Source organism: Lolium perenne, chromosome 7, assembly GCF_019359855.2.
Source record: "Lolium perenne isolate Kyuss_39 chromosome 7, Kyuss_2.0, whole genome shotgun sequence".
NCBI classification, from domain to species: Eukaryota; Viridiplantae; Streptophyta; class Magnoliopsida; order Poales; family Poaceae; genus Lolium; species Lolium perenne.
Window position 1 is genome coordinate 67,619,333 of NC_067250.2, and position 72,089 is coordinate 67,691,421.

General features: G+C 49.7%; 1 protein-coding gene across 1 annotated transcript; it reads right to left on the minus strand.

Annotated features, from left to right (window-relative positions):
* Positions 1–24,113: 24,113 nt before the first annotated feature.
* Positions 24,114–35,983, minus strand: LOC139833608 (uncharacterized). Its single transcript, XM_071823927.1, has 3 exons — positions 35,820–35,983; positions 24,993–25,369; positions 24,114–24,764 (listed from the first exon to the last, which is right to left on the minus strand). The coding sequence occupies exons 1-3, from the start codon at positions 35,981–35,983 to the stop codon at positions 24,181–24,183; spliced, it is 1,125 nt and encodes a 374-aa protein (XP_071680028.1). The 3' UTR covers positions 24,114–24,180.
* Between the last annotated feature and the right edge of the window lie 36,106 nt (positions 35,984–72,089).

Consider the following 72,089-nt stretch of genomic DNA (forward strand, 5'->3'; position numbering starts at 1 on the left):
CACCCGCCAGAACCGTATGTACCAGAACCATACGAGCCAATGGAAAAAGATGAATATGTACCAGCCGAAGTATACCCAGCGCTACGAGGACAGATCAACATGATCCATAAAACCAGCTTTTCGAAGAGAGAAATCAAGAAGTTCTCCCGAGAAGTAAAATATGCGGAAGTCACCATGGTTGATATGCTGGATTTCATCGACTGGTCAGAGCAGAGCATCACCTTCAGCAGGGCGGATCACCCGAAAGCTGTCCCAAGGCCCGGTCACACGGCCCTTGTCCTTGAAGCACAGATTGGAGGGTACAATATGGGCAAAGTATTCATGGATGGAGGAAGCGGCTTGAACTTGCTATTCGCCAGCACAATGAGAGCAATGGGTTTAACAGTCGACATGCTAAGAGAATCTGACACAGGGTTCCACGGCATTATACCGACTCGACCCGCTTACTCGCTAGGAAAAACATCATTGGACGTAGTCTTCGGCACACCCAGTAATTTCAGGAAAGAAAAGATCGAGTTCGAGGTAGTCGACTGGGAATCTCAGTACCACGCCATCCTCGGCAGGCCTGCGTTCGCAAAATTCATGGCCGTGCCTCATTACGCATACCTGAAACTGAAGATGCCAGGCAACAACGGGACCCCAATAACCGTTCACGGCAGCTTCGCTCGATCAGACAACTGCGACAGGGAGTTCCAGAAGATCACCTCGAAGTTTGGAGCCAAGGAAGAACTCAACGCGATCATACACAATCACCAGACGACAATCGAAACGTAAGACCCGATGAGTTCGACACTTCAAAGGAAACTAAGAAGCTGCAGGTGCACCCTACCGACCCGAAGAAGACAGTCAATACCTCGGCTGATCTCACTGTCGCATAGGAAGGCGCGCTCATCGAGTTCCTCCGTGAGCGCTGGGAGATATTTGCATGGGAACCATCCGACATGCCAGGTATCCCCAGGGAACTCGCTGAGCACGCCCTGAATGTTGACCCGACGGCCAAACCAGTACAGCAATCAATGCGACGATTTTCTGAACCAAAGAGAAGAGCAATCGGCGAAGAAGTTAATCGACTCCGCAAGGCAGGATTTATTCGAGAGCTTAAGGAATCTGAGTGGGTGGCCAATCCCGTCATGGTGCCGAAGAAGGACACAACCGCCCTCTGCATGTGCATCGACTACACCAGCCTTAACAAGCACTGCTCGAAAGATCATTTCCCGCTGCCTCGAATAGACCAAATAGTCGACTCCACGGCCAGATGCGACCGTCTCTCTTTCCTCGATGCATACTCCGGGTACAATCAGATTAAACTGAAGAAGGAAGACCAGGAGCTAACCGCGTTCATCACTCCACACGGCATTTTCTGTTACAACGTCATGACCTTCCGGTTGAAAAATGCAGGAGCTACTTACCAACGCTGCATGCAAGCCTGCCTTGCGGAGCAGATTGGAAGAAACATTGAAGTTTACATCGACGACATCGTGGTGAAAACGAAGCACGCAGCCACACTCATCGATGACTTGCGGGAAACCTTCGACAATATGGATAGGTACAAAATCAAGTTGAATCCCAAAAAGTGCTTCTTCAGAGTGCCAGGAGGACAAGTACTCGGGTACTTCATATCAGCCAGGGGAATCGAAGCCAATCCCTTGAAGATCAAAGCTATTCTCGATATGGAGTCGCCAAAGAATCTGCACCAAGTGCAGCAGCTGGCAGGCCGACTAGCAGCGCTCAGCAGGTTCATTGCAAAGCTGGGGGAGAAAGCCTTGCCCTTCTACAACTTGATGAAAAAATCGGAAAAGTTCGAGTGGACAAAGGAGGCACAGGAATCCTTCGACAACTTGAAGAAAATCTTATCAACCTCCCCAGTACTTGTGACTCCACGCGAGAAGGAGACGTTGCTCATGTACATAGCTGCAATGGCACAAGTCTTCAGCAGCGTTTTAGTCGTCGAACGAGAGGAAGCAGGAAGAGTTCATGGTGTGCAGAGGCCCGTTTATTACCTCAGTGAAGTGCTCACTCCTGCAAGGCAGAGGTATCCCCATCACCAGAAGCTGACATATGCAGTATGGAGGTCAGCTCGCAAGTTGCGGCACTACTTCACGGAGCACCTGATTAAAGTTGTAAGTGAAGCACCCTGATGTCTACGCCCCCTCCTTTTCCTGTAGACAGTGTTGGGCCTCCAAGAGCAGAGGTTTGTAGGACAGCAGCATGTTTTCCCTTAAGTGGATCACCCAAGGTTTATCGAACTCAGGGAGGAAGAGGTCAAAGATATCCCTCTCATGCAACCCTGCAACCACAAAGCAAGAAGTCTCTTGTGTCCCCAACACACCTAATAGGTGCACTAGTTCGGCGAAGAGATAGTGAAATACAGGTGGTATGAATATATATGAGCAGTAGCAACGGTGCCAGAAAATAGCTTGCTGGCGTGTAGTTGATGGTGGTAGTATTGCAGCAGTAGTAACGCAGTGAAACAGTAAACAAGCAGTAGTAACGCAGCAGTATTTAGGAACAAGGCCTAGGGATTAGACTTTCACTAGTGGACACTCTCAACATTGATCACATAACAGAATAGATAAATGCATACTCTACACTCTTGTTGGATGATGAACACATTGCGTAGGATTACACGAACCCTCAATGCCGGAGTTAACAAGCTCCACAATTAATGTTCATATTTTAGTAACCTTGTAGTGTAAGATAGATCAAAAGACTAAACCAAGTACTAACATAGCATGCACACTGTCACCTTCATGCATATGTAGGAGGAATAGATCACATCAATATTATCATAGCAATAGTTAACTTCGCAATCTACAAGAGATCATGATCATAGCATAAACCAAGTACTAACACGGTGCACACACTGTCACCTTTACACACGTGCAGGAGGAATAAAACTACTTTAATAACATTGCTAGAGTAGCACATAGATAAATTGTGATACAAACACATTGCAATCATAAAGAGATATAAATAAGCACCTCACTATGCCATTCATCAGTGAATAAGTATTCTGTGAAATATAGCCTAAGAGACCCACACGGTGCACACACTGTCACCTTTACACACGTGGGACAAGGAGTCTCCGGAGATCACATAAGTAAAACTCACTTGACTAGCATAATGACATCTAGATTACAAGCATCATCATATGAATCTCAATCATGTAAAGCAGCTCATGAGATTATTGTATTGAAGCACATAGGAGAGAGATGAACCACATAGCTACCGGTACAGCCCCGAGCCTCGATGGAGAACTACTCCCTCCTCATGGGAGCAGCAGCGGTGATGAAGATGGCGGTGGAGATGGCAGCGGTGTCGATGAAGAAGCCTTCCGGGGGCACTTCCCCGCTCCGGCAGCGTGCCGGAACAGAGACTCCTGTCCCCCAGATCTTGGCCTCGCGATGGCGGCGGCTCTGGAAGGTTTCTGTGGTTTTCGTCAATCGTATCAGGGTTTTCGATCCAGGGGCTTTAAATAGGCGAAGAGGCGGCGCAGGAGGGCTGAAGGGGCGACGACACTATAGGGCGGCGTGGCTAGGGCCTGGGCCGCGCCGGCCTATGGTCTGGGGGCCCAGTGCCCCCCCTCTGGTCCTTCTCGTGTGTTCTGGATGCTTCCGGTGAAAATAGGAACCTGGGCGTTGATTTCGTCCGATTCCGAGAATATTTCGTTACTAGGATTTCTGAAACCAAAAACAGCAGAAAACAGGAACTGGCACTTCGGCATCTTGTTAATAGGTTAGTTCCAGAAAATGCACGAATATGACATAAAGTGTGCATAAAACATGTAGATAACATCAATAATGTGGCATGGAACATAAGAAATTATCGATACGTCGGAGACGTATCAGCATCCCCAAGCTTAGTTCTGCTCGTCCCGAGCAGGTAAAACGATAACACAGATAATTTCTGGAGTGACATGCCATCATAAACTTGATCATACTATTTGTAAAGCATACGTAGTGAATGCAGCAATCCAAGACAATGGTAATGACATGAGTAAACAAGTGAATCATAAAGCAAAGACTTTTCATGAATAGTACTTCAAGACAAGCATCAATAAGTCTTGCATAAGAGTTAACTCATAAAGCAATAATTCAAAGTAAAGGTATTGAAGCAACACAAAGGAAGATTAAGTTTCAGCGGTTGCTTTCAACTTGTAACATATATATCTCATGGATATTGTCAATATAGAGTAATATAATCAGTGCAATAAGCAAATATGTAGGAATCAATGCACAGTTCACACAAGTGTTTGCTTCTTGAGGTGGAGAGAAATAGGTGAACTGACTCAACATTGAAAGTAAAAGAATTGTCCTCATAGAGGAAAAGCATCGATTGCTATATTTGTGCTAGAGCTTTGATTTTGAAAACATAAAGAGAGCATAAAAATAAAGTTTTGAGAGGTGTATGTTGTTGTCAACGAATGGTAGCGGGTACTCTAACCCCCTTGCCAGACAAACCTTCAAAGAGCGGCTCCCATTTTATTTTATTTTGGGTGGCACTCCTTCCAACCTTTCTTTCACAAACCATGGCTAACCGAATCCTCGGGTGCCTGCCAACAATCTCATACCATGAAGGAGTGCCTTTTTATTTTAGTTTTATTATGATGACACTCCTCCCAACCTTTGCTTACACAAGCCATGGCTAACCGAATCTTCGGGTGCCGCCCAACAATCACATACCATGGAGGAGTGTCTATTTTTGTTAATTAATTTGGGACTGGGAATCCCATTGCCAGCTCTTTTTGCAAAATTATTGGATAAGCGGATGAAGCCACTAGTCCATTGGTGAAAGTTGCCCAACAAGATTGAAAGATAAACACCACATACTTCCTCATGAGCTATAAAACATTGACACAAATCAGAGGTGATAAATTTTGAATTGTTTAAAGGTAGCACTCAAGCAATTTACTTTGGAATGGCAGGAAATACCATGTAGTAGGTAGGTATGGTGGACACAAATGGCATAGTGGTTGGCTCAAGTATTTTGGATGCATGAGAAGTATTCCCTCTCGATACAAGGTTTAGGCTAGCAAGGCTATTTGAAAAAAACACAAGGATGAAGCGGTGTAGCAAAACTCACATAAAAGACATATTGAAATCATTATAAGACTCTACACCGTCTTCCTTGTTGTTCAAACTCAACACTAGAAATTATCTAGACCTTAGAGAAACCAAATATGCAAACCAAATTTTAGCATGCTCTATGTATTTCTTCATTAATGGGTGCAAAGCATATGATGCAAGAGCTTAAACATGAGCACAACAATTGCCAAGTATCACATTACCCAAGACATTTATAGCAATTACTACATGTATCATTTTCCAATTCCAACCATATAACAATTTAACGAAGAAGAAACTTCGCCATGAATACTAAAAGCTAAGAACACATGTGTTCATACGAACCAGCGGAGCGTGTCTCTCTCCCACACAAGCATTTATTCAAACAAAAACAAAAACAAGAAACATACAGACGCTCCAAGTAAAGCACATAAGATGTGACCGAATAAAAATATAGTTTCAAGAGAAGGAACCTGATAATTTGTCGATGAAGAAGGGGATGCCTTGGGCATCCCCAAGCTTAGACGCTTGAGTCTTCTTGATATATGCAGGGGTGAACCACCGGGGCATCCCCAAGCTTAGAGCTATCACTCTTCTTGATCATAGTATATCATCCTCCTCTCTTGACCCTTGAAAACTTCCTTCACACCAAACTTCTCATAAACTTCATTAGAGGGGTTAGTACATAATCAAAAACTCACATGTTCAGAGGTGACACAATCATCCTTAACACTTCTGGACATTGCTCAAAGCTACTGGAAGGTAATGGAACAAAGAAATCCACCCAACACAGCGAAAGAAGCAATGCGAAATAAAAGGCAGAATCTGTCAAAACAGAACAGTCCGTAAAGACGAATTTCTAATAAATACTTCCGTTGCTCAGATCAGAAAACTCAAAACTAATGAAAGTTGCGTACATATCTGAGGAACACGCACGTAAATTGGTATATTTTTCTGATTTTTCTACAGAGAGAAAATCCCAGATTCGTGACAGATAGAAATCTGTTTCTGCGCAGAAATCCAAATCTAGTATCAACCTTCGATTAGAGGCTTCACTTGGCACAACAAAACACAAAACTAAGATAAGGAGAGGTTGCTACAGTAGTAAACAACTTCCAAGACACAAATATAAAACAAAGTACTGTAGCAAAATAACACATGGTTATCTCCCAAGAAGTTCTTTTCTTTATAGCCATTAAGATGGGCTCAGCAGTTTTAATGATGCACTCACAAGAAATAATATTTGAGGCAAAAGAGAGCATCAAAAGGCAAATTCAAAACACATTTAAGTCTAACATGCTTCCTATGCAAAGGAATCTTGTAAATAAACAAGTTCATGAAGAGCAAAGTAACAAGCATAGGAAGATAAAACAAGTATAGCTTCAAAAATTTCAGCACATAGAGAGGTGTTTTAGTAACATGAAAATTTCTACAACCATATTTTCCTCTCTCATAATAACTTTCAGTAGCATCATGAGCAAACTCAACAATATAACTATCACATAAAGCATTCTTATCATGAGTCTCATGCATAAAATTATTACTCTCCACATAAGCATAATCAATTTTATTAGTAATAGTGGGAGCAAATTCAACAAAGTAGCTATCATATATAGGAGGCATATTGTAATCATAATCAAATTTCTCCTCCATAACAGGTGGTAACAAAAGGCTACTATCATTATAATCATCATATATAGGAGGCAAAGTATCATCAAAGAAAATTTTCTCCTCAATGCTTGGGGGACTAAAAAGATCATGAAAACCAGCTTCCCCAAGCTTAGAACTTTCTATATCATTATCAACAATGGTGTTCAAAGCGTTCATACTAATATTACTACCAGCATGCAAATAAGATTCCATAGGTTTTTAATTTTCGCATCAAACAATCCATGTTTTAAATCAGGAAATAGAATAAGAAGATCATTCTTGTCCATTATGCCAAACTAGTGTAAACAAGAAACAAAAAGTTGCAATTGTAGGATCTAAAGGAAATAGCTTCGAGTACTTACGACGGCGGAAAATAGCTTGGTAGCCGAGGTCCGGGGTGTGAGTACCTTTTACCTTTCCTCCCCGGCAACGGCGCCAGAAAATAGCTTGATGTCTACGCCCCCTCCTTTTCCTGTAGACAGTGTTGGGCCTCCAAGAGCAGAGGTTTGTAGGACAGCAGCAAGTTTTCCCTTAAGTGGATCACCCAAGGTTTAGCGAACTCAGGGAGGAAGAGGTCAAAGATATCCCTCTCATGCAACCCTGCAACCACAAAGCAAGAAGTCTCTTGTGTCCCCAACACACCTAATAGGTGCACTAGTTCGGCGAAGAGATAGTGAAATACAGGTGGTATGAATATATATGAGCAGTAGCAACGGTGCCAGAAAATAGCTTGCTGGCGTGTAGTTGATGGTGGTAGTATTGCAGCAGTAGTAACGCAGTGAAACAGTAAACAAGCAGTAGTAACACAACAGTATTTAGGAACAAGGCCTAGGGATTAGACTTTCACTAGTGGACACTCTCAACATTGATCACATAACAGAATAGATAAATGCATACTCTACACTCTTGTTGGATGATGAACACATTGCGTAGGATTACACGAACCCTCAATGCCGGAGTTAACAAGCTCCACAATTAATGTTCATATTTTAGTAACCTTGTAGTGTAAGATAGATCAAAAGACTAAACCAAGTACTAACATAGCATGCACACTGTCACCTTCATGCATATGTAGGAGGAATATATCACATCAATATTATCATAGCAATAGTTAACTTCGCAATCTACAAGAGATCATGATCATAGCATAAACCAAGTACTAACACGGTGCACACACTGTCACCTTTACACACGTGCAGGAGGAATAAAACTACTTTAATAACATTGCTAGAGTAGCACATAGATAAATTGTGATACAAACACATTGCAATCATAAAGAGATATAAATAAGCACCTCACTATGCCATTCATCAGTGAATAAGTATTATGTGAAATATAGCCTAAGAGACCCACACGGTGCACACACTGTCACCTTTACACACGTGGGACAAGGAGTCTCCGGAGATCACATAAGTAAAACTCACTTGACTAGCATAATGACATCTAGATTACAAGCATCATCATATGAATCTCAATCATGTAAAGCAGCTCATGAGATTATTGTATTGAAGCACATAGGAGAGAGATGAACCACATAGCTACCGGTACAGCCCCGAGCCTCGATGGAGAACTACTCCCTCCTCATGGGAGCAGCAGCGGTGATGAAGATGGCGGTGGAGATGGCAGCGGTGTCGATGGAGAAGCCTTCCGGGGGCACTTCCCCGCTCCGGCAGCGTGCCGGAACAGAGACTCCTGTCCCCCAGATCTTGGCCTCGCGATGGCGGCGGCTCTGGAAGGTTTCTGTGGTTTTCGTCAATCGTATCAGGGTTTTCGATCCAGGGGCTTTAAATAGGCGAAGAGGCGGCGCAGGAGGGCTGAAGGGGCGACGACACTATAGGGCGGCGCGGCCAGGGCCTGGGCCGCGCCGGCCTATGGTCTGGGGGCCCAGTGCCCCCCCTCTGGTCCTTCTCGTGTGTTCTGGATGCTTCCGGTGAAAATAGGAACCTGGGCGTTGATTTCGTCCGATTCCGAGAATATTTCGTTACTAGGATTTCTGAAACCAAAAACAGCAGAAAACAGGAACTGGCACTTCGGCATCTTGTTAATAGGTTAGTTCCAGAAAATGCACGAATATGACATAAAGTGTGCATAAAACATGTAGATAACATCAATAATGTGGCATGGAACATAAGAAATTATCGATACGTCGGAGACGTATCACACCCCTGAAGAGCATAATGACCAATCCGGAAGCCACAGGTCGGGTGTCCCAATGGGCTATCGAACTAGCTCCACACGGCATAACTTACGTTAATCGAACGGCGATAAAATCCCAAATCCTCCCAGATTTTGTGGCAGATTGGATCCAATCACAGACGCCGGCAACACCCGACATGTCAGGGTCATGGATAATGTACTTCGTTGGGTCAAAACGGAGTACAGGTGCGGGAGCAGGAGTGGTGCTGATATCACCGCAGGGAGATAAGATGAAGTATATACTACGCATGAATTTCTCTCTGCCGACAAACAACGAAGCAGAATACGAAGCGCTGTTGCACGAAATGAAAATGGCAAAGGCGTGTGGTGCTACTCGCCTAGAAATCTATGGAGATTCGAACTTGGTGGTGCAGCAGTCGATGAACCTGTGCGATGCAGTCAGTGACAACATGATCGCCTATCGGCAGCTGTATCAGAATATGGAAGCCAAATTCGAAGGATGCGAGCTCAAACATATCGGCAGAGCCAGTAATGAGGAAGCCGACACTTTGGCAAATATCGGGTCTACATGCTCCCCCATCCGAGACGGAGTGTTTTACGAAGTGATCGTTCAACGATCAATAAAAGAAAAGACGTCGGCACCTCCAAAATCATCGGCTGATGAATTAGAGGCAAGCTCACAGCAAACCCCTCCGGCTGAAGAATCTCCAGCCCTTCCTGCCGAACAAGTCCTCCTCCTCGAGCCACTATGGACCAAACCGTTCCTAGCGTATCTGACAAAACAAGAGCTGCCAGAGGACTCTGTAGAAGCTAGGCGAATCATCAGACGTTCAAAGGCTTTCACCGTGATAAATGGTGAGCTTTACAAGCGTAGCATCTCAGGGATCTTCCAAAGGTGCATCGCCATTGACGATGGAAAAGCACTGTTGCGTGAGATACACGAAGGAACCTGCGGGCATCATGCAGGGAGCAGGGCCCTTGTGGCAAAAGCCTTTAGGGCAGGATTTTACTGGCCAACGGCAGCGTCGGATGCTAGGGATCTAGTCATGAAGTGCGATCCCTGCCAACGTTTTTCACCAAAACCACACGCTCCTGCAACAGACCTAATGACAATACCCTTGGCATGGCCTTTCGCTCAATGGGGACTCGATCAAGTCGGACCGCTGCCAAGATCGTCACCCGGAGGACACACATACTTATTGGTTGCAGTCGACAAATTCACTAAGTGGATCGAGGCAGTACCTGTGCGAAACCAAAAAGCTGAAACAGCGGTTCAATTCTTCAAGGGAATAACTTGTCGATTCGGTATGCCCCACAGCATCGTCACAGACAACGGCTCCAACTTCGATTCCACGGAGTTCAGGAAATTTTGTGATGATGGAGGAATCAAATTGAAATTCGCATCAGTCTCTCACCCCCAGACCAACGGCCAGGTGGAAAGGATTAATGGTCTAATAGGAGATGGCCTCAAGAAACGCCTTAAAGGCGCAGCCGGAGCCTGGGTCGAAGAGTTACCATCTGTACTCTGGAGTTTGCGTACCACGCCCAACAGGTCGACTCAATACACTCCATTCTTCTTGGTGTATGGAGCTGAAGCAGTCTTACCAGCCGACGTTCGATTTGAAGCTCCTCGAGTGACATCATACACAGAGTCCTCCTCCAACATCGCGCTACAAGATGCTATTGACCTCCTTGACGAAGCACGAGACATTGCCTTGGCAAGAACAACGGTATACCAGCAAGCGCTGAGAAACTACCACAACCGACGAATACGCAGTCGAAGCTTCAATGTTGGGGATATGGTACTTCGGCTGAAGCAAAAAAGACCCCTGAAGCTAGAATCTCCATGGGAAGGACCATACATCATCACTGAAGTGATACCAGGAGGAGCCTATCGGCTAAAAATCCAGCTTCAGGAAAAGACGTCAAGAATCCGTGGAACATCGTGCAGTTGCGACGGTTCTATACATAGGACACGATTGTTTTTAATCATTCAACGGCCTATAAAGTTGCTTTACATTATGAATAAAGATCTAATCAGATTTCCTACCTTTTTCTTGCTTCAGGCTTTGGCACCCGAACATAACGTTTGGAGTCCTTACCATCGGCTCTAACTCCCATCGGGAGCGTTGGCCCAAAAGAAATGTGCTTACATAGTGTCATTAATTAAATACTCTCAGCGAGAGTTAAGATTAATGACACACAAAAACAACCAATCCAAGCCTCGAAAAATACGCGAGTGCTGCAGTCGATGGTTACATTATCACAAGATAAGGCTCAAACCGGTGCACCGCGTGACGAAGCCAAGATCTCGAATAAACTACATATCGACTTCGCAATAACATTGCGTAAAATTCAACGAAGTCGTCGAGAAAGCAGGTTGAACCGATCACTCAGCCGCACTCGACAATAAAATATCAATCAAACTAACATAGCGTGCAGCGTACGCAGTAAACAATCTTATGCAAATACAAGGTTATTACATTTATAATCGGGTTCCCCGGTCCCAGTGGGCCTTCAGTTCCTTTTCAAGGCACGATTCCATCCGAGAAACGACGGTGTAAGCAGGACCTCTAGCAACATCATAGTACTGGCCTAAATCCCTTTCAGTGTTTGCCACGGCTATCAAGTCTAAAGATGGATGGCACGCCAATATTGAAGCAAAGGCAAGCTCAGCACCAGCCAGAAGCTCTTTCTGAACCAGCTGTCGAATCCTCTCAGGAGACTTGAATCGGGTGAACAAGCCAGACAAGGTTTCGGGTGCTTGGTCCAGAGGAAACAAGGTGTTCCAAACCATCGTGAGATGGGCATAGTACTTATCAAAGAAATAATGCGCCTTCATCACCCGGTACTTAAACTTCGCCATGATGACAGCCTTCGGACGATGCAGCCATAGACCATGCGTTGGATGCGCGACATCGGTCATCGCCTCAACTTCTTCATGGATCTTTTTGTCCTCTTCAGCCGCATCCGAAGCTACAACTGGAAAAGGAACGAATGTCAGATAAAAGAACATTCAAGCTATGCCAGAAATCAGAAGACAGGCTAATACTTATAGCCCAAACTTTCGGTAGCAACATGAAGACCATCGAGAGCGTATTGTTCGACAGCAGTCGCTATCTCTCCCTTTTTCTTCACCAAGGCAGCCATCGCACGAAGAGAGGTGATGTCTTTATTTAGACAAGACACCTGATCACATAAACGACGAACAAGGTCTGATTCGTCATTACTCGAAGGGTTCGGAAAGAGCTCGGCACGGGAAGAAGATGAAGGAATCTGCAGTACAGTCCTCAGTTCAGACCAAGCATTAATATAAAAACTCCCATCGGGAGCATTGAGCACACATCATACATACAAAAGGATGTTTAAATTGGCAACAGAGCCGAATTTTTCAAGTTACGGATGATCTTATGTACAACAAGTCAAATAACATTTCAAGGAATTGCCAACGATGAACCAGGGGCATATTCAGGAACAGGCTCGGCTTGTGCTTCATCCACCAGCTTCAGAAGTCGGTTGGCGCAAGTTATTGCCGATCTCTTGAAAGGCTCAAGATCGACCAGATGGTTCTCATCATCAACAGGCAGTGCCTTAGAAAACTCCTCCAATTCCGACCCCATCCCATGGCCCATAAGCAACTGAAAAGTAAGAACCGCTCCAATCAAGCGGCTGCGGCGTTTCAGTACCTCTACAAGCTCGGAAGGATCGACAAGGAAAGCTTCCGCCATCTCGTCGTGAGTCTTGTCCAACTTCATCTTTGGGAAGATCATCGAGTATAGCTTCGATAGTGCTCCCTTGGACTTTTGCAGTAGTTTAAGGACCTCGATATTAGACTCGGCGGCAAGTGACAAAGCGTCGGCTGTGGAATCCTCCCAAAGCTAATGGCGTCGGCTGACAGTTATGTTGGCGGCCTCTAAAAGAGAGACATATCAGCAATCGATGAAGAAACATCAAGAAAGAAGCGGAATACCATGAGGATTTTTACCCAATAAATTCTTGACGGATTCACGGAGGACACCTTCCTTCTCATCGACTGCAGCCGCCGCTGCATGCCTGGCATCTTGATCATCCTTCATCTGACGCTTCAGCCTCTTCACTTCTTCCTTCAACAAGGCGTTCTCATTCTTGGCATCGGTAGCAAGCCTGTTGGCTTCAACCACCTGATCAGCCGAAGATTTGACGGCCTTCCGAAGTTGGGAGTTTTCGGCCTCAAGGCGAGTGAATTGCTCAGCAAAGTCCACCACGGCGTCGACTGTAGCGTAAATCGGCTGCAGCCAGAAAAAATCAGGAGGAGACAGACGATAGAAACTCGGCAAAGCCAGATAGATTAAGTACTTACATGATCACGGCCAGCTGACGGGGTGGGAGCATCATCAGGAGGAATAACTCTCGATACTGGGACCTTCTCCACACCCGTTCGTGAAGGAGGTGTCGACTTGGCAGGAGAAGGATTTGACTCTTTAGCCGATGCTGCTCTCTCAGAGGCTAGCTTGGCCCTCTTCGCGAGAGGAACGTCGTCATCATCAGAGCTACTTAAGTACAGTGCACAGTTAGCGTGCAGGATGAAAAGAAATAAATTAAAAAGAAAAAGAGTATAGATGCTCACAGATCCAGATCATCTTCGTCCACAAAGAAACTTGTTGAACTCTTCTTAGCAGGAGGAGGCGAAGCAGCTTCGCCGGCATCATTATCTCCTCCTCTAGTACTTGATTCATCCAAAGTGATAAGGTCATCGTGTACCTGCTTACGATGCCTGCTCCTGAGGAAGGCGTCATCTTCGGCAGCTTCCTCCTCCTGGACATCGTTGTCCTCAAGAACGTGCTGAACGTCCTCGGTTCCCTCAGAATCATCATCGTTATCCTCCAGTACCACGCCGCTCTCGGGTGAGGGAGGATAACATTGGGCAATAGTGGGAGCCTGTAAAAGGAAAGAAACTTGTAAGGCACAGACAGGAAAAGAAATAATAACAATAAACGAGGAGCAGTAAGGTTACCTCGGACGGGAGGTGTTTGAGATCATAAGGAGGACGAGCCGATGTCAAGACAATGGTGTCCTTTGTACTAAGGCATGTTAGGCGACGAACTTCGTCCCGAAGCTCATTTGCCGACAGGTCGGCAGAGTTGATCCTTGACTTGTCGCTTTTGCCAGTATAAAGCCACATCTGGTGAGGGCGGGACATCAGCGGCTGCACTCGACATTGTAGGAACACCGAAACTACTTCAGTGCCGCGCATCATCAGGCCTCCTGTATTCTTCAAAGTGACTATCTGCTCAAACAGTTCATCGGCTGTCGCCTTTTCTTCGGGAGAAAGGGCGTTTTGCCAAGACTTCTTCTTTTGAGCTACCAAGACATCATCCCAAAGAGGGAGATTCGAACGCCGCCCAGGAACGGCGGGATCTCGCAGGTAGAACCACTTGTTGCGCCAGCCCTGGATGGATTCCTTCATCGGATAGTCGAAGTAGTCGACCTCCTTCCTAACGACGAAGCCAACGCCACCGACAACGGGGGGCATTACTGTCGTTGTGACGCTTCACATAGAAAATCTTCCTCCAAAGGCCCCAGTGAGGCTCAATGCCGAGGAAGGCCTCGCAGACGGTAATAAAAATGGAAAGGTGGAGGATGGAATTTGGGGTCAGCTGCCAGAGCTGAATCCCATAGAAGAAAAGGAGGGAGCGAAGAAACTCGTGGGCCGGAAGAGAGAGGCCACGGAACAAGAAAGCAGCGAACATGACAGTGAAGCCCTTCGGGGGCTTTGGGCGAGAAACCGAACCTGGGAGACGAATGTCATCCTCAGATGCGGAGATGAAGCCGAGAGCGCGGAGTTTGTTGATGTCGCGGTTGGAAATGGCGGAGGCACTCCAATCACGGCTAACTTTGCTCGCCTCCGAGGTACTGCCGCTCTTCTTCTTGCCCATGGTGAACGAAGCTTCTGATGAAGAGGCAGAGGAACAGGAAGGCTTGAAGGGGAAGATGAGCAGTAAACGGGGTAAAAGATAAAAAAGAGAGGAGGCTCCCTATTTATCCCGTAAGAATTTGTGCCCAATCGTGGCCATAACTCCACAAAGCATCGTGGGGGGTGGAGCAGATCTGACTGTACACGTGGCGCTTGAAGAAGGAGTGGAACCGGCGGCCCATTATTCCCACGTCGTGCGAAAATTGAGGAGGCGCCTCGATCGTCACGCGTGCATTGGTCAAGCCCTAAAACCTGCCCGCGCAGAGCTAGGGTGGGCCCGTCAGGTCAAGTCCTGTCAATCGGCCCACGGCAGTTACACGTCAGGTCAAGTCCTGTCAATCGGCCCATAACAATGACGTCATAAAAAAAACACCTTGAGGCATTCGAAGGAAATGAAAAGTTATCGGATGAAGGACTTGAGTCTACGCCCGGCTGCAGACATCCGTATCTAGACTCGGGGGCTACTCCCATCGGGAGTGCTGACGCGCACCCGATAAAATGAAGACTCGATAGAATGAGCAGTCGAAGGAAGAAGGTTTGAGTCTGCACTCAGTTACAAGCGCTTAGACACTCGGGGGCTACACTCCCATCGGGAGCGCGTGATGCACACCCGATAGAAGTTTTTTTTTTCTCCAGGATCATGTCCGGGGACTTGATTCTGCGTAGGGTAACGTTGTTTTGCCATCGGCAGTTAACCAACAAAAGTTGGGCGCGTTACTCATTATCCTTTGCACAAAGGAAATATATCGATTGACCTATGAAGACCTGCGAAAAACTTCGGCAGAGGAGAATATTCGAGTGGTACAACTTGAGCCTACGCACGGATTACAAGCATCCGAACCTAGACTCGGGGGCTACTCCCATCGGGAGCGCTGACGCGCACCCGATAAAATGAAGGAAAAGAACATCAGGAGAAGACATGCATTAGTCTCTACCCGAACTATCTTCGGCTAGACACTCGGGGGCTACTGACGTGGGCACTACCCTTCGAGTAACCAACGTTGCCCTATCCTGTATTGACTAATTGGAGGCCCATGAAGACATCCGAAGGGTAGATGGGCCACCTGGACAGCGCACCAGAGGAAACCTTGGCGGGCAAGACAAGGAAGCAGCCAACAAGGAAAGATTAGATCTAAAAGTACTGTAAACCTAATCGTACTCGGTTAGGACCCTTGAGACCTGGCCTCCTATATAAAGGCCAGGAGAGGGGCTGCCGAGGGACACGAACAATCTTAGCGATCATAGCCAGCAAAAGCTTAGAGCTAGGTAACCCTAGCTATAGCAATCTCGTCGAGATCTCAGCCGAACTATTCGGCACCCCATTGTAACCCATTGTCATCATAATCAAGAACAGACAGGCAGGACGTAAGGGTTTTACCTCATCGAGGGCCCCGAACCTGGGTAAATCGCTCTCCCCGCTTGTCTGTGAACCGATGTCGGGGGGAAGACCCCGGATAGGGCAATGGACGCGGAGCAGCCGGCTGGTTGCTGGCCGGCTGGCGGCAAAGGCCGGCTGAGGAGCAGCCGGCTGGCGCCGTGGCCGGCTGGTCTGGAAGCCGGCTGGCTCTAGGTCCTAGTCGGCCTGGCTACGGCCACCAATGCTGTAGTTGGGCCGGCTTCTACAAGCCATATCCGACTGGGGTTTGTACCTCAGACCGACTCGAGGCTGGCGAGTCTTGCACTGGAAGGAACCGGGTAGGTGATCCGGGTTCCCAAAGTCCACGCTGACTCCATCTTCCGTGAAACGCGGGCACCTTTGTGGAGCATTAGTGCCTCGCGCCGGACAGGCCGTCGGGGCTTACGACGATCCGTACTGCTCACGGTGGGCGGCGACAGGGACACCTCCTCCATACCGCTGACCGTGGCAGCCGGATGGGACAGGCCACGATGCCTCAACCACTCCTGACGTCACCGCCTCGGGAAGGAGCGGAAGCCGGAGCCGGCCCAGCCGGCCCGTAAACTATAGGGTCTTATATGTAAAGTGCCGGTGCCTATATAAGCCGCACTACCCCCTCTCGTGCAGGGGATCGATCATTTATTGCTTTCACCCACCTACAGAGCTGCCCTGTGAGAGAGACCATAGTCCTCCTTAGCCTCTCAGGAGCAGCCGGACACAGCTCTAGGAGCACCATTGTACTGTGTGATCATCATATACACTCATAGCAGGAGTAGAGGTTTTACCTCCATCGGAGGGCCTCGAACTTGGGTACGTCGCCGTGTCGCTCGTGCCCATACCCGCATCCGGATACCGCCGTGAGATCCCTCAGGAACCACTTCGATTAGCCACCCTATGGCATATGCCGTGACGATACCACGACATTTGGCGCCCACCGTGGGGCCTTCAGCATCCTCGGCCGGTGTCTTCATCCGGACGGGCCTCACCACCACCACCGGCGAGCGAGTCGCTTCAGGCTTGATCTGGAGATTCGGCTCCCTCGACTGCGTCAGCGACAACGCTGGCTGCTTCGCTGACCGGCCCTTCCCAGCCGACGGCAGCGTCATCTCCTTCGGCGGCTTCGACGTCTACGTCGCCACCGTCGCACCGCCGCGCTACCCGCGGCAGGTGCTGCGCTGCGCCAGCCCTCCTCCGCGAGCCGGTAGCAGCGCTCCCGCCAGCCCCGCCGTCGTGCAAGTCATGATGGCTGGCGACGAGCTCCCCACCAAGAACCCGCGCATGCGCGGCCCCGACCTGGAGCGCAACATCGACCCCAACGCCTCCGGCTCGGGCCCAAAAGCGCCACCACCGCCGTCCCGGCTGGATGCAGTCCGAGCAAAGCTGAGCACCCCGCTCACGCCTGGCGGAGACCCCACCGCCATCGAGGCGGACTTGGAGGCGCACCGCCAGCTCCTCCTCAAGCAAACCGAAGAACTGGCTGCTGCTAAGCGCCAGATGGAGATCACCCAGCGCGAGTACAACCGCGCCCACGGCCTCACTCCAGGCGGCGACGAGCCAAGCCGAGCCGGCCACATCCGCCGCAGGGGCCGCGACCTCGGCGCTGAGATCGCCCGCGACGGCGCTCCTTCGCGGCTCCGTCCGCGGAGCTCCCCGTCTACAACACCCCGACAAGAACATGCGCGCGGCAGAAGCCGCCGCAGAAGAGCTGAACCGCCTTCAGGGCGAAGAGTTACGCCGCCAGACCAGGCGGGTGACTGAGCTGCTCAACGCAGCCAACAGGCAGATCGCCGACCCCAGGTATGTCAATGCCCCCAGAGCTTCTCACGCTCGTGGAGCTGCAGGCAACGACAGGGAAGGTGCCAGGGACACGGCCGAGTCCTCCTCCCCAGCACCAAGCCGACGCCATGATTCCCGGGCCACGCACAGCTCGGGCCGGCCAAGCCACCAGCCGAGCGGCAACAGCCGCAGCCGGCCCCCTCCGAGCCGGAACCAGGAGCAAGACTCCGGGCCCCGCCGTCATCACCGGCCGGCTCCAGAAGCAAGCGGCGCACGCCAGCCGGCACACTCCCGGCTGGGCCCGCGCATCGAGCCCGCTGACGCCCGAGACCGCCTCGACCGGCTGGTTCAATCCCGCATTGCGGAAGAAGAGGGGCCAGCCGGCCCAAAGTGCTTCGGGCCGCGGATCCTCAACGAGCCCATGGTCGAGGGCTTCCAGCTCCCGCGCGACACCCCCAAGTACGACGGCACCACCAAGCCGGAGGACTGGCTGCTGGACTACTCCACGGCAGTCGGCATCGCCAAGGGCAACAAGCGCTGGGCCGTGCGCTACTCCCCCCTCATGCTACTCGGCTCCGCCCGCACGTGGCTCAACAACCTGCCAGCCGGCAGCATAAACGGCTGGCTGGACTTCGAAGCCGCCTTCATCAGCAACTTCACCGGCACTTATCGCCGGCCGGGTCGCCCTCAACAGCTTGAGATGTGCAAGCAGGGCCCGGACGAGACGGATCGCGCGTACCTAACGCGCTGGTGCGAGATGCGCAACTCTTGCGAGGGCGTGCACGAGATGCAAGCCATCAGCTTCTTCATGGGCGGCTGCCGACCCAACACCATGCTGTGGCACAAACTACGCCGCAGCGAGCCCAAGACGATGGCCGCCTTGATGGTCATCGCAGACAAGTCTGTGGCTGGCAGAGGAAGCCGGCAAGGCGCCGGCTGATGTTTCACCGGCCCCAGCAAGACGGGACAACAACAAGCCGGCCGAGGGCGCCTCGCATGGCAGCCGGCGGGACAACTACCGCGGCAAGCGTCACAACGACCAGCCGGATCGCCGGTACGGCTCCGCCCACGTGGCCGCCGTGGCAGACAACGCAGCAGGCGGCAGCCGCCGCCAGAAGCAAGACCGGCAGTGGAAGCCGAAGTACACCTTCGAGCAGATGCTCGACTCGCCGTGCAAGTACCACAGCGGCAAGAACCCCTCCAACCACACCACCCGCGACTGCCACTTCATGAAGCGGCTGACAAGCGGTGAACCCCTCCCGCCTCCCCCCCCGCCTCCACCAGCCGGCGGGCCGGGTGGCCAAGCCGGCGCAGAGAATGCCAACCTCGAGCACCACGAGGCTAACCAAGTGCACCATGCCGGCCGATATCTGGCCGAAGACGCCACCTACATCATCTTCACCTCCGAGCCCGAGGACAGGACGAGCCAAGAGCGCCGTTCCCTCGAGGTCAACGCGGTCATACCGCCGGTCCCCCAGTACCTAAACTGGTCAGAGCAGGCCATCACGTTCGATCGCCGCGACACACCGGCTGTCCTGCCGAAGCCGGGCAGCTACGCCATGGTCCTCGACCCCACCATCGGCACAACCCGGCGCAGCGTGCGTTTCTCGCGCGTCCTCATCGACGGCGGCAGCAGCATCAACATCCTCTACCGCGACACCGCCCGCAAGCTGGGCATCCAGGAGGCCGAGTTGCGCCCCACCCCCACCGTCTTCCATGGCATCGTGCCAGGCCATTGCTGCCAGCCGATCGGCCGGATCACGCTGGAGGTGATGTTCGGGAAGCCGGACCACTTCCGCACTGAGAGAATCGAGTTCGAGGTGGTGGACCTCGTGAGTCCCTACCACGCGCTCCTGGGCAGGCCAGCCCTGACCAAGTTCATGGCGGTGCCCCACTATGGGTACCTGAAGATGAAGCTGCCTGGCCCCAAGGGGGTCATTACCGTAGCCGGCGACTATCGCCGCTCCATGGACTGCGCCATGCAGAGCTCCAAGATGGCCCAGACGCTGGTCATCGCCACCGAGAAGCAGCTCATCCACGACGCCGTCGCCCTCGCCAAAGCCGCGCAGACTGACATGCCGGCTGCGGGCAACCCGGCTGGGACGACTCACTTCCAGCCGGCCGACAACACCAAGAAGATCCTGCTGGACCCGGCGCAGCCGGCTCAGTTCGTCACCATCGGTGCCGGCTTGAACAAGAAATAGGAAAGCGAGCTCACCAGCTTCCTCCGTGAGAATCGGGACATCTTCGCGTGGACTCCAAGAGACATGCCGGGTGTGCCGAGGGAGTTGGCTGAGCACCACCTCCACGTCCGGCCTGAAGCCAAGCCGGTGAAGCAGCCTCTCAGGCGCTTCGCCGAAGAACGAAGGAAGGCCATCGGTGAAGAAATCGCCCGGCTCCTAGCTGCCGGCTTCATCATGGAAGTGCTGCACCCGGATTGGTTGGCGAACCCGGTCCTGGTTTTGAAGAAGAACGGCTCCTGGCGCATGTGTATCGACTACACCAGCCTGAACAAGGCTTGCCCGAAGGATCCCTTCCCCCTGCCGCGCATAGATCAAGTCATAGACTCGACTGCCGGCTGTGAACTGTTGTCTTTCTTAGACGCCTATTCAGGCTACCACCAGATTCCTTTGAATCCGGCTGATCAAATAAAGACTTCGTTCATCACCCCGTACGGGGCTTATTGCTACACGACTATGCCGTTCGGCTTGAAAAATGCAGGCGCCACCTACCAAAGGTGCATGCAAAAATGCTTGCAGGATCAAATCGCGTAAACGTTCACGCATATGTGGATGATGTCGTTGTAAAGACCAAGGAGACGACTACCCTCCTTGATGACCTGAGAGAAACCTTCACCAATCTGAGAAGATTCCGGATGAAGCTCAACCCGGCCAAGTGCACATTCGGCGTGCCGTCTGGCCAGCTCCTTGGCTACCTCGTCTCTCAGCGAGGGATCGAAGCCAACCCGGACAAGATCAGCGCCCTAGAGAAGATGGAACTGCCGCAGTGCCTCAAGGACGTCCAGAAGTTTGCTGGCTGCCTGGCCTCCTTGAGCCGCTTCGTCAGCCGGCTGGGGGAGAAGGCACTGCCCCTGTATCAACTAATGAGGAAGGCGGACAAATTCGTCTGGTCACCGCAGGCGGATGAGGCTTTCCGCGACTTGAAGCGCGTGCTCTCAACCGCGCCAATCCTTGCAACGCCGGGTTCAATGGAGCCGATGTTGTTGTACATCGCAGCCACCAACCGCGTGGTTAGCGTTGTCCTGGTGGTGGAGCGCAGAGAAGCCGGCAACAGGGAGCAGCTGGTTCAGCGCCCAGTCTATTACCTTAGCGAAGTGCTCTCCCAGTCGAAGCAAAATTACCCCCACTACCAGAAGGTCACCTACGGCGTCTACATGGCGGCCAAGAAGCTCAAGCACTACTTCCAAGAGCACCCCATCAGGGTGGTTGCCACAGCACCCTTGGCGGAAATCATCGGCAGCAAGGACGCCAACGGCCGGGTTGCCAAGTGGGCCCTGGAGCTAGCCGCCCACACCATCCTCTACGAGCCACGCACAGCCATCAAGTCGCAGATCCTCGCGGACTTCTTCGTCGACTGGGCTGAGATGCAGTACCTGCCGCCTGTGCCGGATTCCACACACTGGAAGATGCACTTCGACGGCTCGAAGATGCGCAACGGCCTGGGAGCCGGCATCGTCATCACTTCTCCCAAGGGGGACCGGCTGGACTACGTCCTGCAGATCCACTTCGCCGCCTCCAACAATGTGGCGGAGTACGAAGCGCTCATTCATGGGCTGAAGCTGGCCAAGGAGATTGGCGTGCGTCACATACTCTGCTTCGGCGACTCCGACTTGGTCATACAGCAAGCATCTGGCGACTGGGACGCGAAGGACGCCAACATGGCCTCGTACCGCTTCCATGTCCAGCAGCTATCCGGCTTCTTCGACGGCTGCGAATTCCACCATGTGCCACGAGCAAATAACGAAGCGGCTGATGCCTTATCCAAGATTGGCTCAACCCGGCAAGCCATTCCGCCGGGTGTCGCCTTGGCGGTTCTCAAGAAGCCGTCCATCATACCGTCACCGGACTCGGATTCAATATTCGTGCCGGCTGACCCGGGGGCTGCTCAGCCGAACCCGGGGGCTTCATCGCCCAAGTCGGGGGCTAACAAGCCAAACCCGCCGGCTAGCATGCCGAACCCGGGGGCTTCATCGCCAAACTCGGGGGCTAGCAAGCCGAACCCGGCGACCATGCAGTCGAATCCAGAAGCTCCCACGCAGGAGGCCCTGTTGGTCAGCGTATTCGAGATAAGATGCGTACCTTCATGGGCACAAGAATTCCTCTCCTACCTCACCGACGGTGTGCTGCCTGATGATAGAGTCCAGGCCAGGCAGATTGAGAGAAGGGCCAAGGCCTATACCATCATCAACCACCAGCTGTACAAACGCAGCGTAAGTGGGGTGTTCCAGCGGTGCGTCGAGCCGGCTGAAGGGATTGAACTCCTACGGGAAATCCATCAAGGAGAGTGCGGACATCACGCCTCATCCAGAGCCATAGTGGCCAAAGCCTTCCGGCACGGTTTTTACTGGCCGACTGCGCTCAGAGACGCAGAAGATTTGGTGAAGAAGTGCAACGGCTGTCAGCGCTTCGCAAAGCAAAGACACCAGCCGGCTTCCGCCTTGAAAACCATCCCCATCACATGGCCATTTGCCGTATGGGGCTTGGATATGGTAGGTCCATTCAGAACAGCGCGAGGCGGCATGACACATCTCTTGGTGATGATTGACAAATTCACCAAGTGGATTGAAGCCAAGCCAATCAAGAAACTGGACGGGTCCACAGCCGTCACATTCCTCAAGGAAATCATTGTGAGATTCGGCTACCCCCACACCATCATCACCGACAACGGCACCAACTTCTCCCAAGGCATCTTCTCTCGCTATTGCGGGGAAATGGGGATCCGGATGGCCCTATCTTCTGTGGCACACCCAGAGTCCAATGGACAAGTGGAAAAGGCTAACGGCTTAGTCCTAGCCGGCATCCGGCCCCGGCTGGTGGAGCCGCTCGAGCGAGCAGCCGGCTGCTGGATTGAAGAACTGCCCAATGTGCTGTGGAGCCTGCGCACAACGACAAACCGCTCAGTCAGCTTCACACCATTTTTCCTCGTATACGGGGCCGAAGCCGTTTTGCCGACTGATATCGAGCATGACGCGCCAAGGATCAAGCTCTACACAGAAGCCGAAGCCAAAGAAGCTCGCGAAGATGGAGTTGACCTGGTCGAAGAGGCCCGGCTGCTGGCTGAGTCTAGATCTACTATCTACCAGCAAAGCCTCCGACGCTATCACAGCCGGAGGGTCCAGCCCTTAGCATTCCGAGAAGGAGACCTAGTGCTCCGGCTGATCCAGCGGAAAGCCGGACAGCATAAACTGTCATCCCCATGGGAGGGTCCCTTCATCGTGAGCAAGGCAGTAGGCAATGATTCCTACTATCTCATAGATGCCCAAGAGGCTAAGAAAGACAAGCCGGACAAGGCTGACGAGGAGACTAAACGTCCCTGGAATGTCAGGTTACTCCGCCCATTTTACACATGAAAGCAGGAATGTATGTACCCCTTGTATCCCCTCTGTGAGTTATGAAAAAGCTGGCGCCAAGAGCGCTGTTTCCGACAAGTTTTTCGCGTATTTTACCTTGTTTCGCCAATTGGCTTGAACCCTCTCACGCGGTCGGCTCAGTACCGTGATCCGGTTTCCGACAGCCGGCTTCCGATCCAGCTACAGACCGCAACCCGGCTGTCCGGCTGGCGGGAGTAAGGCCTAGGGAGCCGGCACGCGAAAAACGACTAAGGGAAAGAGTAAAAGCGAGTTGACTTGCAACTTTTCATATAAGTGCCGGATTGCCGAATTCAGCTCGTTCGACTGAAATACTGTCAGCCTCACCCAGCGGCCCGCTCTTGATCCGGCGACGGATCGCAAGTCGGACGTACGACCGGCAAGGGCACAGCCAAAGAGTGGGGCGGATGGGAAAAAGCGAACGAGTCGAAAGAAAGCAACTCGGCACACAGATGATTAACAAACACATTAAAGCGTGCCTTAATAAAAGGATAATAACATTGTCTTACATATGCACCCGGCATCCCGGGGATTTAACGATTTGTCTTAGCAAAAGAACAACTGGAAAGCAGGAAATCTAAGCCGGAGGGGCATCAGTGGAGCCGGCTGCCGGGTCGTCCTCAGGCACGTCCTCCGCCTCCTCATCGTCCACATACTCCCCATCGGATGGAGGAGGGTTCGGGTCCGCGACGAAGAGGGCCTTGTCGACGAACTCGGCGATGGTGCTGGCTCGAGCAAGGCGGGCGGCCTTGAGATCGGCTGGGAGCTTGTCCTCCACGCCGGCTCGCCGGAACTCAAGCTGCCCCAGGTCCACCTCGTTGTACCAGGAGAGGACGAAGGACAGCGCCATGTCGGCACCGGCGCGCGTGGCCGACTCCTTCCAGTCGAGGAAGCGGTCCGGCGCCCGCTCCATCGCGGAGATGAGGCCGGAGATATCCTGCGGCGCCGCCTCTTCAGGCCACAGCATGGGCACCAGCTCTTCAGCCGCCTTCCGAAGTTCCCAGCCGAGCTTGGTGATAGGCTCGACGCGGGCAGCCATGGACGCCATGTGATCCTCCATGGAGAAATACTCCGAGCTGCCCTCGCCGGTCTCCTGCCTCCTGGACTCGCGCGCAACGCCAACGGCTGCCAGAGCCGCGTCCTGCGTCTCCGGGAAGGCCGCTGCAAGACAAAGCAAGTCAGAAATCATCGAAGCCGAAATAAGCTGAAAAATGCAAATTTTCGAAGTCCTAAGCCAAAAGGAAAAGCCTGGCGGCAGCCGGCAAGAACCGACTGCCACCAGCCCCAAGTTGAAGATAACGAAGAAGTTTCTGCTGCCGGCTGCCAGCGAAAGCCGGCAGCCAACAGCCGAAAGCCGGCAAAGGGAAAGGAACTTAGAGATGCACTCACCCGCCAAGCCGCGATCTAGTGCGCCAATCTCATCCGTCCAGCGCTTGGCGGTAGCCGTCAGCTCTGTGGACTTGACGGTGACCTCCTCCTGCAGCACAAGCCGCTGCTTCTCCACCTCCGTCAGCCGCCGGCTCAGATCCTCCACCTTCTCCTTCTCCGCCGTCCGGAGGGAGTTGAGCTCAGCAAGGTGGTTCTGTTCCAGCAGGCGCAGCCGCGTCAGCTCCTGCTCAGCCAGCTTGAGCTTGCCGGCGGCGGATCGGCCCGCCTCCTCGCTCTCGGCGCACTGGGCACGAGCGGCTCGGAGATCCGACTCCAGCTGCGGGACCTTGGCGGCTTCAACTGCGAGGCGGCCAGAAAGAAATGTCAGCCAACCAAGACTGAAAGAAAACAAGACATTAAGTCAAAAGAAGCATAGAGCTTACCCTTGACAGCCTCCAGCTCGCGAGCCAAGCCGGCTCGCTCGATCTTGGCCTTGTGGTAGCTAGTCACCACCTTGTTGTACAAGACGGTGCGTCGCTCCGTAACCGCCTGAAAGAAACAATCAGATATCCAGACGAAACCCGGACCGCCTCCAAGCAACCGGACCATGCCTCGGAGGGCTACCAGGATAATAACAAAATTACAAAAACAAGAAGACACCTACCTTGTCAGCATCCTCCAGCGTTGCTAGCTGGGCAAGGGCCTCGGCGGCCTTGTTCTTAAGGCCGGCTCGGAAGCCGGAGAAGGCCATCTTCATGGGCGCCGTACCAGGCTGCCCCTCCCGGTTGAACACCTCACAAGAATCCGCCGAATGCCACGCAGCCTCCATGGTGCCGGCCGAGCCAAGGCTGGAGTCAGAGGCAGACGGCACATGCAGCAGCCGGGCCCCCTTGGCCACATGAAGGCCCTCAGTTGGGCCCGGCGGGCCCCTCGTCCTCACCAGAGCCCGGGAGTCGGTGTCCTTTGAGCGCGTCGGCTCCCCCCTCGCCGGCTCCTTCCCGGTCGGCTCCCTCCTCGTCGGCTCCGAAGCTGGAGGCGGCGCGGTCGAAGCAGTCGGCCCGGTGGGAGCCGTCGCATCCGGCGCTTGAGGCGCTCCCTTCGGAGAACTCTCCAGCACCACAACGTTGGGCGCGGACCCGCCGACTCCGGTCGAAGGCGGCGCAGCCCCACCAGCTCCAGCTCCAGCTCCTGCCACAGATGGCATGCCCCTGCCAGCTCCGGCTGCCCGCTCCACAAACGGGGCGCGGCGCGGGAACATATCGTCCAGCGTCGGCTGCCGCGGCGGCTCGACCCGCGTGCCGCGATCAGGCGCTGAAGCCAGCGGCACGGCGAAGGAAGATGCCCCTGCGGAAGGCGCAGTACCCGCGGGCGGCGGCGGCGTAGGAGCGCGCGATGAAGGCTGCGGCGTCGGCTCCCTCCTTTGGCGCGGCGGCGGCGACGCGACGCGCGGAGCTTGCCGGGAGCCGCCGCCCTGGGCGAACTTGATAGGGACCCTAGCCGGATAAACAGAAAGACAATAAGCATGGAAGCAAGGAAAGAAAAGGAATCAAACAAGAAAAAGAAAGAGAACTCACCCGGTCTGCTCCGGGACCTTCTTCGGCTGCTGCCGGCGCTGTTTCTTCGCCTTCGCCTCCAAGGCGGCAGTGGAGCCAGCTCGCTTCGTGCCCTTGGGCGCCGAAGTCGCCGTGGTGCTTGGCGGCCTCGTGCGCAGAGGCACGGCGGGGATTGGCCCCGTACCGGACGCCGCCGGCTCCTCCTCCTCCTCCTGCTGCTCTGGTGAGGGGGGCGGATTGTGCTCCCCCTGGCCGCCTAGATCAGGCGCCTGCGGCAGGTCGTCGTCGCCGGCATGGTCGCCGGCTTGGTCAGCCGGATCGACGTGATCCGGCGTCCACCTCTTCGTCGTCAGGTCGCCGTCCTCGACGTTCTGGCGCTCAAAAAGCTAGAAAGACAGAGAAAACATAAGCATATGACGAGCCGGAAGTCGGCAGAAGAAAAAGGAAGTCGGCCCCGCAGCCGCAAGCCGGAAAATGGCAAAGACATGAGGCTTACCCGCGCCGGTGGACGGTTCCTGTCGCAGGGCACCAGCCCGTAACTCCAGTCCTCCGGCAGGTTCGCCTTGGTGATGTGGTTCACCCGGCTGGCCACCTGGGCTTTGGTGAGCCGCGCAATGGAGGTCCGGTTCGGATCGAACCGGCCGGACATGTGCCCGATCTTGTGGGTGCGCATCTGGAGCGGCAGCACCCGGCGCTCGGCGATGGTGCAGAGGAGATCTTCAGCAGTCAGCCCGCCAGCGGTGGCTGTCGCCAGGAAGTCCCAAAGCAGATTCACCTCGGCGTTCTGATCCGTCGAGCGGGCGTTGTGGCTCCAGTTGATCCGGCCGACTGGAGGAGCCGGGTTGAACTCTGGCAAGTTGATCCGGTCGACGAGCTCCCCCTCGTTGCGCACGTAGAAGAATGACATCTGCCAGTTCTTCACCGAGTCGACGGTGGGGATTTTGGGGAAAGGCGTACCAGGCCGGGTGTAGATCGAGGCGGCGCCGCAGGCTCGCAGGCGGCCGTCGTTGGTCTGCGCCTTCAAGAAGAAAAGCCGGCTCCAGAAGTCGATGTCGGGCCACAAGCCGGCGTAAGCCTCCATGAACGCCACGAAGCAACTCAGGAGGACGCATGCGTTGGCCGGCAGGTGGTGCGGCTGAAGGCTGAAGTGGTCGAGGAACTGCCGGAAGAACGTCGAAGCCGGCAGGCCCAGCCCGCGATCGAGGTGCGCGCCGAAGACGACGCGCTCGCCGGGCCGCGGTTCGGGCTCCACCTCCTCGCCGGGCACCCGCGTGATCACCGACTGCGGGATCCGCCGGAGGCGCACCAGGCGTTCGATGTCGTCCTCCTGCATGTAGGAGCCCCTCCACGATCCGCTGGGGGACGCCATTGGCGATGTCGAGGAAGAAGATGACCAGGAGAGACTAAACGGCGAGGAGGAACCTTGCGACCACGGCGGCGACAACGGCGGCTGAGGACGCTCCGTCGAGATGCGCGGCCCCGTGGCGCCGGATTGACGGAGTGGCGGCGGCGGATCGGCGGAGATTCGCCTGCCGGAGTTCGCCAGCGGGAGGCGTTCGCCGGAGCAACAGCGAGCTCGAGCGCGCAGGGAGCGATGGAAGCAGGAGCGCGAGGAGGAAGAGAATGGCAAGTGGCCGCCTCGATGCCTCCCCCGCGGCATTTATAGCCTCCTGCCGCGGGCGGTTGGCCTCCAAGTGGCGGTCGTGGGCCACGTCCCCGGATTTACTGCGCCGTAACTCCTCCCACGTCCACGACCGTTACCAGAAACGGCCACACCACGTCGCCCACTACCGCACCGGATCCGGAGGGACATTGATGTGACCAGACGAACCGGCCGCAGCGCCAGGCGTCAGACCGGTCAAGTCGGGCGTAGGACCCGAGGCGGCGGAGACTCCGGCGCACAGCGAGCCGGAGCCGGACAAGAAGTTTCACTCGAGCCAAAATTCATCAGCAAGGCGGAGGCGCCATCAGATCTTGCGAGAAAGCAAAAACTGCACAAGTATAAAAAGCGGCCGGCTAGAAGCAGCCGGCAGGAACGAGCCGGATGAGGGCGCAGCCGGCTGAATGGAAATTCTCAGTCGGCCCCTCCAAGTGCCGCCTAATATATTCGAGAAGCCAGGAAAACCTGCCTAGGTCCTTCTAAACGCAGGACCTTGCCAGCTTCGGGGGCTAATGTCGGGGGGAAGACCCCGGATAGGGCAATGGACGCGGAGCAGCCGGCTGGTTGCTGGCCGGCTGGCGGCAAAGGCCGGCTGAGGAGCAGCCGGCTGGCGCCGTGGCCAGCTGGTCTGGAAGCCGGCTGGCTCTAGGTCCTAGTCGGCCTGGCTACGGCCACCAATGCTGTAGTTGGGCCGGCTTCTACAAGCCATATCCGACTGGGGTTTGTACCTCAGACCGACTCGAGGCTGGCGAGTCTTGCACTGGAAGGAACCGGGTAGGTGATCCGGGTTCCCAAAGTCCACGCTGACTCCATCTTCCGTGAAACGCGGGGCACTGTGGAGCAATAGTGCCTCGCGCCGGACAGGCCGTCAGGGCTTACGACGATCCGTACTGGCTACAGTGGCTGACGGCGACAGGGACACCTCCTCCATACCGCTGACCGTGGCAGCCGGATGGGACAGGCCACGATGCCTCAACCACTCCTGACGTCACCGCCTCGGGAAGGAGCGGAAGCCGGAGCCGGCCCAGCCGGCCCGTAAACTATAGGGTCTTATATGTAAAGTGCCGGTGCCTATATAAGCCGCACTACCCCCTCTCGTGCAGGGGATCGATCATTTATTGCTTTCACCCACCTACAGAGCTGCCCTGTGAGAGAGACCATAGTCCTCCTTAGCCTCTCAGGAGCAGCCGGACACAGCTCTAGGAGCACCATTGTACTGTGTGATCATCATATACACTCATAGCAGGAGTAGAGGTTTTACCTCCATCGGAGGGCCTCGAACCTGGGTACGTCGCCGTGTCGCTCGTGCCCATACCCGCATCCGGATACCGCCGTGAGATCCCTCAGGAACCACTTCGATTAGCCACCCTATGGCATATGCCGTGACGATACCACGACAACCGATGTCTCGTGTCAGCTTGCAGTATTCCATCAACCCTAAGCCCCTATCGGAGGGCATTGGCGAGGAGTACCCTCGACACCCGTTGATGATGGAGATCATGTTCGTGCTTTGGAGATGAAGATCAAAGGCGCAAAGGCAAAAGGGCCATATCATATCACATATGAACTGCATGTGATGTTAATCCTTTTATGCATCTTATTTTGCTTAGATCGCGACGGTAGCATTATAAGATGACCCCTCTCACTAAAATATCAAGATAATAAAGTGTTCATCCTTAGTAGCACCGTTGCCAAGACTTGTCGTTTCGAAGCATCTCGTGATGATTGGGTGTGATAGAATCAACAAGTGCATACAACGGGTGTAAGCCAGTTTTACACATGCGGATACTAAGGTGGCCTTGACGAGCCTAGCATGTACAGACATGGTCTCGGAACACGTGATACCGAAAGTAGAGCATGAATCATATGATTGATATGATGAACACTTTGAGTGTTCGCCATTGAAGTTACATCTTGTCTCGTGATGATCGGACTTGGTGTGGTGGATTTGGTTCGTGTGATCACTAAGACAATTCGAGGGATATTGTTTTGAGTGGGAGTTCACTAGTTTTTAATTATGTTGAATTAAAATTTGAACTCAATTTGTCATAAACTTAGTCTAAACTATTGCAAATATATGTTGTGGATATGGTGTCCCCAATCAATTTTAACCAGTTCCAAGAGAAAGAAAAGCTTAAGAGCAACGGTAGCAACTTCACCGACTGGTTCCGTCATGTGAGGATTTTCCTCGCTGGTGGAAACCTGCAATATGTGCTTGATGCACCGCTAGGTGACCCTCCTGCAGAAACTGAAACCGATGAAGTAAAGAATGTTTACGCGACTCGGAAAAATCGATACTCTCAAGTTTAGTGTGCCATCCTGTGCAGTCTGGAAGCCGATCTTCAAAAACGTTTTGAGCACCACGATCCTCATGAGTTGGTCAATGAGCTGAAAGCTATATTTGAAACTCATGCGGCCGTGGAATGCTATGAAGCATCGAAACACTTCTTCAGCTGCATGATGGAAGAAGGCAGCTCCGTTAGTGAGCACATGCTCGCCATGACCGGGCATGCGAAGAAACTCACCGGCAACAGAGGAAGCTAATGATAATGATCATGAAACTTTGAACGAGGAAACTACTGAACCTCGCAGATCGACAAGGGAACGTGCCACGCCTGATTGGTATGATCCTTGTCTAAATGTCATGATTGTGGACAACAATGATGAAGACCCTGCGACGTATGAAGAAGCGATGATGAGCCCAGATTCCAACAAATGGCAAGAAGCCATGAAATCCGAAATGGGATCCATGTATGATAACCAAGTGTGGACTTTGGTAGACTTACCTGTGTTGCGGTCAGAAACCCATCGGCGAGCAACGACGGGCAACACAGGAGAGCCAGGAGCAACTTAGGGCTGCGGCTGGCCCTGGTCCCTCCGAGCGACGGCCCGCAACGACTCCGGCACGCACGTCCGATGCTGGTGCAAGGGCGTGCCACCTGACCTATACCTGGTCAGGAAGGTGATGGAGATGCCTCGCTTAGTTTCCTGCATGGCATACACGTAAACATTAAATACGAGCCTCGATCGGCTCTCAGGTTGTCCTGTGAATCGGCTCAAGGAGCCGATCCACCCATGATTCGCACGAGGTGTACGAATATATGGTGGTCCTGCTTGATCAAGATAAAGCTAAAACGATCTACTACGATTTGGGGTTTTCACCGCATAATCGGATCATCCTACTCACGATTGGGCCTCGCGGCCACGCACGGTGATCGTAAGCCGATCCTAGACAAGGCCTAAAAACCAACACGAGGTTGATCCCCGGAACATCCTATCTAGGGCTAGCAAACTACACCCTACGCGCCGCTGGATCCTCCAACCCTTTGTAAGGCCTAACTATGCAGATATTAAACTAATCCTTGAAGAACAAGGAGCAACCATAACGGATCAGATCTACTAAATAATGATCAAGCGGGGTGCCGCCCCTACACCTAAGATAGGTGTAAGGGCGGCTAGATGTCTAAGGGTTGCACTACGATAGCATATGATACGAAGAACAATGCTAACCCTAACACATCTAAGATAACTATGTTGCTCGCCATCAAAAAAGCTTCAGTACGAGCAACACATGAACGACGAATAAACTTGTACTGCCTAGATCGCAAGATGCGATCTAGGCAGCATGATGCTTACCCGGAAGAAACCCTCGAGGCGAAGGAGTTGGCGATGCGCCTAGATTGATTTGTGGTGAACGTGATTGTTGTTTATTTCATAAACCCTAGATACATATTTATAGTCCGTAGACTCTCTAACGTGGGAATAATCCCAACCGTGCACGAGACAAACTCTAACTAACCGGCACGTATCCTACTATATTACAGATACACGGGCCAACTAGCCCAAACTTTGCATATAAAGGCCGATTCACGTATTTCTTCCATGTATATTCTTCAAGCCCATCTTGATCGCGGCCCACCTCTGACTCGGTCAAATTCTGGTGATAACAACCTGATAGCCGCAAGGCTGTCGAGAATAAATGGATCTTCAAGAGAAAAACAGATGCTGATGGTAATATTACTGTCTATAAAGCTCGACTTGTCGCAAAGGGTTTCCGACAAATTCAAGGAGTTGACTACGATGAGACTTTCTCACCTGTAGCGAAGCTAAAGTCTGTGAGGATTTTGTTAGCAATAGCTGCATTTTTCGATTATGAGATTTGGCAGATGGATGTCAAAACGGCGTTCCTTAATGGAGACATTGAGGAAGAGTTGTATATGGTACAACCCAAAGGTTTTGTCGATCCTAAAAATGCTGACAAAGTATGCAAACTTCAGCGTTCAATTTATGGACTGAAGCAAGCATCGAGAAGTTGGAACCGACGCTTTGATAAGGTGATCAAAGACTTCGGGTTTATACAGTGTCATGGAGAGACCTGTATTTACAAGAAAGTGAGTGGGAGCTCTGTAGCGTTCCTGATATTATATGTAGATGACATATTATTGTTTGGGAATGATATAGAACTATTAAGCAGTGTAAAAGGTTATTTGAATAATAGTTTTTCAATGAAAGACCTTGGTGAAGCATCATATATATTAGGCATCAAGATTTATAGAGATAGATCAAGACGCCTAATAGGGCTATCACAGAGTACATACCTGGACAAGATTCTAAAGAAGTTTAGAATGGACGATAGTAAGAAAGGATTTTTACCTATGTTACCAGGCAAGGTCTTGAGTAAGACTCAAGGTCCGGCTACGGCAGAAGAAAGAGAAAGGATGAGTCAGATCCCCTATGCCTCGGCAGTAGGCTCTATTATGTATGTCATGCTATGTACTAGACCGGATATAGCACATGCTGTTAGTTTGACTAGCAGATATCAAAGTGATCCAGGGATGGAACACTGGATGCGGTCAAGAATATCCTGAAGTACTTGAAAAGAACTAAGGATATGTTTCTTTGTTATGGAGGTGACCAAGAGCTCGTTGTAACCAGTTACACCGATGCGAGTTGGAACACTGATCCTGATGACTCTAAGTCACAGTCTGGGTACGTGTTTATATTGAATGGTGCTGCAGTAAGCTGGGCAAGCTCGAAGCAGTGCACGGTGGCGAAGTCGTCAATAGAATCAGAGTACATAGCGGCTTCAGAGGCTTCATCAGAAGCGGTATGGATGAAGAGGTTCATTATAGAGCTTGGTGTGGTTCCTAGTGCATTGGACCCACTAGTCATCTACTGTGACAACATGGGTGCCATCGCCAATGCACAAGAACCAAGGTCACACAAGAGGCTGAAGCATATCAAGCTGCGTTATCACTCGATTCGCGAGTACATCGAAGATGGAGAAGTAAAGATTTGCAAAGTACACACTGATCTGAATGTAGCAGATCCGTTGACTAAAGCTCTCCCTAGGGCAAAGCATGACCAACACCAGAATGCCATGGGTGTTATGTACCTTACAATGTAATCTATTTTATTGACTCTAGTGCAAGTGGGAGACTGTTGGAGATATGCCCAAGAGGCAATAATAAAAGTGGTTATTATATATCTTTATGTTTATGATAAATGTTTATATACCATGCTATAATTGTATTAACCGAAACATTGATACATGTGTGATATGTAAACAACAAAGAGTCCCTAGTAAGCCTCTTAACTAGCTTATTGATTAATAGATGATTAGTTTCATAATCATGAACATTGGATGTTATTAATAACAAGGTTATATCATTATATGAATGATGTAACGGACACACCCAATTAAGCGTAGCATAAGATCACGTCATTAAGTTATTTGCTATAAGCTTTCGATACATAGTTACCTAGTCCTTTCGACCATGAGATCATGTAAATCACTTATACCGGAAAGGTACTTTGATTACATCAAACGCCACTGCGTAAATGGGTGGTTATAAAGGTGGGATTAAGTATCCAGAAAGTATGAGTTGAGGCATATGGATCAACAGTGGGATTTGTCCATCCCGATGACGGATAGATATACTCTGGGCCCTCTAGGTGGAATGTCGTCTAATGTCTTGCAAGCATATGAATAAGTTCATAAGAGACCACATACCACAGTACGAGTAAAGGGTACTTGTCAGGAGACGAGGTTGAACAAGGTATAGAGAGATACCGATGATCAAACCTCGGACAAGTAAAATATCGCGTGACAAAGGGAATTGGTATCGTATGTGAATGGTTCATTCGATCACTAAGTCATCGTTGAATATGTGGGAACCATTATGGATCTCCAGATCCCGCTATTGGTTATTGGTCAGAGAGAGTTCTCAACCATGTCCACATAGTTCGCGAACCGTAGGGTGACACACTTAAGGTTTGATGTTGTAATAGTAGAACTTGAATATGGAATGGAGTTCGAAGTATTGTTCGAAGTCTCGGATGGAATCCCGGACATCACAAGGAGTTCCAGAATGGTCCGGAGAATAAGATTCATATATAGGAAGTCATTTTATAAGTTTGAAAATGATCCGGTGAATTTATGGAAGGTTCTAGAAGGTTCTAGAAAAGTCCGGAAGAATTCACTTTGGAAGGCGGAGTCCTGGTGGGACTCCACCACCCATGGCCGGCCAACCCTAGAGGGGGGAGTCCAAGGTGGACTCCACCAAGGGGGCCGGCCACCCCCCTCATGGAAGGGTGGGAATCCCACTTGAGGTGGGAGTCCCACCTTGGGTAGGTTTCCCTACACATGGAAGGTTTTGGGTTGGGGTCTTATTAACACTTGGGGGTTCCACCTATATAATGAGGGGCCAAGGGGAGGGGGCCGGCCACCACAAGCCAATAGCTTGGCCGCACCCCATAGAGGCTGGCCACCCCCTCTCTTCAAACCCTAGCCGCCCCACTCCTCCCCCTCTCCCGCAACGCTTAGCGAAGCTCCGCCGGAGATCTCCATCGCCACCGCCACCACGCTGTCGTGCTGCCGGATTCAAGGAGGAGCTACTACTTCCGCTGCCCGCTGGAACGGGGAGGTGGACGTCGCCTTCATCAACACCGGACGTGTGACCGAGTACGGAGGTGCTGCCCGATTGTGGCACCGTCAAGATCTTCTACGCGCTTTTGCAAGCGGCAAGTGATCGTCTACCGCAGCAACAAGAGCCTCATCTTGTAGGCTTTGGAAATCTTCAAGGGTGAGTCTCGATCATCCCCTCGTTGCCCCCGTCTTCTAGATTGCATCTTGGCTTGGATTGCGTTCTCGCGGTAGGAAATTTTTTGTTTTCTATGCAACGAATCCCTACAATATCCTCCTGGATTCCAACAATAGATTAATTGATTTAGGAAAGTGTTCGCATAGTTTAAAAAAAATATTCAACATGTTCAAAACATTCCATGGGTTCACAAAGAATATGATCACACAAGTTAAAAATTTCTCCAAAAAGATTCGATGATTCAAAAAATATTCCGTATGTTCTAGTAATTATTCATGAGTAAAGCAAATACATTCGTGGATTGAAAAATGTGATGTGGTTCAATGTTTTGCAGTTTCAATAAAAAAATAAATATTTTTTGAGCAGGGGTAGGGTCCGAAGACCCTATAAGCTGCATTAATTACCAAAGCGGTGGCTACAAATTACAGAAAGGCCCCTACAATTCAGGGGAATTCTGGATAAGGACTGAGCTTTTACAAAGAAGACCCTAGGAAAAAATGGAAAAAGCAATCAGGTCCTCCATGCTCCACACCGCATCTGATTGAACTCGCCGTCGAGTTGCTCCGCCATAGAATGGACACCGGCGCCGGGGACGAACCACTTGGTCCGGCGCGTGGCAGGAGCGGTAGATCTCCCCTCGGACTTCTTGGTCTCTGGGAAGTAGGATCTCCTGGAGAAGGACCGCCAATCGGCCATGTGATGCAGAGGCAGGGCGAAGACGCTGGCATAGGTCCCCCGTTGATGAACTTCCCAGGAAATACGCCGCCTCAGCGACGGCGTCGATGAAGAAGTCGCAGCTCCGTAACACATATTGGGCAGAAACTGGCGTCGGTAGGCGTGAGGCACAACATCAGCAGCATCTCCTTCCTCACCACCACGGCAGGCCAGGGAGAAGCAGAGCAGATGGGCACTCACCACCGAGCGAATCCAGCGAAGGTAAGACCTCCTGGATGCAGTTGCACTGGCGACGGTGTGTCTGTGCTCCTCCTAGCCTCCACGGCCAGCCAGGAGCTCGTCGATGACGCTGTTCTCCGGCGTGCGCGTGTTTTCCCCCTCGCCTCCAAAGCCGGCCAGGAAAAGACACCGCCCGCTGATACGTCCAAAACGTATCTACTTTCCCGAACACTTTTGCTATTGTTTTGCCTCTAATTTGTGTATTTTGGATGCAACTAACACAGACTAACACTGTTTTCAGCAGAACTGCTCTGGTGTCTCGTTTTTGTGCAGAAATCCAACTTTCAGGAAAATCCTCGGAATTTATGCAGAAGGTCCTATTTTCCCAGAATATTGGCGGAGCCAGAAGAGCAAGCCAGGTGGGGGCCCGAGGGCCCCACACCATAGGCCGGCGCGGCCCAGGAGGGGCCCGCGCGGCCCTATATATGGTGTGGCGGCCTCGGTCAGCCCCCGACGCCCTCCTTCGGACTATTTATTGCCTTCGACCTAAAAACGCACGGGGGAGAAGTCGAAGTCGCCAGAAAGCCTCCAGAACGCCGCCACATCGCGAAACTCCGTCTCGGGAGCCAGAAGTCTCCGTTCTGGCACTCCGCCGGGACGGGGAATTGGAAGAGATCATCGCCATCATCACCACCGATGTCTCTCCATCAACCAGCCATGTTTCCCCCATCCATGAGTGAGTAATTCCCCCGCTGTAGGCCGAAGGGGATGGTAGGGATTGGATGAGATTGGTCATGTAATAGCATAAGATTGTTAGGGCATAGTGCCTAGTGTCCGTAATTGGTACTTTGATGATATTGTTGCAACTTGCTATGCTTAATGCTTGTCACTAGGGCCCGAGTGCCATGATCTCAGATCTGAACATGTTATTATTTCATCATGATATTCATTGTTTATGGTCTTACCTGCAAGTTGTATACACATGTCGTTGTCCGGAACCGATGGCCCCGAAATGACAGAAATCGGGACAACCGGAGGGGATGGTAGTGATGTGAGGATCACATGTGTTCACGGAGTGTTAATGCTTTGCTCCGGTACTCTATTAAAAGGAGTACCTTAATATCCAGTAGATTCCCTTGAGGCCCGGCTGCCACCGGCTGGTAGGACAAAAGATGTTGTGCAAGTTTCTCATTGCGAGCACGTACGACTATAATTGGAACACATGCCTATTGATTGCTTTGTACTTGGACACCGTTTTATTATTATCTGCAAATGCCCTGCTATGATTGTTACATGAGTTTCTCTCATCCATGCAACGCCCGTTATCCGTCCCCGTGCCTACAGTATTTTAATCCTGCTGTTTACTATAATCACTACTGCTGTCTCTGTTACTCTGCTGCTGTTATTTCACTACTGCTACTGCTATAAAACTGTTACTATTGATAAACTCTTGCGAGCAAGTCTGTTTCCAGGTGCAGCTGAATTGACAACTCCGCTGTTAAGGCTTTCAAGTAATCTTTGTCTCCCCTTGTGTCGAATCAATAAATTGGGATTTACTTCCCGCGAAGACTGCTGCGATCCCCTATACTTGTGGGTTATCAAGACTGTTTTCTGGCGCCGTTGCCGGGGAGCATAGCTTTATTTGGAAGTTCACTTGGATTGATATTGTTCGCTGCAAATTCTCCATCATGGGTAAATCTCGCGATTCTAAAGTCGCCATATTACCATCCACTACAAGAAAAGGTACAACTCTGAGTACCTCTGCTACTCTTGATTCACCATCTGTGATAAGTCAACTTGTTTCACCGCCGCAAGCTTCACTTGCTGATACATCTGCTGAATGTGAAAATTCTCATAATATTGATAATGTTTCTGCTGTGCTTGATGATAGTGGTTCATTGGGATCCTTTCTAGATGCTACAATTGCTAGGTCTAGACAAATTGAAAATGCTGAAACTCCTAATGAAAATGCTACTACACCTGTTAATTCACCTAAACTTGATTATTCTAGTGATGATCCTGATGAAGATTATGTGGAGCTTAATGATGATTTTATTAATAGATGCAATGCTACTGCTGATGGAAGAAAAATTAAAAAGTTTCTCACACAATATACTGTTAGACATAAGCTATCTCCTGATCCTAAATTTGCCACATCACCTATATGCATTAAGGATAAAGATTATGATTTTTCTCTTGATCTATCTCATATAGCTATTGTAGAGAAAGCGCCCTTTTGTGGTACTGAGAAAGAAAGTGCTGTAGAACACATGATTGAACTTTCTTCTATGAGTAGCTTGTTTTCTGATGATGTCAAGATGCGTTCTTACTTTGTCGCTAAATTTTTTCCTTTCTCATTAAAGGATGATGCTAAAACTTGGTATAATAATTTGCCTCCTGGTTCTATTAAAAGTCCAATTGAGCTGCGTGATGTTTTCTTTCGAAAGTACTTTCCCGCTAGTGCTCAACATATTGCTTTACAGAAAATTTATAGGTTTGATCAGGGAGATGAAGAGAAATTGCCTGAGGCGTGGGCAAGATTTTGTTCTCTTATCAGAGCTCGACCTGGACATGATTTAGAAAAGAATGATCTACTTGATATATTTTATAGTGGACTAACCATTGAATCTAGAGCATATTTGGATAGTTGTGCTGGTTGTGTTTTCAGGAAAAGAACCTGCATTTAAGTCAAGAATTATTGGCTAGAATAAGCCGGAATCATGATGATTGGAATACACCTGAACCAACTCCAACGCCAATATTGAAGAAGAGGGGTTTAATTGAATTGAATGATGAAGATATGAGGGAAGCTAAGAAGTCTCTCAAGGAGAAAGGTATTAAATCAGAAGATGTGAAGAATCTACCTCCCATAGAAGATATATGTGAGATAATTCCCCCTTCACCCATGATTGAGGTAAACTCTCTTCAACACTTTACTATGGAAGATATTCCGTATTCGAAACCTCTTGCGCAATGCTTAGATGAGTTTGATAATTATATTGTTAAGCAAGAAAATTTTAATATGAGAGTAGAGAATCATCTAATGGAAAATTCTCAAGCTATTAGCAATTTGCATGATATTGTGGAGAGAACCTCCAATGATGTTAAGATGCTTGTTAAACATTTTCAAATGATTCAAACTCAAATTGATCAACTCACTAAAGTGCAAAGTGACTTGCTAAAAAATAATTCTAAAGAGGAACATGCTTATGAAGTAACAACTAGAGGTGGTGTCTCTACCCAGGATCCTCTATATCTTGAAGGGCATCCCAAAAGAATTGAACAAGATTCTCAACGCATTGAACCTAGTGCTCCTTCTAAGAAGAAAAAGAAGAAGAAACATAAAAATGTTGTAGAATCCTCTGAACATGTTAATGATCCTAATAGAATTTCTATTTCTGATGCTGAAACTGAAAGTGGTAATGAACATGATAATGATAATGATAAGAATGATGCTTCTGATAAAGAAGAGGTAGAAGATGAACCTGAAAAGCATGCTAAAAATAAAAAGTATACTAAAGAAGAATTTATTGCTAAGAAACATGGTAATGAAAGAGAACCTTGGGTGCAAAAGCAAATGCCTTTTCCTGCTAAGAAATTAAAATCAAAGGAAGAAGAACACTATAATAAATTCTGCGATTGGATGAAACCTTTATTCTTGCAAATCCCTTTGACTGATGCTATTAAATTGCCTCCTTATTCAAAGTATATGAAAGATATTGTTACTAACAAAAGGAAAATCCCCAATGAGGAAATTTCCACTATGCTTGCTAATTACTCTTTCAATGGCAAAGTGCCAAAGAAGTTGGGCGACCCAGGTATACCTACTATTCCTTGTTCTATTAAGAATAATTATGTTAAAACTGCTCTATGTGACTTGGGAGCCGGTGTTAGTGTTATGCCTTTTTCTCTTTATAAGAGACTTTATTTAGATAAGTTGATACCTACTGATATATCTTTGCAAATGGCTGATAAATCTACTGCTATTCCTGTTGGTATATGTGAGGATGTTCCTGTTCAAGTTACTAATAACTGCTTGATATTAACTGATTTTGTTGTGTTGGAAATGCCTGAAGATGATAATATGTCTATTATTCTTGGGAGACCTTTTCTTAACACCGCAGGGGCTGTTATTGATTGCAATAAAGGAAAGGTTACTTTCAATGTTGATGATAAGGAGCATATCGTTTATTTCCCCAAGAGGATTGATAAAGTATGTGGAGTTAATACTATTTCTAATGTGAAAACTATCAAAGTTGGAACTATTGATTGTCCTATATATGAGCCTAAAGAAGGATATCAAAATCTTATGATTGGATCCATATCAATACAATTCAAGGTAACATGATTGACTTGAGGTTTATTTCTTCATATGCTATGTAAAATTTATTTGGTGGCAAGACTTGATCAACCTTGTTAGCAAATATCTTTTATATGCATAGAGGAGGTAAACAACATCTCTTTCTTCTTCCACTTGTCTTATTTGCTGTAGCACTTTTGATTTGCAAAGTTCCTTAGTTAATTAGAGATTTCAAAAAATTTCCTGGCCAGTAATAATAAACTTAATACCCAGAAATGTGCATTTTTCAAAGTTTTAAAAAATTCACAAAAATTATACCGTTGGTCCTATTTTTCGAAAATGCACCTGGGAGCACCTGGGGATGACCTGTGGGGCACCCCAGGGAGGCACCCCACAGGCTGGCGCGGCCAGCAAGGGGGGCGCACCACCCTGGCGTGTGGGCCCCCCCTTTACCCCACTTCAGCATCTCTTCCTCCCAGACTCTTCTCTCTCCCGAAAAAATTGACACCAGCTTCCTCCCACTCGCGTTTTTGCTCAAGAGCTCAGAATTTTTCGATCTCTTTGCTCAGCCCAGATTTCTGTCTGAAATTTGGCACATTTGCTCTCCGGTATGTGACTCCTCCGTCTATCCAAGTAGAATTTTGTTTGGTTGAGTATATCTTGAATATTTTGCTGCTATAGGTAACATATTTAGTGAGCTTGCATGCTTGTTCTAAGTTGTATAAACTAGTTTTGATGCATGATTAGTACTCTAGCAAGTTCCTATAGTAGTTCCCCTTGATTATATGTCACCAAATCAAGTTTTATATCATTTGTTGAAAAATTTCAGAAAATGGAGTGGAATAGATATCAACTAAACCAACAAGCATTTGAGGTGCAACAAGTCATGAGAGTGAACCGCGAAGAGGGAGCTTACTACCCGTGCACAGATTTCATGAGAAGCGCAGGAATATTGGAAGATGTTCAGAATCTGACTTCTCGTGCAGGGTTGAATGATTTTGTTGATGGAGAACCATGCCAATATGCAAAATTGACTATGTCTGTTGTGCAGGATTTTAAGTTCAATTGGTCGCGATCTAACCCCATGGTTCAGTATAAGATTTATAATAAAACTGTCAACTTGCCATTAAATGATTTTTGTACAGCAATTAGAGTACCGTAATGGGGGTCATGCGAGAAGATAAGGGGATCGCCGCGAGAGCTCTTAAGCCTCTTCGAGATGATTTGTCATGGAAGGAGTTTCTCAGACGATGGTGGGAGGATTGGTCAGTCACAGAAAGTGCACTGAATGCACACATAGAGGGAGGAGGCCATCATGCAAGAGACAATGTGGAGGAGGCCGAGGAACACCTCGACTCATCATCCGATGCAGCAAGTTCCTCGCATCAACATTTTGGGCATGTGGAGCCACCACGCTTTTCTTCTGCACAGGAACCTTACTATGACTACGCCATGCATTATCCACCGGCGAGGAATAGCGACCCTCGCTGGGGTTGAACTCCACTTAGGCCAAAAGCCTAAGCTTGGGGGGAGGTATACCGGCATCACTAATTCTTTGCATATTATGGTTGCTGGATACTTGTATATACTTGTTTAGTTTTTTTGAGTGGTTTTCTAATGAGAGGAAGATGATATTTAGGGAAGTGCTGCCTGAAAACAGATTCTGGACTGTTACCGAAAAAATTCCCAAACATAGCCAGAACAGTATTTTGCGAAACCAATTTTTGTGCATGTTCCCCAGGTTGTTATCTAACTTTCATTAGTTGAACACTTTTCGATTTGAGCAGTGGAAGAATTTCTTAAAAATCAAGTACTGTACTGCTGTCAAGTTTGACGAATTTCTGCTGCTTTGTGTTTATGTGAGTTTTCTAGTTTCCATTTTCTTGTTTTTGCTTTGTTTCTTTTCCAAAACACAAAAAGACCAAAAATATTTCTGTTGTTTCTCTTCATCATTTGCTTGTTTTGGTTTCTTGCATTTGTTTCGCTTTATTTGCTATCGTTGGTTTGCTACAAGAAAATCCAAAAAGATTTTGCTTTGTTTGCTTGTTTCCTTTTGTTCTTGTTTCCAATTCGAAAACTCCAAAAATATTTGCTGTTCTTCTTTGGTTTGTAAAGTTCATCTTGAGTTCAATGGTCTTCGGTGGCTGGAGCATGGTTTTCATTTCATATTATCCAAGCTACACAAGTGAAAGGCAATAATGACGATCTACGACAATTGGATTGTGGTGAGAGGTTGGTATGAACTCTATTTGTTTTTATTTTTGTACATATACTCATCCATGTGAGCATGCTTAGTTGATTCATGTGAGGTATATGTCATTTAAGAAAGTCTAGTAGTTCATGATCTCTCATGATTAGCTCCAATTTATTAATATGAGTAGCATGTCATGGATGTTTGCTTGCATTGTTTTATTCATAAGTAGGTATGGCATTGTGGTATCCTCCTCTGAATGATTCATTTATATCGACTTGGCACATGCTCACGCATGCATATGACTGAACAAAAGTCAATTAAGCCTCGATGATTTATATTGCTTCAGAGTTCTTGTATCACTTTTATGCCTCTGTTAATTTATTTTGCCGCAAGCATGATTATGACAGTTACTGCTCTCTTGATTTGTCGCTCCCTAGTATTTTGCTAGCCTTCACTTGTACTGAGCGGGAACGCTGCTCGTGCTTCCAAACCCCTGAAAACCAAGTTGTTCCAAAGTGTCCACCATAAATACCTATGCATGGCATTTCAAACCATTCCAAGTAAATTCTCATGCGCTACCTTTAAAACCTTCAAAATGCTTCTCGATTTGTGTTAATGTTTCATAGCTCATGAGGAAGTATGTGGTGTTTAACTTTCAACCTTGTCATTTACTCTTGACGGACTTTCATTATGGACTAGTGGCACATCCGCTTATCCAATAATTTTGCAAAAAGAGCTGGCAATGGGATTCCCAGTCCCAAATTAATTAACCTAAATAGACACTCCTCCATGGTATGTGATTGTTGGACGGCACCCGAAGGATTCGGTTAGCCATGGCTTGTGTAAGCAAAGGTTGGGGGAGTGTCATCATAATAAAACTAAAATAAAAAGGCACTCCTTCATGGTATGAGATTGTTGGCAGGCACCCGAAGGATTCGGTTAGCCATGGTTTGTGCAAAAAGGTTGGCAGGAGTGCCACATAAACATAAAAATAATTCATGGGAGCCGCTCTTGGAAGTCCGGTTGGCGAGGTAGTTGGTGTACCCATTACCATTCGTTGACAACAACAAACACCTCTCAAAATAATTTTACTCTTGTTTTAGAAATGAAAAGCTCTAGCGCATGTTAATCCCTGCTTCCCTCTGCGAAGGGTCAATCTTTTACTTTTATGTTGTGTCTCCATTCTTTCTTTGAGCACTATCTTGAGAGCACAACTGTCATTCTTAGTACAATATGCTTGTCTCAAAATATGATTGATTGTGGTATAACTTTGATGCTTTTATCTTTGACAATCACTACTTCTAGTCTTTCTATGAACTTCAGAGGTGCCTGGGCATTTATGTTTTGCCGATCAAATACGGGCAAGCGAGATACCACTTTATCATACTCTCTTATGAATATTGCAATCCTGCTTATATACATGATTCATGATGCTTATTGTTAATTGTTGGTACCTCTCCATGATTGACATAGCTGTTAGATGATCTTATTTGTATACATCTCATTATGAACTGCCTAAGTGTTAGCCATAGCATGAGAATATATACATCATATGAGCAAATGTGTTCGTGAAAGTTCTTTTATCGCTCAGTTGTTAACTGAATTGCTTGAGGACAAGCAATAAGCTAAGCTTGGGGGGAGTTGATACGTCCAAAATGTATCTACTTTCCCGAACACTTTTGCTATTGTTTTGCCTCTAATTTGTGTATTTTGGATGCAACTAACACGGACTAACGCTGTTTTCAGCAGAACTGCTCTGGTGTCTCGTTTTTGTGCAGAAATCCAACTTTCAGGAAAATCCTCGGAATTTATGCAGAAGGTCCTATTTTCCCAGAATATTGGCGGAGCCAGAAGAGCAAGCCAGGTGGGGGCCCGAGGGCCCCACACCATAGGCCGGCGCGGCCCAGGAGGGGCCCGCGCGGCCCTATGGTGTGGCGGCCTCGATCAGCCCCCGACGCCCTCCTTCGGACTATTTATTGCCTTCGACCTAAAAACGCACGGGGGAGAAGTCGAAGTCGCCAGAAAGCCTCCAGAACGCCGCCACATCGCGAAACTCCGTCTCGGGAGCCAGAAGTCTCCGTTCTGGCACTCCGCCGGGACGGGGAATTGGAGGAGATCATCGCCATCATCACCACCGACGTCTCTCCATCAACCAGCCATGTTTCCCCCATCCATGAGTGAGTAATTCCCCCGCTGTAGGCCGAAGGGGATGGTAGGGATTGGATGAGATTGGTCATGTAATAGCATAAGATTGTTAGGGCATAGTGCCTAGTGTCCGTAATTGGTACTTTGATGATATTGTTGCAACTTGCTATGCTTAATGCTTGTCACTAGGGCCCGAGTGCCATGATCTCAGATCTGAACATGTTATTATTTCATCATGATATTCATTGTTTATGGTATTACCTGCAAGTTGTATACACATGTCGCTGTCCGGAACCGATGGCCCCGAAGTGACAGAAATCGGGACAACCAGAGGGGATGGTAGTGATGTGAGGATCACATGTGTTCACGGAGTGTTAATGCTTTTCTCTGGTACTCTATTAAAAGGAGTACCTTAATATCCAGTAGATTCCCTTGAGGCTCGGCTGCCACCGGCTGGTAGGACAAAAGATGTTGTGCAAGTTTCTCATTGCGAGCACGTACGCCTATAATTGGAACACATGCCTATTGATTGCTTTGTACTTGGACACCGTTTTATTATTAGCTGCAAATGCCCTGCTATGATTGTTACATGAGTTTCTCTCATCCATTCAACGCCCGTTATCCGTCCCCGTGCCTACAGTATTTTAATCCTGCTGTTTACTATAATCACTACTGCTGTCTCTGTTACTCTGCTGCTGTTATTTCACTACTGCTACTGCTATAAAACTGTTACTACTGATAAACTCTTGCGAGCAAGTCTGTTTCCAGGTGCAGCTGAATTGACAACTCCGCTGTTAAGGCTTTCAAGTAATCTTTGTCTCCCCTTGTGTCGAATCAATAAATTGGGATTTACTTCCCGCGAAGACTGCTGCGATCCCCTACTTGTGGGTTATCACCCGCCGCTTCCACGCTGCAACAGGTGGTGCTCCGCCGCTTCTTTATTGAAAGAGGCGTCAGCCCCCTTCATCCCTCTCCCCTCCGACTGTTGGCGTCCGAAACCCACCGGCGAGTAGCGACGGGCAACACGTAGAGCCGGGAGGCTCCCAGAACTGCGGCTGGCCCTGGTCCCTCGAGCGACGGCCCGCAAAGCTCCGGCACGCACGTCCCGATGCTGGTGCAAGGGCGTGCCACCTGACCTATACCTGGTCAGGAAGGTGATGGATTGCTCCGCTTAGTTTCCTGCATGGCATACACGTAAACATTAAATACGAGCCTCGATCGGCTCTCAGGTTGTCCTGTGAATCGGCTCAAGGAGCCGATCCACCCATGATTCGTATGAGGTCTACGATCACATGGTGGTCCTGCTTGATCAATATAAAGCTAAAACGACATACGACGATTTAGGGTTTTCACCGCATAATCGGAACATCCTACACGTGATTGAGCCTGGCAGCCATGCAAGATGATAATAAACCAGCCCTAGATAAGGCCTAAAAACCAACATGGAGTTGATTCCCGGAACATCTTATCTAGGGCTAGCAAACTACACCCTACGTGCTACTGGATCCTTCAACCCGTTTGCAAGGCCTAACTATGCAGATATTAAAATAATCCTTGAAGAACAAGGAGCAATCATAATAGATCGGATCTACTAAACACGGATCAAGCAAGGTGCCGTCCTTACACCTAAGATAGGTGTAAAGGCAGCTAGACGTCTAGGGATAGCATGGATAAAAGCATATATCGTGGTAAAGCAATGCTAACCCTAACACATCTATGATAACTACGTTGCTCGCCATCAACAAGGCTTCAGCACGAGCAACGCATGAACAACGAATAAACGTTTACTGCCTAGATCGCAAGATGCGATCTAGGCAGCATGATGCTTACCCGGAAGAAACCCTCGAAACAAGGGGTTGGCGATGCGCCTAGATTGGTTTGTTGTGAACGTGATTGTTGTTTTTCTCAATAACCCTAGATACATATTTATAGTCCGTAGACTTTCTAACGTGGGAATAATCCCAACCGTGTATGAGCCAAATTCTACCTAACCGGCACATATCCTACTATATTTACAGATACACGGGAAAACTAGCCCAAACTTCGTGTACAAGGCCGATTCATGTATATCTCCCGTGTATATTCTTCAAGCCCATCTTTAATCACGGCCCACCTCTGATCCGGTCAAATTCTGGTGATAACACATGCCCCCCTGGTTTTGGAAATGATAATTCCAAAACCACTCTGCTTTTTTCCTCGTCGGGTCATGTCGTGGCAGAGCAGAACCGCCGCAGTATCCTTCATCATGATGCCTTGCCTTCTCAACTTCTCTGCAAGATTTGGTAGCGTTTTGGCATCGCCTTCTCGAAAACTGCCATGGCATTAAATTTCCACTACACCCCCTTTATTTAACCGCGCCGCACAGTTCACTTCTTCGTCCCCTTGCTCTGTTCTGGCCATCGAAAAAAACCCTCCTCCACCATGGACTCATCCTCCTCCTCTGCTTCATCGGCTCTCTCCTTCCAATCTTCTTCCTCGAGCGAGCCGATGCCAGAGGACAACCAAGGGGATGAGCAAGAGTGGGACTTCGACTTCGTGCGAGATGGCCCACCCGAGGCCCTCGTCGGGTCAGATGGCGACTTGCCCCTGACCGATGGGGAGGACGACCTCCGGTTCCTTATCGACGGGGAACTGGAGAGCGAGAGCGAGGACGACCTCCACTCCTGGGCAAGCTTCACCTCCTCCGACGAGGAGGAGGAAGAAGAAGGAGAGGAGGAAGAGGAGGAAGAGGAGGAAGAGGAGGAAGAGGACTCCTCCTCCTCCTCCGCCGGGTATCCGCCGACAAAGTGCTTCCGCGCTTGGGCGGACAGCGACGACGACGATGATGACGAGGAGGAAGAAGCTCTGGCCGAGGGCTGGGCAGTAGCGACGAGGAAATCTCCGGAAGCAGCGCCGACGGCAGTTACGATGCCGACGACGAGGCCAGCGAGGATTAGTAGTATAGGATTAGTAGTACTCGAGCAATCGGCTCTTCTTTTGTTCTTCCTTTCTTGAGCCATCGGCTCTTCATTGTAAAAAACCCCTCTTATCAATGAAGAAGTGCTTCCAGTTAACTTTGCCGATAGTCAAAGTCAAACAATCCCCAAAAGAGCCGATGGCATTGCATCGGCCTCTACCATAAAACTGTTGCGGTCAAAACCCACCGGCGGGCAGCGACGGGCAACACAGTAGAGCCGGGAACAACTTAGGGCTGCGGCTGGCCCTGGTCCCTCCGAGCGACGGCCCGCAAAGCCTCTGGTACACACGTCCGATGCTGATGCAAGGGCGTGCCACCTGACCTATACCTGGTCAGGAAGGTGATGGAGATGCCTCGCTTAGTTTCCTGCATGGCATACACGTAAACATTAAATACGAGCCTCGATCGGCTCTCAGGTTATCCTGTGAATCGGCTCAAGGAGCCGATCCACCCATGATTCGTACGAGGTGCACGAATATATGGTGGTCCTGCTTGATCAAGATAAAGCTAAAGCGATCTACGACGATTTAGGGTTTTCACCGCATAATCGGATCATCCTACTCACGATTGGGCCTCGCGGCCACGCACGGTGATCGTAAGCCGATCCTAGACAAGGCCTAAAAACCAACACGAGGTTGATCCCCGGAACATCCTGTCTAGGACTAGCAAACGACACTCTACGTGGCGCTGGATCCTCCAACCCTTTGTAAGGCCTAACTATTGCAGATATTAAACTAACCCTTGAAGAACAAAGAGCAACCGTAACGGATCGGATCTACTAAATAATGATCAAGCGGGGTGCCGCCCCTACACCTAAGATAGGTGTAAGGGCGGCTAGATATGCAAGGGTTGCACTACGATAGCATGTTATACGAAGAACTATGCTAACCCTAACACATCTATGATAACTACGTTGCTCGCCATCAAAAAGGCTTCAGTACGAGCAACACATGAACAACATAAAGCTTGTGCTGCCTAGATCGCAAGATGCGATCTAGGCAGCATGATGCTTACCGGTAGAAACCCTCGAGACGAAGGAGTTGGCGATGCGCCGAGATTGATTTGTGGTTGAACGTTGGTTGTTGTTTATTCCATAAACCCTAGATACATATTTATAGTCCAGGGGACTTTCTAACGTGGGAATAATCCCCACCGTGCACGAGACAAACTCTATCTAAACGACACGTATCCTACTATATTACAAATACACGGGCCAACTAGCCCAAACTTTGCGTAACAGGCCGATTCATGTATTTCTTTCATGTACTTTCTTCAAATCCATCTTGATCGCGGCCCACCTCTGACTCGGTCAAATTCTGGTGATAACACATGCCCCCCTGGTTTTGGAATTGACAATTCCAAAATCACTCTACTTTTCCTTCGTTGGGTCATGTCGTGGCAGAACTGTCGCAGTATCCTTCATCATGATGCCTTGCCTTCTCAACTTCTCCGCGTGACCTGGCAGTTTTTTTTTCTTTTAGGCACCACTTCCTCGGAAACTGCTGTGGCATTGAATTTCCACTATATCCCCTTTTATTTAACCGCTCCGAACAGTTTATTTTCGCATCCCCTTCGCATTAGCACTCCCAAAAGCCCTCCTGCGCCACCATGTCTTCTTCCTCCTCTGCTCCATCGGATCTTTCCAGCCAGTCCTCTTCTTCCCGCGAGCCGACGCCGGAGCCGAACCAGGAGGAGGTCCATGCGGCGAACACCCGCCGCGCCGTCGAAGCCGGGGAGGAGTCCAGCCATGACTTCTCCGTCTGGTCTGAGGACGATAAGTCCTTGACCGACGGGGAAAGCGACCTCCGCTTCCTCGCCGACGGGGAAACGGAGGAGGAGAGCGATGACGATCGCTTCTCCTGCGACTTCACCTCTTCCGAGGAGGAGGAAGAGGAGCAGGAAGAGGAGGAGGAGGAGGAGGACGACCCCTCCTCCGACGAGCCGCCGGCCAAACGGTTCTGCCCCTGGCCGGGGAACCTCAGCGACCGACGGCGGCAGCCGACGAAGCTGACGAGGAGGACGAGGACAATGAGGGCCCGGTCGGCGGCCATTGGAGCAGCGACGACGAGCCCGCCGGGAGTAGCGCCGACAGCGGCGACGACGGCGACGACGAGGGCAGCGACGGCCCGTAGATAGGATCTTTAGTATAGGACCAGTAGTAGTAGATGGGGCAATGTATCCCCTAGTACTTCCTTTTGAGAGCAATCGGCTCTTTATGTAAGAAATCTTGTTTATCAATGAAGAACTTCTCCCAATTCGATTTTGCCGATTTCCTTTGAGCTTAATTTAGCCGATTTCCTCTCATACTGATCCTGCTGATTTGTCCCCTTAGCCAATGCGTTATGAGCCGATAACCATGCATCGGTCCTTTAAAATTCACCCTTCAATTCTTCAACTGATGATTTTTGAGATCTGGTAGACAATGTAGAGTCTTCAGGAAAGCCTTTGAATTCTTCCAACCAAACCTAATGGTCTTCTTAAAACACTCATCATTTTGTGAAGAAGGTTGCGACGAAAGATCAGCCGATGGTCCCCCAATCGGCTCCTGAACAGAGCATCCACCAGGCCTGCTGCCCCCCGAGCCTTACTCGAGGCGAGAATGTCAGAGAGGATGCACCAAAGCCGATCACCTTTCTTCCTTCGAAAGCCGATATACCTCTTCTGTCAACACTGCTGAACTAGCACCAAGGGCTGAAAAATCCTCGACAAGAAAGTTCAGGAACCCGAATCGTCTCAAGGCAGCACTCATTGTTTTACTCCCGCGAAGAAGCAGAGGGCCTCACAGCTGAACTCGACTTGGTGGAGATCCGGTAAACCTTGTATAATTGCACTAGAGTCGATGGCTGCGCATCGGCTTCGTCTCTTAGTTCTAAAGTCGATGCCCTTGCATCGGCTGTATGTCATGTAAAATTTTTTTTACTGGCCGATTTTTTCTAATCGGCTCCCAATGTTTCACTGCACACATGTTTATCTGCGCATGTTCATCTGACTATATGCCCCCCGAGCCGAATCTGCCAGGTGACTGCAGGTATCGGCTTTGTGGCTAGCCAAAGCATTGAATTTTGTACGTCGGCTCCGGTAAGACCAATGTTGATTTTCCCTGACTCATCAGCCGACGTAAAACCGCTGCCCAGTAGATCGATGTTGAACACAAGCAGACCATGTGGTGAGGACAATTTTGGCCGATTGCTGGAATCGGCCTCCATATTGATTGAAGCACTTAATGAAGGTTGTGTAATGTTCCTTCATAGATCATTGGGGGGGGGCGATCCCAAGGATCGGCCTCGCCACGTTTGCTCATTGTTTTGCTCTTGCTACATGGTTAGGCCAGTGGATAAAACCAGCTTAACCCTTCCCTTCGTCACGTCGATGCGCTCGCAGTCGTCCAAATTGATACCTGAGAGTGGCTCTTGGCCTGCTGCTTCCCAAGCGTTCATGCCAGCCGTTGAAATTTCGGCTGAGTCATCGGCCTGGACGACCTCTACCTCATCTCCATCCCACTGTATTATGCATTGGTGCATCGTGGAGGGAATGCAACAGTTGGCGTGGATCCAATCTCTTCCTAGCAGAACAGCATAGGTGCTCTTGCTATCGACGATGAAGAACATCGTAGGGATAGTTTTCCTTCCTACGGTCAGATCCACGTTCAGAACACCTTGTACGTCAGACGCTTGGCCGTTGAAATCGCTCAATATCACGTTGGTCTTGATTAGATCTGAGCTAGAGCGTCCTAACCGACGTAGCATAGAGTATGGCATAATGTTGACTGCCGCTCCGGTGTCCACCAGCATCTTATTGACAGGCCTCCCATCGATATAACCTCGCAAGTACAGGGCCTTCAGATGTCTATAGCTTCTTTCTCGTGGCTTCTCAAAGATAACCGGCCGTGGGCCGCAGTCAAGTTGTGCCACAGGTGCCTCGTCTAATCCTGGAGCACTGAACTCCGAAGGAAGGATGAACACCATGTTTGTGCCAGCTGATGTTTCATCATCGGCTTTCCTTTGCTTGGGGCGCCACTCTATTTTCCGTGGACGACCCTCTTCGTCCAGGGTTCGCTGAACTTTCGCAGCCAGATCAGGTCGTGCCTTCCTTAGCGTATGCAAGTATAACCTTTCGGCTTCCTCCAGGCCGCGCAATCGCTGAACCCTGCGCTTTTGGGAACGGCTGAGTCCATCAGGGCACCACCTTGGCCGGTGGTACCTGTCTTCTTCTTCTTCTTGTCCCTCGTCTTCCGAATCCTCGAGATCTTTCATCCGAGGGAACTCAGCTCGTTTGCTTGGTGGTGGGAGAGGTCCTAGACGTTTGAACACGGACACGTTGGCTGCCTCCTTCTTCTTCTGTTTGCATTCTGGGCAATTGCCGATTGTGGGCAATCGGTTCATTCCTGAATCCCAGCAGTGTCTGAAGAAGGGACAGTCCCAGTGCATGTCCTCGTCGTCTCGCTCCCCTGACTTTTCCTTGGCATGGCGCTCGTACTCCTCCTCATCGCGATCGTGCCGACGATGTCTTCTGGCTTCTTTAGCCAGACGATCTCTTTCATCATCATCGCTGGATCGTCGGCGTTGGTCATACTGACTCACATACTTGTTGAGGAGGTGATCAGAGAGGGGTCGCTGATATCTTATGTTCTTCACTTCTCCCTCTGTGACGTAGCGCTTGCCATCATGACGGAGCCGATCGCGTGGAGCGGCCTCCTCTGTGTCCTTGCTACGAGAGCAGCTGCCCTCGTCTCCATCCTTGCCAGAGTGGTGCCCAGGTCCTACCATGTTGATGCTGAACGAGGATCCTGGCTGGCAACTTTCAGGGTAAGTGCATTCCACCATGTTAACGGCGGGGAAGGGTTGGGTGTCGACCTTCATGGCGTACTGGTTGAAAATCAGACGTCCTTGTTCTATCGCCATTTGGATCTGCTGACGCCACACCCTGCAGTCGTTGGTGGCATGGGAGAGCGAGTTATGCCATTTGCAGTATGGCTTTCCATTCAGCTCCTGTACCGTGGGGAATTTGAGACCTTCGGGTATCTTCAACTGCTTCTCCTTGAGCAGGAGGTCGAAGATTTGCTCAGTTTTGGTCACGTCAAAATCAAACCCCCTGGGCGGGCCTGGTGGCTTTACCCATTTGCAGGATACGGGGGTTGCCCCCCGAGTCCATTCAGCCACTGCTACTTCTTGATCTCCCGCAAAAACTTCGTCTTCCTCTGCCTCGACCAGGACTACTGCACGCTTGAATTTGTCCTGGTACAGGTCCGGGTGGCGCTGTTCATATGCCGACAGTTTCTGAACCATGTGCGCCAGTGAGGGGTAGTCTGCTTGGGAGGCCATGTCCTTGAGCGGCGCTGCAAGGCCCGCCATTGCCAACTCGACTGCTTCCTTTTCAGTCACACGAACCGAATAACATTGGTTCCTAAGATTCCTAAAGCGCTGGATGTATTCTGTCACAGTTTCTCCACGCTTCTGACGTATTTGTGCTAGATCGGCAAGGCCAGACTCGGAAGCCTCTGAGTGGTACTGCATATGGAACTGTTCTTCCAACTGCTTCCAAGTCCGGATCGAGTCTGGTGGCAACGAGGTATACCACCCGAAAGCCGATCCCGTGAGGGACTGTGAGAAGAACCTCACGCGTAGTGGATCCGACACTGAGGCCGTTCCTAACTGTGCCAAATATCAGCTCACATGCTCGATGGAGCTGGAACCATCTGATCCACTGAATTTGGAGAAATCAGGGAGCCGATATTTAGGTGGCAGCGAGATCAACTCGTACTCGTCGGGGTACTGCTTGGAATAGCCGATTGCCCTCCTTTTCGGCACCATGCCGAACTGGTCTCTCAGTATGGTACTGATCTGATCCACTGTGCTGGCTGCAGGAGTTGAACTCTGAAGATTCGCCGGGGTGGCGTACTTAGCCAGCCATGCTTGCTTTTCCAGCTCTGAGCCAACTGCAGGAGCTGAGCTCTGGAGGTTCGTCGGGGTGGCGTACTTAGTTAGCCACGTCTGCTTCTCAAGATGCTGCCGACGTTCCTCCTGTTTTCCCGAAGTCCCTGATGTTGTGGCCTGGTTTGTGAGCGCTTGATTACGCAATCTGGCACATACGTGCACATGTACCCGTGAGGGATCTCCTTAGGCGCCTCATGCAAGAACTGGCAGTCACTAGGGTCACCACCGATCTTGTAGACGATGAATGCCGGTGAATTCGGCACTTCTGGTGCTGCCAACGCAAATGGCAGCGGTGGACGGGACTGGAGTGGCAACTCTCCTTGATGCGTCCCGAGAGCTGGTCCTGACGGCGAGTACTGGTGCCTCATGATCTCCTGGATCACCCGAAGAGCGACACGCTCCAAAGTGTTCACCAGGTTCTCAGAGTGGCGGTGTAGCGAGTGAGCCACCAAGTAGTTGATCTCTGCCGCGGGGACACTGGTGCGCTCTTCGACGGGCGAGAGGTCTATCCCATCGAGTGCACCATCAGGCGAGAACCCCTTCCACCTGATGCCATGTGAACGGGTTCTGTGGAAAGAGCCGATGAGGTCGGCTTCGAGGATGGCTTTGACCTCGTCATACTTCTTCTTGAGCTCGTCGGTCAGATCCTCGTACGTGACTGGAGTGCCGTCCGCCATCTCAGACGTAGATGGCGATGTGGTTGATGACGAAGCTTGTCCCACCGGGCGTGCCAGAATGTGTTGCGGTCAAAACCCACCGGCGGGCAGCGACGGGCAACACAGTAGAGCCGGGAACAACTTAGGGCTGCGGCTGGCCCTGGTCCCTCCGAGCGACGGCCCGCAAAGCCTGCAGTACACACGTCCGATGCTGATGCAAGGGCGTGCCACCTGACCTATACCTGGTCGGGAAGGTGATGGAGATGCCTCGCTTAGTTTCTGCATGGCATACACGTAAACATTAAATACGAGCCTCGATCGGCTCTCAGGTTATCCTGTGAATCGGCTCAAGGAGCCGATCCACCCATGATTCGTACGAGGTGCACGAATATATGGTGGTCCTGCTTGATCAAGATAAAGCTAAAGCGATCTACGACGATTTAGGGTTTTCACCGCATAATCGGATCATCCTACTCACGATTGGGCCTCGTGGCCACGCACGGTGATCGTAAGCCGATCCTAGACAAGGCCTAAAAACCAACACGAGGTTGATCCCCGGAACATCCTGTCTAGGACTAGCAAACGACACCCTACGTGCCGCTGGATCCTCCAACCCTTTGTAAGGCCTAACTATTGCAGATATTAAACTAACCCTTGAAGAACAAAGAGCAACCGTAACGGATCGGATCTACTAAATAATGATCAAGCGGGGTGCACTTCTACACCTAAGATAGGTGTAAGGGCGGCTAGATATGCAAGGGTTGCACTACGATAGCATGTTATACGAAGAACTATGCTAACCCTAACACATCTATGATAACTACGTTGCTCGCCATCAAAAAGGCTTCAGTACGAGCAACACATGAACAACATAAAGCTTGTGCTGCCTAGATCGCAAGATGCGATCTAGGCAGCATGATGCTTACCGGTAGAAACCCTCGAGACGAAGGAGTTGGCGATGCGCCGAGATTGATTTGTGGTTGAACGTTGGTTGTTGTTTATTCCATAAACCCTAGATACATATTTATAGTCCAGGGGACTTTCTAACGTGGGAATAATCCCCACCGTGCACGAGACAAACTCTATCTAAACGACACGTATCCTACTATATTACAGATACACGGGCCAACTAGCCCAAACTTTGCGTAACAGGCCGATTCATGTATTTCTTTCATGTACTTTCTTCAAATCCATCTTGATCGCGGCCCACCTCTGACTCGGTCAAATTCTGGTGATAACAAAAACGCGAGTAAGGCCAACCTAGTTGCCCCTTCAAACGGTAACCTGCGACCTCCGTCTGAGAAAGTAAACTCAGATCCCCAAATCGGCGCCCGAGCAGATCCAACTCACGGCCACACGAATCTCAGATCTCAACCGCGCCATTCCAACTCCACAGCGCATCCAATGGCGGAATCATCCAACACCAACGCCATGGTCTCCGGTCTGAAGGTAATCCTTAACCGCCCCTCGCCATCCGAATAAATGTTAGGATTAACAGCAAACACCTGAACTAATGCCCCATTTCGTCATTAATTTTAGGTTTCAGACATCCTGCTGCCGCATCCTTCTCTCCCAAATTCTATGTGTCTTGGCCCCCGTTCTTCAGAGAGTCCTGCTCACTTAATTTCATGCGAGGCCAACAGAATCCCCTTCGTGAACCAGAATTTAGATCTGACTTCCTGGGCCGACTGCCTGCGAGCCTGGCCTAATCCGCCTGAGGGTTGGGTGGCATGGTACAGTAGAGTGTCTAAAACCCATTACGCCACCTGGGAAACTATAGGGATAACCGATGCCTTGTCATTATCATTGTCTCCTCTTGAAAAGAATGAGAATATTCTGAAAACCATCGGCTACTTCTGGTCTGATGCACTGAACTGCTTCATGTTTGGCCACGGCCCCATGACACCAACTCTGCTGGACGTGGCCATGATCACAGGCCTAGTCATTGCATCCTCAAGCCCCTCTGCTTTTAAGCTGCCAAAGGTCCCTTTCACCCTTTCCTCCAAAACAGAGTGCACCAGCTGGGGTGCCTACCTCAGACGTTATATGAAAACCAAAGGCCATGTGACAGAGAGAGAACACACGGCCTTCCTGAACTTCTGGTTGGAGCACTTCATATTCTGTGGCCCATCACTCGCCCCAACCAAGAATTACCTCTCCCTGGCCTATGAACTTGCCAAAGGCACTCAGCTTGGCGTCGGCAAACTGCTTCTTGGGGAGGTCTATCGATCTTTCCAACTGATGTCTGTCAAACTGTTCTCCCAAAAGACAGTTAAAACAGGAGGTCCTTGGTGGTTTATTCAGTTATGGGCTCAGCTGTACTTCCAACACCAGATCCCAAACTTTCCACCTTTGGCCACCTGCACCTTCCCAAATGCTAGTGGCAAGCAGATCCGATGCACTAGCTATGGCCAAGCTCTGTATAGCCTCCCAGGCAGCAGGCTGATCCCTAAGGAAGCATCAGAGTGGTTCAGAACTTTCTTCCAAGGCTTGGACAATCCTCTGTTCTTTCCTTATACTGAATCTGAAAATTTTGAGAACCTAGTTTCCTTCAGGTTGGACAGCTTTGCCGATGACCCCAGCACTCGGCATTTGTACTCTATCATGATCCGCCCTTGCTTTCTTCCGGTTGGCATGAGTACCTCAAACAGGATCATCAAGCCTGGTTATGAATCTTACCAGCCGGTGGTAGTAGCCCGGCAGTTTGGTCTTGGGCAAGTGTCTCCACATTTCTTTCTCCACCACTTGACAGAAAGCAGAGCTGAACTGCCTGACATCCTTGCGCCGGAAGGTGCTATTCCTTCTTTGACGCTCTGTCCATTCCAATCCCTCACAACCTTCGTTTCACCACCACCTCCGATGGTTTTGAGACCTGGTGGTCCATGTGGAAGACCCACGCCTTCAGAAGAGCTCTAGGACCGCTGCTGAAGCAACTTGATGCCGAATATGACGTCCCTGCAGACCAGGTACTATTACTTATAAATTCCTTGCAATGGCTCGCAATGATTGTATGTAACCTGGCTCTATCTCCTTGCAGCAGCAAGATGGCCCAGAACCCATGCAAGCCGACGGCTCCCCCTTCAAGTTCCTTCCCCCAGCTCCGGTGGTTCTCTTCTGCCAGAGCTCGCCACCCCTGAAGAAAGTTATGATGCAGGGTCAGCCGATTTCTCCGAAATCGGCTTCCAAAAGCAGAGCATCCTCAGGGCCAGCTGCCCCCCGAGCCTCAATCCAGGCGAGGAAAGCCGTGAGGAAAGTGGCTGCCAGGAAGACCTTGAAGCGCCAAGCCCCTACTCCTGCTCCAGAAAGCCTGCACGTAAGTTGATCTATGCCTTGACTAAATTCATCTGTCATTCCAGGCTTTTGCAACATGCTTGTATTTCTTTGACAGACCTCCACCGAGGAGAACCCCAGCGAGGAGGCACAGTCCAGTCGAAGGGACTCGAGCTCAGGTGATTCTGGAAGAACCACCACACAGAGCCAGACGGACTCGCCAGCGTCGGCCTCTAAGAAAAGGTCAGCTCCCGAACCTGCTGCCTTTCAAGCTCCGATCAAAACAGGGTCACGCGTGAAGCGTCGATGCGTAAAGAGGGCTCGCAAAGATCCACGAGCTTCTTCACCAAGCCAGGAGGTTTCAAAGGTAATTACTCCCCTGGCTTATATCTCATGCTGTCCCATTGCCACTCGGATCGGCTAATCACTTCCTTTTGTAGACCAATGAGACCTCTAGCGGAGACGTCGAAGAGGTACTGATGCCATCCGCCACGCTAGACCTAGCAACTTCAAAGAGCACGGCTGACAAGGTGGCCAACCTAACCAAGCCCACGGAAAAGCCGATCACCACAACATCGGCTGCCCCTCCCACCTTGGGAGAGGTATACTCCATTCCCTTGGCTCTACCCTTTTCTTTTTGCTGTATACTAATGTTGTTCTTGTTCGTCTGTCAGGGTTGTGATCTCTCAAGCTTGCTGACGTTCGACCCTGAATCCATCGAACCAGCTACTTCCAAGGCAGGTGAAGAGCCAAGTCCTAGCACGGCCCATGGTCCACTCCAGCATCTCAAGGCTTTGCTCTCTTCCTCAGTTGAGACCCTGGTTGAAAACCCCGAGGAAGTAAAGGGCATTCTCGAAGACATCCAGCCCCATCTCCCAGTGACACTGCAGGTAAAACTTTGGCCAGCTGTGACTCTGTCGGTCTTCAGGTCAAGGGTGTAGTCGGCTCGTCAAAGAATTAACCTTCTCCACGCCCAGCTACCGTTGAGAGCCGATATTGCAGACAAGTGTCAACGGCTCAACGAGAAAAAGGCTGCCTTGGACGCCAAAACTGACACCTCTGCCAACAGTGCCGAACTCGAAGCCCTGCGTAAGGAACTGGAGAACCTTGAAGAGAGGGTCAGGGTGACCAAGCAGCTTATCCAAGACAAGGAAGCTCTTATTGCCCGCTCTCAAGAGGAAGCAAAAGGCCTCACAGCTGATCTGAAGACCGATCTGGCTGAAATTCGTGCCCTGAGCAGTCAGCTGGTGACGGGCAAAGACGAGGACGACGAGGCTGAGATCGCCGAGGTGGATCGTATCCGTGCCGATGCCCTTCATGCCCTCAACGCGTTTCTTCAGTAGAGACCCTCTTTGTAACTGATGAATACTCTCTAGAGTCGATGGCTATGCATCGGCTTTTTTATTCTGAAGTCGATGTCTTTGCATCGGCTGTACTTGTATGCACACATTTTTTTTACTGGCCGATTTTTCTATCGGCCCCCCATATTTCACTGTCCATGTATCGCACATGTTCATCTGATTAGGTGCCCCCCAAGCCGAATCTGTCAGGTTACTGCAGATATCGGCTCTGCAGTCATTCAAAGAACTACACCTGAACATCGGCTCTATCATGACCAATATCGACTTCTTCTAGCTCATCAGCCGATGTAAACCCATACCCTAGCTTTCCGTCACCTGTTAGATCGATGCTGAACACAGGCAAAACGTATGGCGAGGATAATAATATGGGCCGATTGCTGGAATCGGCCCCCATTTTGATTGCATTGCTCAATGAAGGTTTACATCTTGTTCGTGCGTCACTACGACTACGTGGCATGCTTGAGACAAGATCATCACTTTTCATTTTTTGGGGCCGATCGCTGGGATTGGCCTTGCCACGTACGTCCATAGCCTTTGCTCTTGTTACACGGTCAGGCCGGTGGATAAGACCAGCCTCACCCCGTTTTTTGTCACGTCGATGTGCTCACAGTCGTCCAAAGTGATGCCGGAGAGTGGCTCTTGGCCTGCCGTCTCCCAAACGTTCATGCCAGCCGTTGAGATCTCGGCTGAGTCATCTGCGTGGACGATTTCTACTTCATCTCCATCCCACTGTATTAAGCATTGATGCATCATGGATGGAATGCAACAGTTGGCGTGGATCCAATCTCTCCCTAGCAGGACAGCGTAGGTGCTCTTGCTATCGACAATGAAGAATGTCGTAGGGATGGTTTTCCTTGCTACGGTCAGATCCACGTTCGGAACACCTTGTGCCTCTGATGCTTGGCCGTTGAAGTCGCTCAATGTGACGTTGGTCTTGATCAGATCCGAGCTAGAGCGTCCCAGACGACATAGCATGGAGTATGGCATGATGTTGACTGCCGCTCCGGTGTCGACCAGCATCTTGTTGACCGGCTGCCCATTGATATAACCTCGTAAGTACAAGGCCTTCAGGTGTCTGTAACTTCTTTCTCGTGGCTTCTCAAAGATAACCGGCCTTGGGCCGCAGTCAAGTTGTGCCACAGGTGCCTCTTCGGTTCTAGGAGCACAAAACTCCGCTGGAAGGATGAACACCATGTTTGTGCCAGCCGATGTCTCATCATCGGCTTTCTTCTGTTTGGGGCGCCACTCTTTCTTCTGTGGTCGACCCTCCTCGTCCAGAGTTCGCTGAATTTTCGCGGCCAGATCAGGCCGCGCTTTCCTCAACGTATGCAGGTATAACCTTTTGGCTTCCTCCAAGCAACGTAGTCGCTGAACCCTACGTTTTTGGGAGTGGCTGAGTCCATCAGGGCACCACCTTGGACGGTGGTATTTATCTTCTTCTTCTTCTTCTTCTTCTTCTTCGTCTTCTTCTTCGTCTTCTAATTCCTCGAGATCTTCCACCCGAGAGGACTCAGCTTGCTTGTTCCGAGATGGGAGAGGTCCTAGATGCTTGAACACTGACACGTCTCCTGTGCCCTTCTTCTTCTGTCTACATTCTGGGCAGTTGCCGATTGTGGGCAATCGGCTCATTCCTGAATCCCAGCAGTGTTTGAAGAAGGGACAGTCCCAGTGCCTGTCCACGTCATCTTGCTCTCTTGGCTTTTCCTTGGCATGGCGCCCATATCCTTCATCATCCCGATCATGCCGACGATTTTTCCTGGCGTCCCTGCTAGCCCGACGATCTCTTTCGTCGTTGTCGTTGTATCGCCGGCGTTGGTCGTACTGACGCTCATATTTGTTGAGGAGATGATCAGAGAGAGGTCGCTGATATCGCACATTCTTCACTTCTCCCTCTATGATGTAGCGCTTGCCATCGTGTCGGGACTGATCGCGTGGAACGACCTCCTCTTTGTCCTTACCACGAGAGCGGCTGCCCTCGTCTCTGTCCTTACCAGGGTGGTGCACAGGCCCGACCATGTTAATTCTGAACGAGAAACCTGGCTGGCACCTCTCGGGGTAAGCGAACTCCACCATGTTAACGGCGGGGAAGGGGTGCGTGTCGACTTTCATGGCGTACTGGCTGAAAATTAGACGCCCTTGTTCTATCGCCATTTGGACCTGCTGACGCCACACCCTGCAGTCGTTGGTGGTATGGGTGAACGTGTTATGCCACTTGCAGTATGGCTTTCCGTTCAGTTCCTGTGCCGTGGGGGTCTTGTGGCCTTCGGGTAACTTTAGCTGCTTCTCCTTGAGTAAGAGGTCGAAAATTTGCTCAGCTTTGGTCACGTCGAAGTCAAACCCTCTTGGAGGACCTTGTGGCTTAACCCACTTGCAGGACACGGGGCTTGCCCCCCGAGCCCATTCAGCCACTGCTACCTCTTGATCTCCTGCAGAGCCTTCATCTTCCTCTGTCTCAACCAGGACTACCGCACGCTTGAACTTGTCCTGGTACAACTCTGGGTGGCGTTGTTCATATAATGACAGTTTCTGAACCATATGCGCCAATGAAGCGTACTCTGCTTGGGAAGCCATATCCTTGATCGGCGATGCGAGACCCACCACCGCCAACTCGACTGCTTCTTTTTCAGTCAAACGAGCCGAATAGCATCGGTTCCTGATGGTCCTGAAGCGCTGGATGTATTCTGACACTGTTTCTCCGCGCTTCTGTCGTACTTGTGCTAGATCGGCAATGCCAGCCTCGGAAGCCTCTGAGTGATACTGCATGTGGAACTGCTCTTCCATCTGCTTCCAAGTCCGGATTGAATCTGGTGGCAGCGAGGTGTACCACCCGAAAGCCGATCCTGTGAGGGACTGTGCGAAGAACCTCACGCGTAGTGCGTCTGATGCTGAGATCGTGCCCAACTGCGCCAAATATCGGCTCACATGCTCGATTGAACTGGAGCCATCTGACCCACTAAACTTGGAGAATTCAGGGAGCCGATATTTGGGTGGTAGTGGGATCAAATCGTACTCGTTGGGGTACGGCTTGGAATAGCCGATTGCCCTCCTTTTCGGCACCATGCCGAACTGGTCTCTCAAGATTGTACTGATCTGATCCGCGGTGCTAGCTGCAGTAGTCGAGCTCTGAAGATTCGCTGGAGTGGCATACTTAACTAGCCATGCTTGCTTCTCAAGATTTGAGCTAGCTGCAGGAGTTGAGCTTTGAAGATTTGTTGGAGTGGCATACTTAGCTAGCCACGCCTGCTTCTCAAGATCTGATCCAGAAGCCCCTCCTGCTGTTCCAGAAATCCCTGCTGTTGCAGACTGGTTCGTGAGTGCCCAGTTACTGCAGTCTGGCACATATGTGCACGTGTATCCGTGCGGGATCTCCTTAGGCGCCTCATACAAGAACTGGTAATCACTAGGATCGCCACCGATCTTGTAGACGATGAATGCCGGTGAACTCGGCACTTCTGGTGCTGCGAGCGCGAACGGCAGCGGTGGTCGGGTCTAGAGCGGTATCTCTCCTTGGTGAGTCCCTAGAGCAGGTCCTGACGGAGAGTACTGATGTCTCATGGTTTCCTGGATCACCCGAAGCGCGACACGCTCCAAAGCGTTCACCAGGCTCTCAGAATGGCGGTGTAGCGAATGAGCTACCATGTGATTAACCTCCTGACGCAGAGACCTGGTGCGTTCTTCTGAAGGGGTAGACAGATCCACTCCATCGAGCGCGCCTTCAGGTGAGAACCCTTTCCACCTGATGCCGTGTGAGCGGGTCCTCTGGAAAGAGCCGATGAGGTCGGCTTCGAAGATAGCTTTGACATCGTCATACTTCTTCTTGAGCTCCTCAGTCAGATCTTCGTACGTGACTGGATCTTCCGCCATCTCAGATGCAGATGGCGATGCGGTTGATGTCGCAGACTGTCCCACCGGACGTGCCAGAATGTGTTGGCGTCCGAAACCCACCGGCGAGTAGCGACGGGCAACACGTAGAGCCGGGAGGCTCCCAGAACTGCGGCTGGCCCTGGTCCCTCGAGCGACGGCCCGCAAAGCTCCGGCACGCACGTCCCGATGCTGGTGCAAGGGCGTGCCACCTGACCTATACCTGGTCATGAAGGTGATGGATTGCTTCGCTTAGTTTCCTGCATGGCATACACGTAAACATTAAATACGAGCCTCGATCGGCTCTCAGGTTGTCCTGTGAATCGGCTCAAGGAGCCGATCCACCCATGATTCGTATGAGGTCTACGATCACATGGTGGTCCTGCTTGATCAATATAAAGCTAAAACGACCTACGACGATTTAGGGTTTTCACCGCATAATCGGAACATCCTACACGTGATTGAGCCTGGCAGCCACACAAGATGATAATAAACCAGCCCTAGATAAGGCCTAAAAACCAACATGGAGTTGATTCCCTGAACATCTTATCTAGGGCTAGCAAACTACACCCTACGTGCTACTGGATCCTTCAACCCGTTTGCAAGGCCTAACTATGCAGATATTAAACTAATCCTTGAAGAACAAGGAGTAATCATAACAGATCGGATCTACTAAACACGGATCAAGCAAGGTGCCGCCCTTACACCTAAGATAGGTGTAAAGGCAGCTAGACGTCTAGGGATAGCATGGATAAAAGCATATATCGTGGTAAAGCAATGCTAACCCTAACACATCTATGATAACTACGTTGCTCGCCATCAACAAGGCTTCAGCACAAGCAATGCATGAACAACGAATAAACGTATACTGCCTAGATCGCAAGATGGGATCTAGGCAGCATGATGCTTACCCGGAAGAAACCCTCGAAACAAGGGGTTGGCGATGCGCCTAGATTGGTTTGTTGTGAACATGATTGTTGTTTTTCTCAATAACCCTAGATACATATTTATAGTCCGTAGACTTTCTAACGTGGGAATAATCCCAACCGTGTACGAGCCAAATTCTACCTAACCGACACGTATCCTACTATATTTACAGATACACGGGCAAACTAGCCCAAACTTCGTGTACAAGGCCGATTCATGTATATCTCCCGTGTATATTCTTCAAGCCCATCTTTAATCACGGCCCACCTCTGATCCGGTCAAATTCTGGTGATAACACCGACCACCGGAGAAGAAGAAGGAAGTAGGACCCTACATCAGGCGAGATCCAGGCGGCCAGATCTCCTCCTCCGCCTCCACTACCGGGCATGGAGCCCACTACCAGCAAAGTGCCGCTAATCCTACCTAGGCTATCTACCCCAGCGCCTCCCCTCTGCCCATCTCCACCGGCGTCGCCGACGAGATCGGCTTCGGGTCGGCCCTACACCCTCGAAGAAACGCTCAGGTAGTGTGGATAAGAGAGAGAGGGAAGGGGGGGGGGGGGGAATGAGCGTTTTTTAATAAATAAATCTATTCAGAAATGTTCGGAAAGATAAACATGGCTTCGAAAACTAGGCATGGTAAAACAATTCATGTTTCTCCTTAGAATATAAAAGAAATAAAAGAAATGTCAATAAAAAAATAAAATGGCATGTAACAAAAATATCAGCAAAGAAAAATGCAATAGGAAAGAGAAGCAGCTGGCCATGTAAAATGCCCTAAAAGAGAATCAAACGATACTGACGAAAAAATAAAATGGGCCGACACGTCTTGCATTCCCTTCAGGAAGCGCGGGCAACTGGTGCCGCTATGAGTGGTGTATAGCATCCGTCCGGTCGGCGCTCCTCATGGAATTGACGTTGAACCATGGTTGGGCTTGGATAGAGTGGGCCCAAGTTGATTTTGTTCACAACAAAACGGAATTCCTTCAATTGTTGGAAATGCGACAGTAACTTTTAGTTGCCGACATTTAAGTGAAATGTTTGCGATCTTTGAGGTTGGTCTAGCCTGTGCCGGTTTGATCTTCCACAATTTTTTTTTCAAGTCACACTGAAAAATTGAGATGCAAAAAAGTGACCCTACATGCGACGAGTTCGAACATATGATATTCGAGTTTATTTTGGCGTACTTATTTGTGGTAGTTGGTTCGGTGTGATATAATTTGTTTGGTTGACGAGTAAAGTTGAGATAACTGCTTTATAAAGGCTTTACTTTACACCAGAAAAATAGAACCTCAACCGGGTTATTTTTTTTTCAAAAATGGACCTCAACCGGGTTATATAAAAGAACATGTTTGTAGGAAAAAAATAACTGATGAAAATGCATATTCTGAAAAGCATCGAACTCTGGTTTTCAAATACGCACAAGTTTCTCTCGTTTTTTTTCGATAAAGGAGCTTAGCCCCAGCATCTGCATCAATAGATGCACACGGCTTGCTTTATTAAAAACAAAGTATCAAGTCATAATAGATCCAATAACCCTTATTCCAATCACGGAAAAGCTAAGGTCGATACAAGAATCAACCAGCTGAAAATATGGCAAATAGAGAAGCTATGCATTTGCTATTCTATTAAGATGCTGCCACCCAGTAGCCTGGAAAAAGAAGTCCTGAGCAACCACTAGCATCCGGTTGCATCCAATAACCATAGCCTCTCGTTGTTCCACTGGGAGGAGTAAAACTCATTGCTGAATTGAATGAGCGGCCCACCGGATAAACTGCAAAAAATTAGTTCCATTTTATTTGTTAAAAATTGTTATATTGTGATCCAAATTCATATATTAAAGGGAGGCTAACTTCTGACGAGCGGAGCGAGGCCCGTCGCCGGAGGCTTGGGCCGAAGCGTACGGATCGTACAGGGGTGCGGGGGCCGGGGGGCGGCAGCCCCCGCAGTACGGATCGTTGCCACCGTCTATATATTTTCCCTGTAAGCCGCCGCTAGGGTTTGGGTCGCATCATTGTACACCCACGGCGTTTGTAAACACCACCGAAATAAGTGAAGTTTTGCTGGCTGGCACCCGTGGTTTTTCCCTTGTGTGTTGCAAGGGTTTTCCACGTTAAAATCTCGTGTCCCCTGCAGTGTTTTATTTTTCTTTCTTCGTTTATTGTGCATCTCGATTGTAACAAAAATAATATTATTTCCGGTTCTCCAAATATCCCAACAACGAGCTGAAACACCAATCCGAATTTTCTGTTTATCCTCTTTCCTCACCCCATTCAGCCATCTACAAACAAGTTTCTCTCGTATGTAACCAATTATCCAAATCCCCACTAACCAAATCCGTTAAAAAAGGCCTAAATGCGTGCAGCAGGCAAGTAGGCAACTAACAAGCCCAAACTAAATCCCCAGTAGCTAAGTCTAATTAGTAATTTGAAACATTTAGCATGTGGTTAGTATGAGAATAGTCAAACGATTACCAAGAGATGCTTACTGAGCCTGTCTCAACAACGACAACCTTCGTCCACTCATGAGTGTAGCAGCGAATAGTCAATGCTCCATATCGTTGTATGCCGTGTGTGTACTTGGAAATTGCCAAATGAGTGTTCTTCCGTCTGTTTTTTTTTCTTTATGTCTGTACTCTGTTATTTGTCCGAGTCGACAGGTAGAAACAGGTACATTGAATGATAATTTGGCATTGCCGTAGAATACACCTCCAGTGGGCAGTACTACTAATATAACTACCTTGGCTGCCACATTAGAAATTCAGAACGCAGCTTTCATACAGTTTTCCAATATTCCTAATTTATCATCTACAACATTTATTTTCCAAGTTTCAATTCGATCTTAATCTTTATCTAGTACTTTAATTTCAATCTTATAATTGACATGTGAAAATCAGGCCATGACTTAATATAGGTCTGCGTGTTTTTAGTTGACCTAGGTTGGTCATTATCTATCTTTATGTTCAGCCTTTTCATTATGCAAGAAAATGATCATCCGAACCTGTCCTAGTGCCATCACATTTGTTTTCAAAGTGGTGGTTCTACGCAACCTCTGCATCAAAATGATGCACATATTTATTTAATTAAAATTATTCACCAAAACCTTATAAAGAAAATATAAATATCAAACTGAAGCGACCTCACTACCGATAGATGTCACAATACCTACAAGCTTGATGAAGGGGGTCATCGCACCAACACACATCATCAGAAAATCGAAGGCCTCACCAAAACGCTCCATAGCGAGTCGAGAACCCAAATCGGTCCAGCAAACCCTGAACGCACACAACTACACATGCTCGAGAAGTCGCTGCCACCATCTTCCGCCCACCCATCTTTAGAAAGGATCAATGCATTGACCTTGCCAGCCGGCCATCGACGCCAGATGACAGCACCACCCTGCGAGAGTCTCGCAAACCACAACACCGAGACCCCGCTACACCACAACACCGAGACTCGTCATCATCAACGAGGTAGATGAAAACCGCTCCGCTTCAGGGCCCCTCGAGCCAGCATCAGTTCAAAAAATGATGCCCCAATGGGAGAGAACGACGCCTCGTGCCATCATGGTCCGATCCGGAAGACTCCGGTTAGAGGTTTCCCTGGAGCAGATGACCCTTCCCACTACTCACTATATAAGGTCTGGACTCTGGAGTTTGATCAAACTAGAACACTGACACTGAGAAACTGTACTTCCTTTACATACCAGTTTTCATGAACTTGACCATTCAAGACTAAAGCCAGAACCATTCTATGACTCAACTTCCCACAGAGGAAGTTGACAACCCATTATGTATTTGTTTTTCTACATGAGTTGTGTTGAAACACTATTATTAGTCACGAATAGCTTTTCTCTCTCTCTGAAAATATATCTCTCTAACCACTTATTTACAGAAGCACCATATACCAGGTTTGGAATCTTGTAGTAGTTGTAAGTATCAAAACATGTGGATGCAGAGTTCAGTTCTGTATCCTGATGAACCTAAGTTGCATTATTGCACAGAAGAACTGGAGGTACTAATGGAACAAAGACCGGCATTCCTTACGATAATGGAAATTTCGACCAACATGCAACTTGCATTATTTTGTTCTCCAATTTTGTCCTTTGTCACGACAAATGATGACGACGTTCAACTACTTCAGGTTGCATGAATTTTCTTGGCATGTATTTAAGAGTAACACCCGGTGTCACAAAATAAAGTATCATGTTCAAGCAGCGGCATGAACCGTGATGTACAGAACAATACCAGATAATTGGAAAGGCACACAAGTGCATGGAGTTGTAGAATGTACCTGAGGTAGTTATTGTACTGAGATATATATGTGCACGACCCAGCAAGCGATGCGCATGATGATCTGCACTATCAGAATGGTTGATCTTGCACAAGACTCCATAAAGCATAGTCTCCAGGAGGGATTTCAACGTGGGCTGTCCATCCAGGGCAGGCAGTTCATCAAATACGGACCAAGTTTTGGCAGGGGGAGAAGTTTTTTTCCTTTGGTCCTGCCTACAATTTATTGGTCCATTTTGACAAAGCGAAACAAGATAACGTTTGATGGCTAGAAAATGAAGTCCCGTATCTCTGTTCTGTTTACAATATGTTCTTTCCTAAAATTTTGGGCAGGGTTGTACAGGAAAGATGACAGAGGGGCCATTTGCGCCGAGAAATGTCAAATCGTGGAAGCTGCCACGGAGCTAGCTGGAGTAAGCGTCAGGGGTTCAGCGCAAGAGGATGTGGTTCCAGGGTTGTAAAGGGAATGATAACTGAAGGCTGAAGTGGAGTGGAAGTGCTGGCTGTAGTATTTTGCAGAGTCCTGTTATGTTCTTTTGCTGTTATATGAACTGAACTGTGGTTGTCCTTGAGTATTCGAGGGCGAATACTTTGAAAGAATTTCGGGTTAGTGTCCCCCCGCGCTGACGTGCTATCAATCTTCATTTTTTCTTTCCTTTTATTTTCCTTTAATCTGGTTTGGTGTCTGTAAGGAGCTTGTTATTTTCGTTGAGAAATTAATGAAAACAGGATAGCCTTACGCCAACAGCCTCATATATATAATATAATGTCATCGGTCAGCATCATGACATGTTGCGTTGTCCTCGCGCAATTCAACTAAATCAATATACAAAGAATAAGCTAGTCTCCTTTATGGTCTCGTTATGTAACTATGGAATAACATACGGTAGTTGATACTATGAATGATTGATGCTTTGTTTGTCAAAGAGAAGACGATAAACATACCTACCCTTCTAACTTCAACTTGGGATGTAGTTGATGTTTATGTACTGGAAACAGCTACAGCACAGCTACATGACATAGCCATCTCCCAGAGCACAAAGAAGCTACAATAAAAAAGGCAAGTCTTGTCTGGTCAAATAAACTAAGCATTTTCCTGTCCACACAACCACACACACCCCATTAAGCATGACAAGGCTAATGTATTGACTATTGGGGTTGAAATGTTTCGTCCTGGGCTCCCGCGAGTCCTAGGGCGAAGCCCTTGAAGGGCTGCCACCAGCCCCTTCCTCCTCATCCTCCCCTGCCTCGCCGCCGCCAGGGGTGCCACCGGACAAAGCTCGGGCGGCGTAAGCGGCAGCGGTGCGTCTCCTCTCCTATTCACGGTGATGGTGGCGCGAGCGGAATCGGTGCTTGGAGGCACGACGCTGGGCGGCGGGGGGGGGGGGGTGGCAGCGAGGCCGCTCGGCGGCGGTGTGGCGGCTCTGCGGGCTGAGCATGCGCGGGGCGGCTCCCCGGGGAGCTTCGGCTACGGCGAGCGACGCGAGCTCAGTCCGCTACGGGTTGATGGAGGCGGGAGGCACGGCGAGAGGGTGGTCGACCACTTCTCCATGGCGGTCTGGCGGCGGCGCAACACCCTGCAAGTGGAGCCAGACGGGCAGCGCAATCTGGCCGCCTTGCGCTCCGGCTGAAACAGGGTCCCGGGCCTGGCCGAGCCCATCAAGTCCCCAGATCTGGTACCTCAGGCAGCCATGGGGATGCAAGTGCCGTTCTGGCCATTTCCAGGGTCGTGGTGTTGTTGTTGGCCATCGCGCGCTTGCGGCAGCGAGACCCTTGCTCTGTTGTTCCCCGTTTTCCCTCGGATCTTCAGCGGTCTGAGTTTGGATGCCGGGGCAACGGCCCTGGATGGTGGGGGGCGATGTCGACCGGAAGGCGGGTTGCGTTCATTGGTGCTGCCCGGTCTTCTTGGCCGTGTGGATGGTGAGGAGCAGGTGGAAGGCTGGTCGTGGAGTAGTTGTGCTCTGGCGTTTTCTTCGTCTGTTCGTTGGTGTCTCCACTTCTCGGTTTCTCTGCGCCCGATATGACATGGTTGGTGCTCGGACTGCCCGTTCTGTGTCCGTGCTAGTTGTGTGGGGGGTTGCCGGGAGAAACTCTTTGCTGGCTCTGTGTCAGCCACATAGCAACACTAATACTATCAATGTTCTCCTTCTTGAAGGGCTGGTGAGGTAACCTTCCCCCTATTCCTCTTCTTCACATGTGAAAACTGAGGCTATGGCCGGATGGCGCAATGCGTCGTTCTCCTCCTTGGAGGCACCGCTTTAGGACGAGAGGACAGAGGGCTGAAGGTGTGGTGACAACGACGGGTGGTGCGGTTTGGGTGTGGCAATGGCGAGGCCGGAAGCGGTAGTCAGCATGTTCAAGACTTTTTGGGCGCTCAACCACCTTTATGTTCTGTGGTGGCCGGTGGTACGTTACCCTCGATCCTGGGTGAGGGGGGAAGGGTCCCTCCTCCAGCAGCAGCATGACGAGGCGGTCTCGGAGCCGAATCTTCATCTCTTTGACGCTGGTGCTTCTCCTCTTCGCTTTCCATGTCTCTTTCCATCTGCGGCAGTTTTCCGTAGCTTGTGCAAAAGGGTTCTTTGGTGGCTGTGCCGGGTGAAATTCGTTGTAGTACCTCTAGGGCTTTGCCTCTTTCTTTTAAACTTGTTCAAGTTTGTGTAATCAACACCTCTGTAACCTAGCCGGTTGAGGGCTTTATTAATTTAAAGTTGGGCTCCTTGAACCTTATGTTTAAAAAGTATTGACTATTCCCCATCAGCTTCAGGGATTAGGCTAATGATGACAAAAAATACTCCGATCCATATTAGTATTCACTTTGTACTAAATATAAAAGGCTGATGTCTACAAATATTAAACGATTTAAACATTTTTAAATAAACTAAATGCATACCATAATGAGTGAATCTACACAATAAAAGTAAACTAGATACATAACAAAATAGGGAAAAAAGCTAAAACATTTTATATTTGTAAACGGAGGGAATACTTGTATCAGAGAGGGAATGATATTTGTAGCCACTTCAAAACTTGTGCATATAAAAGATCTCTCAAAAAGGAAAACAAAACATTGTTTTTTTTTAACATGGGAGCGTAGCCTCGGGGCTGTGCATCAATCGATACACACAATCTTTTGTTGAATCAGGTGTGAAATAGAATCCAGTGGATAGAGATGCGGTAGGTTCACATGGAGAGACATTGTTTTACTGCTACACAATTGATGATTACATGATCAGGAACCCATTTTATCATTGTTTACATGATTAGGTTGGTCATTACATGATCAGGAAGCCCATTTCCATACAATAGTCAACTCTAGCACGTGCTTTTAGGCACTATATAAGACTAAAAGATGGACCATACATTATAAAAGTACTACACTTTTATAGTTTACTACTGTACATGCTAACTACAAGTTAACTATAGATGATGTGCCAATCTATAGTCAACTTTCCTCTTAGGAATTCTGAATGCAGCTTTCACGGAGCTTTCCAATATTCCTACTTTGTCCTCTACAAACATTTATTGTCCTTATCTTGAGAACGTAAACTACAAATACTTGACGAAGTACTTCTTTCGAAGTTATCTTCATTGGTTGCTTCAATCTTATAAGTGACATGTGAAAGTCAGGCCCTGACTTAATAGTTGTGCCTATTTTTACTTGACCTAGGTTGGTCATTATCTATCTTTAAGTTCAGCCTTGTCTTTATGCAAGAAATGGTCATCCAAAATTGAATTAGTGCCATCACATGCAAGCTGGTAAAGATGGAGAATAATTTCCCACTAGAACATGAACATTGAGAAATGATACTTAATTAGTTGTGCCTGACAATGGTCTTGTTAAACACGTTGTTTTGAGAGGACTGACTTGTTTCAGGTTGAAGATTTAAGGTCCAGCCTTAATTTGTTGGGTCTGGCAATTACTTTGTTGATCGCGAAGATTGTACTCGCGGAAGAGTAGGTAGAAGTACGTCTTCCATGGATGAAAGTTGTAGTCGGAGCGGGAGAGCTTGATGGG

Coding starts and splice junctions, on each gene's coding strand:
- LOC139833608 (XM_071823927.1), bottom strand. CDS start 35,983: ATGGCCGATTGGCGGTCCTTCTCCAGGAGATCCTACTTCCCAGAGACC. Junction 25,370..35,819: donor GGCGAGTTCAATCAGATGCG/GTGTGGAGCATG, acceptor GTTTTCTTTCAG/TCTTGGTTGGCTGACATTTC. Junction 24,765..24,992: donor ACTAGATCGCGGCTTGGCGG/GTGAGTGCATCT, acceptor TTTGTCTTGCAG/CGGCCTTCCCGGAGACGCAG.